The sequence below is a fragment of the Panicum hallii genome, chromosome 4, assembly GCF_002211085.1.
Source record: "Panicum hallii strain FIL2 chromosome 4, PHallii_v3.1, whole genome shotgun sequence".
NCBI classification, from domain to species: Eukaryota; Viridiplantae; Streptophyta; class Magnoliopsida; order Poales; family Poaceae; genus Panicum; species Panicum hallii.
The window spans coordinates 39,092,560-39,164,156 of NC_038045.1; the positions used below are offsets into that span (position 1 = coordinate 39,092,560).

Sequence of the window (71,597 nt, forward strand, 5' to 3'; positions counted from 1 at the left end):
GGATCCCTGTACCGAATGAAAGCGCAGATCGCAATATGGTATAGAGCTCAAAAGATAACTCTATGGTCTGAAACAGTTGGGAAGAATGTGGTACAACCGGCTGAGTGAGTAACTTCTGCAGAAGTGTAACTCTAATAACAATGATTGCCCATGCGTCTTCATCAAAAGATCCTCCATAGGATTTTGCGTTATATCAGTGTATGTAGATGATTTGAATATTATTGGCAACACACAAGATATTGATGAAGCCCGCAATCATCTTAAGACGGAGTTTGAAATGAAGAATTCGGGTAAAACCAGATTTTGCTTAGATTTGCAAATCGAGCACCTTCACTCAGGAATTTTAGTGCACCAATCTGTCTATATCCAGAAATTATTGGAGAAATTCAATATGGACAAAGCATATCCAAATAAGACTCCCCATGGTTGTTCGATCTTTCGATAAAGAAAAAGATATTTTCCGACCACGGGAGAAAAGAGAAGAGATATTAGGACCGGAATATCCCTATCTCGGTCTCATCGGAGCACTTATGTACCTTGAAAACAGTCCACATTGAATTTGCAGTGAATCTGTTCGTAAGACATAGTGCGGCCCCAACTAAGTGTCATTGGACCTGGAATAAAATAAATCCTTAGATACCTGAATGGTACTAAAGATCTTGGCTTGTTCTTTAAGAAATCTGATGACCCTAGCTTGGTTGGATACACTGATGCTGGCTATTTGTCTGATTCCCACAATGACAGATCACAGATAGGTTTTGTGTTCCTTCATGGAGGAACTGCTATATCATGGAAGTCATCTAAACAAACTTTAGTGGCTACCTCCACAAATCATTCTGAGATCATTGCATTATTTGAGGCATCATGAGAATGCGTATGGCTCCGTAGAATGATAAACCATATTAAGCAGTCATGTGGTATTGTTTCCTCAGAATCACCCACTATTATCTATGAAGATAATGCTGCTTGTATTACACAGATGCAAACAGGTTACATCAAGAGCAATATCACCAAACATATTGCTCCTAAATTGTTTTATCCCCATGAGCTACAACAAAGTAGAGAAATAAACATCTTACAGATAAAGTCTTGTGCTAATCTGGCAGATCTCTTCACCAAATCCCTACCAACTTCCTCATTTGAGAAATGTGTTAAGGGAATTGGTATGGATGGCTCAGAGACATGTAAGCTTCGGGGGGAGACTCTCTGAATGATGGACCTTGTTAGACGCTTCACACTGTACTTTTTTCTTCTATAAGTTTTTACCATCAGGTTTTTCTCATACAAAGTTTTTAATGAAACAATGATGGATGCAAGCATGTGCCTTATCTCATGTTTTCCCCACAGAGGTTTTTCTAGAGATAAATCAAGGCATGGATTACTCCTTAAACCTTACAGGTTCATGATTTAGTAATCACCGGACATACTATTCCTATTCTTTTCCCACAAGGTTTTTATAGGAATTAAAGAACATGTTGATCTCAAGAAGGACTCGGTCAAAAGAGGGAGTGTTATAGAACATCTTTATCTAACCTGATCAAGACCATGGTAACAGCCATGGTTAAGGACACGAATTGATCTAGGTTATGGATCAACTTTATTGCTGCCATTAGAATGAGAAATTGATGTACTAGGATGATGTACTAATGCCTAGGATTAACTAGACTTGTAATCTCCCTATACAACGGAACCTTGAGATTAATAACAAATACCAATTCACTATTCTCTTTGTCTCTACAATTCTGTCTCTACAGTACTATTTCACAATAGCGCCGAGCAGAGCACGTCCACCGCAAGTTGGACCGACTGGTGGTGCACGACGACGGAGGGAGGACCTCTGCCGTCCCGCGCACCGCGTGGAGTCGCAGACCGGATATCCACTGATCCACCCACTGGGCTCCGCCGGGTCTCCGCCTGCCGTGGGCGGGCATTTCCTTGACGATTCCGCTGCGCGTCGAGCCTCCGCTCCGCTCGTCTCATCCGGCCATCCGGGCCGGAGAAATCGTGATGTCGCCGTCGCGCTCTCCTCCATCGGAGGCCGAAGCTAGGCGTCGACAGGCACGGGGCGGGGGCACAGGGCCAGTCAGTCCGTGTGCCGGAGCTGCGTCGCGGGCGGGGCGCCATGGCCGCGATGCCCACCGCCCGGGCATTCGCTCGACGGCTCGAGCACCTGGCGGGCGCGATTGGGACGGCGAAGCACCAACCACGGCCCTGGTGCCCCGGTCCGTCATTTCGTTGAGCACCCACCGGGCGGGCACAGGCAGCGCTGGGCGCCTCGTTCGGAGCCCCTCGCCCGAGCCGCCCGGCCAGAATACCACGAAGGCGGAAGGCCGATCCGGCGGGTGGGGAGTAACAAAGGACGTAGTTAGCGTTGCGGCTAGCGAGTCTGCTGTAAACAAAGACTGGGAACCGGAACGGGGAGGACAGGATACGCCTTGGTTGGATCTTCTTTTTTTGTCTGCCAGGATAATCATAGAATAATCATGACTGGACTGCATATTTTAGCTCATTCAGTATAGAAATTAATTTCCAGAATATTTTAGCTCAATCAGTATAGGAATTAATTTCTCTGGCTGAGTCACTCTGGGGCCTGAACCAAACGATACAACACTTTTCATCTCAACTTGTTTCTACAACTTCGGTGCATCCTACAACTACCAGAGCGCTAAAATATTCAGGTATACGATCCTACAACACTTTTTTTTTTGTTTGGCAAAAAAAAAAAAACTACCAGATAGGGGAAAAAACATACCTCCAGGTATACGCTCATAAACAATATCAGGAAAGGCAAAACAGCATAAACATCAGATCCATCAAACATCAACATTTCAGATTCAGTAAACATCCACTACCAGCAAACCGTCAGGCCCTTCAAGCATTTTAAAACCAGCAAAGGGTTGAATTCCCCCTGGCCACTAGTTGATTTTTCACTCACCAGCATCAGTTGAATTCACTCTTGAGCAGGCATTAGCGCAAAAGATGCATATATTGCAGACCACGCAGCCCAATCAAAGAAACTGATCTCATGTGAAACCCACCTCCAACACGACACTGAAATGCCGGTGACAGTTGACACAATTTTCCAGAGAATCGGAATAAAAGAAGGAACAACTTGATAATTTCATCCAGAATGGCAAAAGCCTTGGTACATTAATGACTTCCATGTCCAAACAAACCTAAGCGAACATGTAAACCAAATGCAGCAACTACTTTCAGATAATACTGCAAAACAGATCTTCAAACTTCTTGTTCAGATATCAAGGGTTCTGTTCCCGAGGCACCATTAGTATGTCTCTGAGAGGAACGACCACTTGTCTCCCCTGGCTTTAGAAAGTCAGCAATGCTCTTGGACAGCAAAACTACAATCACAAGGTATATCACAACAGCGAGAACTAGTCCATAGACATAGATCGAAGTCCTGAATTTCCGGCAGCTTCCAGCAGCAAAAGCTGTCACGAGGGCCAACAGGTCTAATATCATGATCAAGTGCAGTACTTCAAGTGGTACATCCATCTTCCAGATAGACGTATTCAACAGATACATGATGACGACAATGGAGGCCATGAAAGAGAGAGAGTTCAACCAGAAGAATGTTTTGTAGCGCCGAGGATGAATATCAAGAAGGACCGGGTTGCCAGCCATATGGCTTTTGTTATACCACCAGTAGTCAGCAGGGGGGTTTAGGACAGGATTGCTTGTTGTGTGGACACCATCATAATTAGACCAGAAGCCACCAGGCGGGCTTAGACCAGCTTGGTACGTGATGGAAGCTGCGACAATTGCAAGCAGCACCAGATACTTATGCCTCTTCCGAGCTTTTTTTGCACGATGACCTGAACTTTCTTGCTTGTTAGAAGTACTTTCTTGCACAGCCTCAGTCGCACCAAAAAGCCACTCAAGTAGACATTTCATGCATCTGCCGAATGGTCCTCCCAGTGTACTATGTGTCGACGAGAGCAGAAACACTTGAATCACAACAGAGATCAGAACTGCAACGGCAATGATGATTAGATATATAGATTGTTTTGCTTTCCTGCAGCTTCCTGCAGCATAAGCGATCAAGAGGCCAACCAAGCCCACCACGGAGCACACTCGCAACGCATAGAACTTGATACCATGCTCGCAGGATTCCCTGTTCACAAGTAGTATTGTGATAGCTACAGATGACACAAACGAGACTGAATTTGAGTAGTAGAAAACATCATAGCGTTTCAAATTGTTGTCCTGAAGGATTGGATAGCCAGGTTTGCCACTGACACCCTTGTCATCAGACCATACACCTCCTGGAGGGCTCATGCCAGCTTGGTATGTGACAGTCGCTGATAGAACAGCAAGCATCAATAGTAGCTTACGTCTCCTCTCCCAGTTCTTCTCATTACCTTCACCTCCCTGGTTGTGTCCAGGCTCAATTCTTGGCCATAAATGCTTGCAGGACAGGTGCTCAAGCTTTTCTGACACAAGCTGTTTCCACCCTTCAGGGATTGCATGTATTGCTATCAGAACATGGATGAGAACATAAGCAAATACAAGGCATAACAACAGCAAGATGTACATGGAATTCTTCGTCTTCCTACAGCTCCCCGAAAGATAAGACCCGGTTAGAGAAAGAAGATCCACTATCATTGCTGTCTGCAGTGCGTATCGTTTTATAACCTTGTCACTCATCCTCCGGTTCAGGAGCATAATAATCATGACAATAGATGCAACAAAGGCGATGGCATTTAAATAGAAGAACACAATATAGCGTCGATGGTTATTATCCTCAAGGATGGGATCACCAGGTAAATGGTATGGCCGATGATGAGTGTCCTTAGCGATGAAACCACCAGTTAAATTATTGTTCTCTTGTTTCGACCAGAAACCACCTGGTGGATTCAAACCTGATTGGTATGTCAGAGATACCGCAAGAATTGCAAGAAGTAGTAGATATGTGCGGGATTTCTTGAGATGTTTATCAGCTAGATTGCCACTAGCATTTTCTTTGCTGTCAGCCTGTCTGGGAGCTCCTTCATAGTTGTCAGTGTAGCCATTCTCATTTGGTCTAATATCATCATTCATTCTGACAATTTCTATCTCATTGGTTTTCAAAGGCACATCAGAGGACTCTTTTTCCACAGTGAGATTATTGGTGGCTCCATTATGATCACTGGACATTGTTATGTGTTTGGAAAACTCTTCCACTGGCATGATTGTAGGCTCTTGAACATCAGTAGATGAAGATTGCCCCATCATATTTGCAATTTTCTGGGTATCTAGAGATTTATGATCAGGGTTGGACATGGCAAAATTTGGAGTCTTGGGATCATCCACGAATGAAAACTGTTTCTTCATATCTGCAAATTGAAGGTTTTCTGTACGATGATAATCAGGATTAGACATACTGTTATTAGTGTTTGTAGCTTGCTGACATTTCATTAACGGATTACCTGTTTTGGACGAAGCCACTTTAGCAACTGACTGGTGATCTGCGGATTGGCCTTCCTGGTTGTACATGACATCTTCTTCATTTTCTGATTGCTGGTCATTCGCCAATGTATGCCCAGTGTCAGACACAACCTCTTCAGTAGTTGAAGTTTGTTCTTGTTCACCAGTAGACTGATGCTCTCTGGCGGGTTCACCCTTTTTCACCTTTGGAACTTGCTGATAGTATGCAGACTGATGTTCTGGTTCAAGAGCACTAACTTGTTCTGCTGAATCTGTTACTCGCACTGTAGTTTGCTGATTACTTGAAACTGAATTCTCCTCCACTTTATTTGTTGATCTATTTCTACCATATTCCAGTGAAAAGACCCGGCCAACTCTATCCATGCAGCTCACTTTGACGTTTCTAAGACAGTCTGCAACAGGTTTGATAACAAAAGACCCAGCCAGAACTGCAATGAAGATCCACACCAATATAGCAATGAAAATAACACAGAAAGATTGTACCAAAGTTCTACAGCTTCCTGCAGCATATGCTCCCATCAGGCCCAATAGGTCAGCTACAACACAGACTTTCACTGCTCTGGACCTTATGCCATGCCTGCTCAACTCTGGGCTCAGAAGCAGTATTATGGTGACCAAAGAAGCAACAAAGGAAGTCGAGTTGCAACTAACAAATAGATTGTAACGAGCAAGGTTTTTGCTGCGAAGCATAGAAGTAGCTGGATGCTGATTTTCCTCATTTTCAGCCCAAAAACCACCCGGCGGACTCAACCCTGCCTGGTACGTGATAGTTGCAGAAAAAGTCACAAGCATCAACATGAACTTGCGACCCTCCTCAACATCTTCAATTTGAGGGATGCTCCTTTGGTCCTCATGGACACCCCACTTGCATAGAATCTGGCATAGTGCAGATCGCACCCTATTTTTCAGCCATTTTGGAACAACTCTTATGAATAAAAGTATATGAATCACAATATATACGAAAACAGCAAGGACCAGAACCCAGATGTAAATGGATGACTTTACTGCTCTGCAGCTTCCAGCAGCATAGGCCCCCATCAAGCTGAATAGGTCTAGTATCATAGTGAATTGCATTGAACGGAGCCACAAATTCTGCCTGGTCACATGCTTACTAAGAAGCAAGATGATTAACACAAGAGATGCAGCAAATGCTGTTGCATTGCAGTAAAAGAATACCTCATGCCGCCGGAAGAACCTAGCGCGAAGGATAGGGTCACCGGCATCATGCCCGTCCTTTTTCTGTGTCCAGAATCCCCCCGGTGGAGTTAACCCAGCATTGTATGTCACACTAACAGCTAAGGTTCCAAGGAGCACCAGATACTTCCGCAGTCTCCACAGCAGCTCAAAATCAACAGCTACATTGGATTCAGGGCTACGGGCTAACAAATTGGTGGTGGACAAACCGTCGATGGATTCTTGCCTGGTGCTGCCCGTAGCCATGCCAAGCTCCCCTGTGCTGTCTTCATGGTTGCTGCTGTCTTCACTGCGATCATTGCCTGGTTCCGGAGTAGCAGCTGTGCTGGACAGAGCAATGACAAGCTCGGGCTGCTTGCCATTTGCCATATGGCTGCTTGCTCTTCAACAGAGGTTGTTAACCTTAGCCTCTCAGGTTAATTGCCTCTAACCTTACATCCGAGGCAGAGGGATTCTTTGGTTGGAGAAGATATCTGGATGATTCAAGGATTATTGAAGGATGTTTCTGGACAAGAAAGGCAGCTGGCAGCTGGCGATAAGGAAGACGAAGACTTGGGTGAGGTCAATGGAGCAAAGGAAGATGACAAGGAGACGATGTATTGAAGGCTCACTTCTGGCTGACCCCACCAACGACAACAAGAAGCCCCATGCAAATTATTTGAGCATGCATATATGACTTGTCAACGTACCCCGAAGGACTTGACCCAAGTGGGACTCAGTCAACTCTGAGAGTTCACACTGTTTATGCCATTGTAAGGTAAAAGTATTAGCAGCTAGAGCCACATTACAGTTTACTTTCAACAAAAAAAAGGCCACGTTACAGTGGCAGGTGGATTTGATTGTTTGTCTTATGGAGATGCCTATAAATAAATAACTCACATAGTAAAATGGAAAGTATCGCAGTCAGAACAAACTGCAACGTAGATGAAGACTGCTCGGACTCGTAAGATTCGAAGACATATCAATTGCTCACTCACTGTCACGGGTGGTGTGAACAGGTAGAAAAAGAAGAATACTGCAAGGAGGAAAGACTAACTTAATACAAGTTCTTTTCCAAAAGGCAGCAACACAACGATGGAGTGGTCATCTCGCTAGACCCCCACCACAATGCCCACGTGACTTGTATTAAACTAAAGCTGTCCACTGATGCTCATGGCATTAAGAAGCCTAATGCAAGCTTGTCATCAAGTACCAAGTCAAATCCAGATTCGATTGACGATCAGTATGCGGATTTTGAATAGCTTACCGCAGGAGCTTGACATGGAGAGCCATAAAGAACGGCGTATCAAGCACCATTCAGTCAGTACTGGAGTCACGAGGCACGTTCAGACTCAACAAAAGACATGCCCGATTGTTAATAGCAAATTGATCTGGGCTGTGTGTGCCAGGGCTCAGATCTCACTGCCGTTGCCCCGATTGTTAATAGCAAATTGATCTGGGCTGTGTGTGCCAGGGCTCAGATCTCACTGCCGTTGCCAAGTTGTTAAGGAATGAATCGATGCACAGATACGCAAAAGACAAGTTGCTCGAATTCTGTAATACCTCGATGGCAATGGCGCGCAGGTGGGTAACCGGAGGCGCCGAGGTGGAATCCGAGTTCACACCACTGGTAATCTGGCAGTGAACCGCGCCCGAATCACCGGAATCATGGTCGAAGTCCGCCTTGCTCCGTTCGTGGCAGCCTAGGGTGTCCCTGTCGCGCGTACACCCGCCGTGGCCGCGGACGGGCCGCGTCCAGGCATCGCGTCGAACACCTAGCGGACATGGCCGGATGAGCGGCGCTGGGACGTGGTTGTCCATCGAGGGCCGGCCAAACGGTAAGGCGGCGTTGCCTACCCCGGCCAAGTGGTTCTGTCGGACGACTCTGGCGAGAGTCCCGTCGGCGTGGAGCCGGACCTTTTTCTCTCAACCATGTTTTTTGCTGCGGTAATTCTTTCTCCCGAGAATGCGCTCTAGAGGCTCGAGCATTCTTTTGCGTGCTGCCGGGCGGATGGCGTGGCCCAAAAAAACTCTTATACCCCTGTATTTTTCCATGGGCCAATGAATATTTAGATGGATTGGCCCTAGTCGTCGACCAGCCCAACTTCGTTTGCGCTTCCGCAGCCCAGTCACTCGCGGCTCAGTAAAGCCCGTCTCATTGCTCCCTCTCAGGCCGTCGAACGCTCCCAGAGCCAGTCGAGCGCTCCTCAGGCAGTCAGGCCGGCTCACGGACTCACGCTCGCGCGGACCAGACCCTAACCCCTGCTGGCGGGCGGCGGCGGCGGCGGGCGGCCGACCGGCGAGGCCGCGAGGGTCGCGACCTGACCGCGCAAGGCAGCGCGCGCGGCTGCCGGCGGCCTGGTGCAGTCGCGAGGGCGCACGGCGCGGGCGTGCGGCAGCGCGTGCGGTGGCCCAGCCGCTCGGGCGTGCGGCCGCTCAGGCGCACGGCGCTAGCGCGCGGCAGCCAGCGCTATCAGCAGTCCAGCACGGCAGCCGGACGGCTGAACGGGGCGACAGGCAGAAGCAGCAAGTCAGCAAGCAAACATGTCAATTTGATTCTTTTCTACCTTCCCCGGTCGGCCAATCTTGCAATGCACATTCATTTTTCTGCTAAAATTAAACAATTGACTTATGAAAGTATTTATGGTTCTTTATCTAGCCTAAATTTCTCAATGAAGAGGACTACGACACTAAGATCTTTCTTCCCATGCTCCTACGCCTGTAATTGCACCTCAGAAACCTTCTGTTGAACCATCGAAACAATCTCCTGAATCTAAATCATGCAATTTAAGCATATTGTTGTACAATTAGACTTCGAATGGGAGATATGATCTAAATTATGCAATTTAAGCATATTTCGGCTATTGCTATTGTAACTATCGGTATGTGGATTAGTTTGAGTGCTTTAAGCACATGCATAAGTGGCCCTAGGCGTGAAAATTTGCCAGCTCTGCCACTCTCCGTATATTAGCATTTGTCATTTGAAATTTGAAGATACGTGCATACACATTTAAGAACTTCTTTTGCGAAACCACATTTTAGAACTTGGACCAATTTAATTTGGATTACAAGTCCATCAGCATACAATATTTGTAGAAAATACATCAATAATAGGTTTTTTTGTAAAATGACTGATTTAGTTAGGACTTAGATGGTGTCTGATATATTGACCATATGTCTTTCTTCTTTTTTGCAAATGAATCAGAGCGCCCGAACAACCCCCCACCCCCACCCCCCCCCCCCCATGTTCACAATATTCATCATATATGTGTCAATATTTATTATCATTTTTCTTAGTTTGACCTCAACGTCTCATCACAAAATTAGACCTGATCATAATTCGCCCGACCTGACCTGGCCAATGTGTTAGGCGGACTCGAGTTGAAATTTGCGACACGCCATAAAAGTCGGACCGGGGACATATTGTTTTTTAATCCAGAACCCAAAAAAACCCATCATAAAAATTTGGATCTGGCTTCGGCTAAATGAAAAAACAATTGAGTTTTTTTTACCAGACCCAACAAATGATCATGTCTTATATGAAATTGAAGGGAGATGTAAAATTGGCTTTAAATGGATGTGGAATGATGAAAAATAGCGGCACTTTGGAATATTGTTTGAATGGTAGAAATGGTAATTTAGAGGTAGATACTTGGATTCCTTGGGTTAGCTTTTTTTTTTATAATTGTAGAAGTCGGTAATTCATAACTAGATATTGAAAGTACTTCAGTTTTTTTTCATAATGGCATAAATGAATACTTTAGAAGTAAATATCAGCAAAGGTAAACATAGGATTAAAAATTTTTTTAAGTATTTGGGGTACTTTTGAGTTAAATTTTTATAATGACAAAGGTGAGTATTTTTGAAACATGTTAAACCCAATGACTACTTTCATAGGTGACTAGTTCCCCGATCAATGTTCTAATATTTTTTTATTTCTAGGTCTGATCTCTATAGCTTTTAGCAAAACTACCTCCAGTTTACTGAAAAGGAAGATATGTTTTACCCTAGAACACTTATAAAAGTGCAACCTTTTAAGCAAACACTTTCAAAAAATGTTCTTTTACTGCAGCAGAGAAACAGTGCCATATTGAAACTTTTCTTTTCCTGAGTAAAGAACTTTTTGAAGGAAATAACTTCTATTGATACGATCTAAAAAAAATTAGCTTTATAAAGTTTATACTCTTGAGTATTATTTTCTACGTTTTCTGCTATGAGCGTCCCAAACTCAAAAAGAAGCCGAACGAAAATGAGTCTCCCGCTGGAGACACCGAGAGGTGAACTACAATGACGGCTGGGAATAATGGGCCCAGATTAGTCAATTCCTTCTTTGGTGATAAAACCAGACTAATACGTTTGCTGCCTATGCGATCTGCATGAAGAATTGCAATGCCACCATTCACCAGTCTAATATATCCAATTTAGTATGATACCGATAGGGGGAAAGCATGACCATCATCAGAAGCTAATACTTTAGCATTTTCATGATAATTTTTAATTTTCTCAGGTTGAGAGCATCAAAGACTGGTTAAAATTTGGAGATTAAATTTTTGTTGCGGTGGCCACCAACTTTTTCTGGTTCGCAAGTTTAATGGAGCTTGATGGTTCCTTAAAAAAATATCTTACATGGCGTCCATTTAATACATATAGTCCACTGGTATAGACGTACTATGAAATATTTCATAGGGATAGAAACTGGAAGGAAATAGGAAAATGAATATCCGAGATATCCGAATCCATTTCCATGCGTATCCGATCGGCTTCCATCCTGGGGGATGGAAACCGGAAGGAAACAGAAAGACGGATGACGGATATCCGAGATATCCGAATCCATTTCCATGCGTATCTGATCCGGTTCCATCCTTACTAGGAAGGCAGGTGCGCTAACACCGCGCCCGTAGAGGGGTCGCGTATGCCAGGGTATGGTTTTTGTTGCACTGATCATGCACTTACATATCTGCACAATCATTTTTAAAGGTTCCAACGACAACATGGGTTGGAGGTATGAAGGAGCAACATCATCACACAACACGATACTTGTTTATCTTAGCAAAGAACACGAATTGTTATCTATATATTACAATGACCTTATGTAGCTGAATGTCCGTAAGAAAGGGCAATTGAAGATTTCACATGTAGTATGCTGTTGATCCTAACATCCCTGTTTGAAAGGCTATCTCTGGCTGCAAATAGCTCAATTCATAACCAAAGCCAATGTACAGAAGTACCTCAAAAACTTCAACCATACCAAACCTGTTACCATATCCAAGAGATCTGTATTACCCCTACTGGTGACCACCCATGTGCTTCCATTTATCTTGTACACTCGCACATAATTAAATTTTAAACAAATGAAAAATATGCTATCAAGATATTAGTTTTGAGAAAGAGGTGCGCATTTGGGAAGGTATGACCTACATACATAAATTTGGCAGGTAAAAGAGCAAATGGGTGCCTAACCTTATGTCTGGTGTGCTTGTGTGGCTAAAAGACCAAATGAGCACCTGACATTATGTCTAATGTGCTTAATGTGGCCACAGAATTCAAAGAGGCAGGATGCCCTGCTCCGAGTTCCTACAATTGCATCACTCCACCATCAAGAATCATGGTTCCCCACAAACAAAAATATTTTAGATCAAAACTTGTGCTTTCAAGTTTTCCAAAATTGAATAGAATTTGATAATTTGAACAGCTTCTTCTTTCAAAAACAAAAATAAATGTCTGTATGTACCTTTTGGTACTGGATCCTTCCACCCCTAACATGGCACCAAAGGCCATACTTATCTTGTGTTGAGCCCCAGCTAACCAGGTTCATGGAGAAGTCTTAGCCAAAACGGAAAAACAAAATACAGCTTGAGATTTTTAGGGAGTAATATAAAATTGCAAAATGATCTTGTACATTTCAAATGCCTGCTAACTGGAGACAATAAGAAACTTTGAAGGTATCACAGAGTCCATAGGAAATTTGAAATTCTGCATAGGCATTCAAACTTAGTTCGCTGCTTGGCAAAGAAATCGAGATCACCAATGCAAGAATATAAATCATGTACCTCTAGCTCAGTTTGCCAACTATGAGCAAATCTGCAAAATAGAACACAGACTTTGTGTGAAATTTGAAGACAACCAAAAATGCTAATTGAATTGCCGCTTTTACTAAAATGGCTTGGTCTATTACTGAACAAAACTGAATGACTAAGCTAATTATTGATATTGATTGAATAATCTAACCAAATAGTGCAAATACGAAGCTACCTCTTTATATCATGGCAATTTTTGCATGGATCTTGTCTATTGAATGGTGGGAACATTATTTCAAAAAAAATCACTCAGGGCCAAAACTTCTCTACTTTTTACAATCTAGCTAGAATCCCAATTCAGCAAAAGAATCTTACCAAGACAACAGATCCCGGTGTAGTTGATTATTCAGTGAAACCAAAGCATGTAGCATGTTAGAAGAGAGAAAAAAAATTAAACTCTTGTATTGGATCCTTCCCTCGCCACATGGCACCAAAGGTCACACTTAATTTGTGTTGAGTCCCATCTAACCAAGTTCATGGCCAGAGGTTTTCGCCTAGACGAAAAACAAAATACAACTTGAGATTTTCAGGGAGTAGAGTTGCAAACTGAATTTCTGCATTTTCAAATGGCCTTGTAACTGGGAATAATAAGAAAACTCAAAGCTATCACAGGGTCCATGGTCAGTTTGAAATTCTGAATAGGTGTTCAGATTTAGTATCGCTGCTTGGCAAAGAAATCCAAAATAGATCATATACCTCTAGATCAGTTTGCCAACCCATGAGCAAATCTGTAAAATAGAATACAAAGATTTTGTGTAAAATTTTAAGACAATCAAGACGACTAATTGAACTGCAGCTTTTACCAAAATGGCTTGCTCTATTGTTGGACAGGACTGGAGGACTAAGCTGCTGATTACTGATATTGAATAATTTAACAGATTGTGTAAATTCCAGGCTACCTTTTTACATCATGGCAATTTTCGCAGTGGATTTTTTATTAAATGATGAGAACAATATCCAAAAATACTTCAAACTGTTGCAAACAGATGTTAAAATTTGAAGAAAGACAATCCTATTTAAGAAGAACATCTGTTGCCATTTTGGTGATCAAAGAAGAAAAATAAATTACATGCTTACTTGAAGTGAAGCAGCTGAAGCAGCACAGCAAAAGCTGCCAATTTTTTCTCGAACACGCAGGAGTTTTGCGCATCAATATATTAAGAAGAATAAAGAGGTGACAAGAACCCCAGAGTATTACAGAATCATGGGGCTGTAATCCACCCAAAAATTCCTAGACAACTCTTACAAATAAAAGTGACTAGACCAAAACAAGACCAGTGCCACCTAGGTGGCAGGAGTTGCTGGGGCGAGGAGATGAGAAACTCCTCAAGCCCCAGCAATAGACCACTGTCTCGCCTCCTCTTTGATGGTTGCAACAACACATGCCAGATTAGGAGAGATTCCATCAAACTTACGATGATTCCATAAAGACCATGCTCCTAGTATGATAATGGAGTTGAGCCCTTTTTGTTTTTGACTAGTCACCCTGTTGCTTGCAGCAGCCCACCAGTCCTCAAAGGACAGATTCACAGCTTGTGGTGCAAGTGTTTGCAGGCCAAGGTCCCATAGGATAGTGAACCAAACTTGCCGACTGAATACACAAGATACTAAGAGGAGATCGATTGTTTCTTCTGCTTGGGCACAAAGGGGGCAGGATGCCGGGTGACCTAGCCCCTTTCTTGCTAGCCTGTCAGCCGTCCAGCACTTCTTGTGAGCCACTGTCCAAAGGAAGAATATGCATTTGCCAGGAGCCCAGGTTTTCCAAATTCTTTCCCAAGAATTGAAGTGGATGGACCCAATGAAGAACGCTTCATATGCAAATTTTGTAGTGAAATTACCCGAGGTGGAAAATTTCCAAATGTAAGTATTCTCAACTTCTGGTTGCAACTCAAATCTCTCAAGAAGTTCCCAAAGTTGCAAATATTCAACAAGGACTTCCACCGTGAGAGCTCCTTTTATATCCAAGATCCAACTTCTGTTTTCAAGAGCAGCAAATACTTTTCTTTTTCTTCCCCTAGCTGCCACTGCATTGAACAGGTGTGGGAAGAGAATTTCTAAGCTCTGATCAGCCAGCCTCCTATCCTTCCAAAATAGTGTGTTCTTGCCATTTCCTATTACAGTCACAACAGCTGCAAAAGCTGCCAATTAATTTGGGAATCTGATGAAGGAAGGGAAAGCACTAAGGCGAAACATTGTGTCAGACCTTCAATGTCAAGGTGGGGAACAGTCCATTTGATAATATGAGGGAAGCAATCTCGTGAAGTTCAGAATCAAAGTTATAATTATTGAGATGAACTGAAAAGCTCCAAATGAGTCGTCATGGTATTCAAAAAAAGAAGAAACTGCGGAGGCGGCAGAGCATACACAGATTTGCAGCATTATTCTCCTCTTAATGATTTTTGTGAGATATCCTGAGAAGGAATTATAACACTTTGTAGTAACTATAACATATTCTAGAAATATATCACAATCTAAAAAATGATAGTCATCTAAATTTGTCCAAGTGATACTTGGGATCATGAATTACCTTTGATGAACCTGCAACAATGCACAGATAAACTTGTAATATACATAACTACTGGAACTGAATCAAATAAGCAAGGATCGAACTATTAGTAGGCTAATGTCAAACCCCCAACATCAAACAATGGAGATGAACCTGTTTCAGCAATACATGACTGGAAAATTTGCCCCTATGTTTTCTGTATTTTGGAAGGATAGGCTGCTTCAATCACATATTAACACAGTGGCAACACCGACTTGTAATTAAAAAACTCAAGATCAAGCAGAAGGAATGTGCATCTACCTTCCTAATGCAATTTTGCAATCTAGCTCTTTTGATCTATAGAAAATTATTTGATATTTAAGTGATGCAGGGTAGGAAATGATTGGATTTATAATGCAGGTTCTTATCTGCCATCGACGATCATATTCAAAGGCCTAAGGAGAAGTGCAAGAGGAAGCCACTGGAAATAAAATTAGTTGCCAATAGGCCATAAGCACTTTGTTTCTTAAAATCATAATGGTAGCATTGCCAAATGCATAAAAATAATGATAATTACTGAATGCGATAAATATGGCACTGACATCGTATATCCAGATCTAGCAGGTAATCTGTGACAAACCTAAATTGTGTTACCGCACAAGCTAAATCTTACAGCAAACAATGAAAAGAAACCAGCTTTCAGTTCTATATATCTCCTTGGCTCCTTGCCTCCTACCTGCACAATGATATAACCAAAGTTAAACTTGCAAGTTTGTATCAGATTCACAATCTTCAATTAGTAAATGCTGATATGCAACATTGGCTTAACATGAAACAATAATCATAACACTTCAATCGTCAATCTATGAGGAATCTCAGCCCTGCCAAACTACAGAAATCCAGCAAGGCCGCATCCTTCAGAATTCCGACCTTTCCAATGACATGAAACTGAACTTTTTAACATGGAAATAGAGTTTAATCGTGTGTTTCATTTGACCATGTCCAGGAACATAGCCGCAGCAAATATTCCACTTCTGCAAGCGCTGGCACGCCCACATGCCCTGGACAACGTGTAAGAAACATAATATAGCTCATGAAGAAACGGAGCTATATGCTGAAAAGCAGGCAAGATGACAACATTTAGGCATATTTTCAGGCTCCACTCAAAAGGCACACATATATTTTCTAACACAAAGGGAAATTTGAACTGTAAATCACAGGAAGCGCAGCTAGGTAATATATGACTAAGAGCCACACACGGCACAACAGGACTGGCCAAACAGCCGAGAGGCTCCCGTCAGCCTCGTTTTGGTTCAGCCAACTACTTAGTCTCTAAAAAAGTACTCCCTGAGTCCTACGAGACCATTGGTTTAGAAAATTTCAGACATCATGTTACCAATAATTAACTATACCAGTTGTGATTGAAAACCACGTTGTTTATTTGGTCCCCTAAAACCTCAATAAATGCAAATGCATTAGAACCTGAAAATAATATATACTTAAGCATTTGATTGGCTCCGTACCTTTCTCTTATAATTATTTCTTAGTATTTGATATTGGTTTAATTAGATGTATTTTACTGCAGTTTAAAAGAACACTTTCTGTCAGATCAAATTTGAAGGCTAAATGAACAGTTTCATGGGACTGAGGGAGTACAATTATCGCTTCCCGAGAGGTCAAATAATTTAAAGTTTCACCAAATTTATATAAAAAATTATTAATATTTATATTTTCAAATAAATTTAGTATGAAAATATATTATATAATTAATCTAATGATACTTTTTTAACATAAATATTAATAGTATTTTGTATAAATTTAATTTAATTTAAAATTATTTGACTCCTTAGTAAAGAAGAACAATCCTCATATTGGAACCGGAAAGTAAGAGTTGGGATTCTTCTTCGGACCGAGGGAGTATTACTGCTGCACGTTCCTTTCGTCTTCCCCTTCTTCTCGCTGCGACTCGGCAACTACACTCCCCCGGACCACCGGAGGTGAGCGCCTGTTCGCTAGTTGCACAGTTAAGGCGACTCTGCCTCGAAGGATTCTTTGGTTAACCGTGGATTCTGCTTCATCTGGTATTACAGCGTGGATCCGTGATGACAGACCTTCCGCTTCCATGCATGTCTTATTCAGGGCGCGGGGTGGTCGCTGGTCCGCCCGGTAGATGTTCGACGAATTGCCGCAATGGTGCTGCACGGCAGATGTTCGACTAAAACGCCTCTGGAAGACGCGTTCAAGCTGTTAGCCTAGTTGTCTCGTGGAGTGCGGTCTGGTGGCTCTTGGCCACGATGGCGCGAACTAGACACGTGGCTGGGGTTTCAGTGCTGGATGCCATGTATGTCTCTCGCCAAGCGTTTCACTGTTTGTCCTCTTCTATACATGTACTGCCCATTGTGGTGTTGCTTGACCATGTACGCGTTGAGTGTCTTAGTTACAAGGGGAGATTAGACTCCGGATTACACTATTGCAACTGGCCTCAAAGGTACTGGAAATGGAAGTCAACTAGAGCAAATAGTTCTGGTACTTATATGAGCAACTGAACGGGAAACATATAGCAAGGAGCACTAATTATGTGGAAAATTTGTCTTGCTGTCTAGCCAATCTGGAGGAACGAGTTGGATAGAGCCACAAGGTACATAGTAATTTTTTCATGAGTTCTTATAGATGCTTATGGAATAATTAATTGATCCTACAAATTACATTGAAAGTAATCAATGACCAAAGTGACGTGTGCATGGAATACATTTTGGAGAACACATGGATAAACAGCTCAACATCTTAATAGAAGTTACAAACACAGTACTCAGTCACTACAGGAAAAACTGTAACTTCCGACGGTTTAACCGTCGGAAGTTACAGCTAAACCGTCGGAAGTTAAGTAACTTCCGACGGTTTAGCTGTTAACCGTCGGAAGTTAGTTGGACGGAAAAATGTCGTCGGAAATTGTGGTGATGTTAAGCATCTCATCCATTCTATCATACTCTCCGTTATCATTACTTAGAACTTGTGGTGATGTTGCCACTTCTAATGGTATTGGGACTTCTGGTGCATTCTGAGGAGGTAAAGCTTCACCGTGATACACCCACACCTCATAGTTAGGCATAAAACCATACTTTATCAGATGTGAAGACAAAACCTTCCTAGTTTGACAATGGCAAATACGACAACGGCTACATGGGCATCTCACATCATTTCCATTCTTTGACATAGCAAAAGCACGCTTAACAAATTCCTCCGTATTAGCTATCCATTTATCTGACAAATTAGGCCAATCTTCGTACATCCATCGTCGATCCTCACCCATACTTTAAGTTAAATAATTGCAAAGTTAGAATATAGTTATCTTAAGCGATTAATTTTAAATTAGATATATCATAATTATAAAGGTTTAGTTACTAAACTAGTATCTAGTCACTATAATATGCATATCAAATACAATATTTTATTTAACTTCCAACGGTGCTACACTAACCTGGACGGCGCGGCCCGGGGGGCGGCGGGGACAGGCGGCAACGCGGCACGGACGGCGGCGGGGACGGCAGCGCAGCACGGACGGCGTCGCGGCGGCGGGAACGGGCGGCGGCGCGGCGGGGCGGTGGCAGGAACGAGCGGCGGCGGGAACGGGTGGCGGCGCGGCGGGGCGGTGGCAGGAACGAGCGGCGGAACGGCACGGACGGCGGCGCGGCGGCGGGAACGGGCGGCGGCGCAGCACGGATGGCGGCGCGTCGGGGCAACGGAGGCAACGGGCGGCAATGCGGCGGCGCGAAAGGGCGGCGGCGCGGACGGGCGGCGGCGGCGCGGCGTGGCGTGGCCCGGCCCGGCGCGGCGTGGCGTGGCGCGAACGGGCGGCGGCGGCGGCGGCGCGGCGCGGCGCGGCGCGGCGGGCGGCCCTGGGGACGGCGCGGGAGGCGGGCGGCCCGGCCGCGGGGCGGCGCGGCGAGGGGGCGGAGGCGGGCGCGGACGGGGGGCGGCGCGGCGGGCGGCCCGGGCGGCGGCGCGGGAGGCCGGGCAGGCGCGCGGCCCGGGGCGGAGGCGGCGGCCCGGGGCGGAGGCGGGCGCGGACGGGGGCGGCGCGGCGGGCGGCCCGGGCGGCGGCGCGGGAGGCCGGGCGGGCGCGCGGCTCGGGGCGGAGGCGGCGGCGCGGGGCGGAGGCGGCGGCGCGGGGCGGACGGGGCCCGGGGCGGAGGCGGCGGCGCGGGGCGGACGGCGCGGGGCGGAGGCGGCGGCGCGGGAGCAGTAGATTGGGGAAAAAAGAGAAGCGCAGCAGGAGATAACGCGAGAGCGGCGGGGTTAACGGCGTGCCACTAACTTCCGACGGCCGCGGAGTAAACCGTCGGAAGTTTGTTAACTTCCGACGGTATACTGTTGGGCCGTCGGAAGTTTTGAAACTTCCGACGGCTGTCTGAGTGGCCGTCGGAAGTTAACAAACTTCCGACGGGGCCGTCGGAAGTTGACTTTGGCCGTCGGAACTTCGCCGTTTTCCTGTAGTGAGTTAAAAAAAAAAGAAAGTAGAAATCATAGAATTTCATCACTTTTGATATTCATCATCGCCAGATAACTGATGCTCATCAGACTTCCTCTTGTGAGTTGTGACATTGCCTTCTTTTGCGGAAGAGTGACACTGTTGCATAGGCTGCAATATAGGCTAGGACAGGGATGACCAAATAGATGACATTCTTGGATGTCTCCCAGTCCCTGGTACTGCCTGCTGCATAAGCCCCCAGGAGGCCGAGCATGTCCAGCAAAATAGCTGTCTGCATTGGCCAGAGTGGCAATTGATGTTTGTGCAGGGTCCATGGAAGCAGCAAGATGACGACGACAATGGAAGCCATGAAGGAACTGGAGTTGCTATAGAAGAAAGCATAGTACCGGCCTTTGTTGACGTCATGCAGGATTGGGTTACCGGAAGAGTGACCATTATTGCTGTCCTGCCACAGGCCACCTGGTGGTTTGAGGCCACTCTGATAGGTAACACTCGCAGCCAGAACTCCTAGCAGCATCAAGTATTCACGCATGTTCTTCTCCTCCTGTGCTTCTGGCGTCTTTCCTGTAGTTTCACTTCGAGGACCCGTTTTCTGTTCTGTGATGCTGCTGGAGGATCCATTTTCCGTCTTAACACCTCTTGATAGAAGTTTCTTTAGGTACGGGTAAACCCAGAAAATGACTACCTCCAAGGCTACAAAGGCAAATACAGCAACAACTAATGTTAACACATAGATGGAGGTGCGCAAATCCCGTGAGCTCCCAGCAGCATAGGCTCCCATGAGTCCAAACATGCCCACAACCATGCATACATATAGTGCATAGCACCGTATGCCTGGCCTGTATAGGTTTGGGTTCACAAGGAGAACAATGACAGCTACAGATGCCATGAAGCTTGCCGCGTTGCAGTAGAAGAATGCGTTGTAACGTGAGCGATAGTTATCGTAGAGGACTGGGTAGCCTGCACGGTGCCCAGCTTTGCCATCCAACCAGAAGCCACCTGGTGGTGTCAACCCAGCTTGGTAAGTGAGTGTCGCAGCCAAGATCGCAAGGAGCAGAAGCACCTCACGCCTGTTCTCCAACTTTTCAGCATCTCGATGGTTGTCCTCATGGTCTAGGGTGAAGAAGATGATATGAATCACCACGTATACAAGGACAATCCCTGCCAAGGCGACAACATAGATGGAGGTGCTTTCATCTCTGCAACTCCCTGCAGCATATGCACCTATTAGACCGAACAAATCCAGTATCATGGCTGCCTCCAGCGTGTGGCGCTTAAGCAGAAATCTGCTCTGGACCATTATGATGACGATCAGGGATGCCACAAAGGCTGCTGAGTTGCTGTAAAAGAACACCTTGTACCGGGTAGGGTGCGTTGTGAGGAGTATTGGGTCACCATTCTTATAATCAGATCCATCGGCAGTCCAGAGGCCACCAGGTGGATCAAATGCTGCTTGGTATGTGATGCTCACAACTAGAGTAGCAAGCAACATAACAAGAGAGCGGGCCTTTTCCACCGCATCCTCGCGTTGTGTGTTCCTAGCAATTGTGCAGGTACAAAGAGTTAAATTGCAAGTTAGAATTGAGGAAGCTGAGGTGGCGGTGAAGTTGTTCATACATACCTGCTGCTGGTCTGATCTCGTTCAGGTTGGCGCTTTGATCCCAAGCAACTCCTTATTGCATTCAGTTTCAGCCATTCAGAAGCAGATTTATGCGTGTGACCCTTTTTTTTTACCGCTTTGGTAAGAGCCGCTTGGAGGAAGATGTACGCAAGGACTCCACCGATGAGACAGACGACATAGGTGGTGTCGTCGACCTCCCTGCAGCTCCCAGCAGCATATGCGCCCATGAGGCCAAAGAGCGCTGTGATGATGAGGCCGTGCAGAGCAACAAACCGTACAGATTTGTTGCTGCTCAGCTTCTTGTCCACGAGCAGGATGATGATTAGCAGGGATGCTATGAATGCGGTGGTGTTGCAGACGAAGAATGCCTGGTAGCGACTGGGGTAGTGTTCTTGCAGAACAGGGTCGCTCATCTTGTGTTCGCCCTTGGAATCACCCCAGAAGCCACCTGGTGGATTCAGCCCGGCCACATATGTGATGGCAACTGCAAAGGTCGCGAGCAACATCAAGACCTCGCGCAGTTCTTCTTCATGCTCAACCGTGCCAGTATCCTTGCCTGCTTGCTTCTCGGTTTCCTCACCATGATTGCCGCCTTGCTTCTCGGTGTCCTCCCCTTGCTTCTTTGGCATCACCATCGCCAGCACAGATTTGTTGGAGAAGACATAGGCAGAGAAAGCTATGACGATGTAGGCAAAGACGGCACAGACCAGCAAGGCAGAGTAGATGGTAGTGAACTTATCCCGGCAGCTGCCAGCAGCATAGGCCCCCATGAGGCCAAGTAAATCGAGCACCATGACCACACGCAGCAAAGCCTCCCAGCCCGTGTTCGTCCCGTCCAGTACGAGGAGGAGGAGGCTGACCACCAGCGATGCGGCGAACGCAGTGGCGTTGCAGTAGTAGAAGGCGAGGTAGCGTCTGTGGTGGGCGTACTGGAGGATCGGATCGCCTGCATGGTGGCCATCCTCCGTGTCCTCCTGCCAGGCTCCTCCTGGCAGGTTTAGCCCGGCGACGTACGTCACCGTCGCCACCAATGTGGCCAGGAGGAGGAGGTACTTCCTCAGCTGGAACTCTGTGGATCGACTGGAAGACTTGTTGCCCACGGGCTGGTTGGAAGCCTTTTGATCACGATTCTCCGTTGGATTGCTGGGAGCTACTTCGTTGCTGGACGCCATTGGCTTAACTGGTGGTGGCACAAGGTGAACAAGGCGCCTTGAGGCAGCGCTAATGCCCAGCCATGGAGGTTGGAGCTTCTTATTAAAGAGCTGAGCCGGCCGAGCATAGCATCACCAAGCCTTGGGCACGGCAGAATTGGGTCCTCCTGGCATCTGCTTGTGTCACAGTCGTTGGATGACTTATCAAGTCGTATTTAAAGTTGATTCCATTCCTTTTTCTCTGGCTTGTGTTGCAATTTAACAGGTATCAATGGTCCTTTCAATTCTGTTTGTGTACATGACTCATATTCATATTTTGCAACATATTTTGTTCGCATATCAGCTTTCAGTTGACCATGGTGAAGCTCGTTCCCATTTCTGCAACTTATTTTTAATCTCATTTACATCAAGCTGCAATACTTGTTTCGTTCCATATTTCTATCTGAAAGAATTCCCTAAACTATGATTCTCCAAGCATCATGGAAGCTTCTTAATGTTACGGAGAGTGAAGTACTCAGACCCAATTCAGAGTGTGCTCCTGTGAACTGATTATTTCTTATTCTGTGTCCACTGATCAGGAAAGACTTTGCCTATTTTATTCACAGGTTTTAATACAACTCTGGGAGATGCTTGTTTTGACTCACCGCATTGCATTAGCTGTACACGAATTACCTACACCCAAATTGCAATTGGGAAAGAATGAAGGCATTTTCACCTTCCAGTTGTTAAGCTTCAATCATTCATACCAAGTGCCCTAAACATGCTATTCTGTAATATGCATGAGATCATCTGCACATGTTATGATGCTGACGCATTGAGTATGTTACTGCAGAAGGCTCAAGATAGGCTGCCGTCTGTGAGCTGGAACACCAGTACGAAATTGATTGGCTATGCGTCCAATGAGATGCCACTGAAGGGGCCTGTATACTTGGTCCATCTTGGGGTGAATGCCCTGTTTCCTGGAGAGGATGCATGGCTGTACAGAGTACAGGTGGTCATGCTGCCAGTGTAAATGGCAAAATTCAAAGCTTCAGAGCAGCTATGGCCTATGGTTGGTGAACATCGGGATTTCTGTAGAGCGCTGGAAGTATGCTCGAGGCCGCCTGGTAAGTCTTCTGTTATACCCCGTTTCCTTGTGATGTGGCTTGAGCATCTTTCTTTTTAATATTTTTGAACTGACAAGTTGGACAAAGTTAAGTGCCCATGGCTCTCATCATTTGTTTATGGGAAGTGGCCTAATTAGATTATCAGGACTTCATTGTCATGCAGTTGCAAAGTTATGCAATAATGCATGGAGGATCATGATAGCCACTGAAGTGATTCATGTGTCTTTTCGTAAGCCGGTTTGTCTTTTGTGCCTCATGCAAAGTTATGCAAAAACGCATCTTGGATTTATCAGGACATGGGAAAAAAGACTTTGTGGAAATAATTGTGTTACTGTTCCAACAAGCAGTTGAAATAAATTTTTTTCTTTGCAAATAATGGGGTTGCTGTCCTAATATAGTTACAGATACAGGGCAGAAGCACAAAACAATATTTTTCTTTTTTGGCAAAGAACACACAAGACCCGGAGCAGCTGTAGCGTGATCGATGCCATCAAGAATTGTTAGTGACCTGATCAATTCAGAATTCATACCAATTGAGACAGAAGGGATGAAGTTCAGATTTCTGTGGTTAGTTGGGAGCACTATGAATTTATGAAACAACCGTGCAAATTAGCTCATCCCCGAGTGTATGAGGTAATTGATCACCCTTATGATGTCGTATGGAAGCATGTCATGACACGACGTCAGGGCATCTTATAACCATCATGGTGGAGCATTCAGATATGGACGAGCACAAAGTGGAATGGGCAAAGCGAGCAGCGAAATGGGCAAAGGGAATACCTTTGGTCAGGTCCTTGGTCTTCTATTCCCTCAAAGTGGACGCAAAGAATGGAACCAGGCCCCACAGGATAAAATAGCAACACACGAGGAAAACGCCATGAAAGCAAACCTAGGTACTTGCCTCTGATCGAACACGATCAATCTCGTGTTCACATTAGGCCAGGCTGATTGAGTTTCAGATGGTCGCCAGGGGTCAGGCATTTGTTCTAGGCACCCTGAACTGTTAGTTATCCGTCAAACAAGAGTAGTGCTGCTCTTGACAATGGCTTGATGCTCAGTGAGTTCCTCTGCGGGATGTTTAGTGAACAGGTTTGACCTTTATTCAGACATAGTCTATTTATCGGCATGTTTTATACTAAACAGCTATGTGTATTTGTACGGATGGAGGCAGATAGCGTACGCGTTGGGGCCCCTAAACCTTACGACAGCGGCGCACATGTTTGTTGGCCTATTGCTGCTGCTGCTGCCTACCTCCTGCAGTTCTGTTGTTGCTGCTGCTGATCCGACGGCCGCTACCAATCGACCAATGAACTTCGCAACGACAATCTGGCACCAGAGGTTGGGCGAAAATGTAATAAATGTTGGAAAACGTACAAATTCCGCCAAAGACAAGCTTTTTTTTTTTAAGGAGAGGTCAAAGACAAGCTCATTCCAGCCATTATTAGAGCGACGAATGACTATGGATAGTTCTAGCTATAAGTTTGTGCATGTCACTTAAAGATTATGCTAAAGTCAATTTCTTTAGTGATCTGTTGTTAGGCTTGTCTCTTAGACCAGCTCTTCAACAAGAACTAGCTATGCCTTCTCTATCTTCATTCTCTCGTTACACTGACATATATATAGCTACCTCACATGCCTCAAATCCTATTTGGGGACTCACTTTTTCTTGTGTACGATGTGTTTGTGGTCTCGTGAAGAGAATTATCCAATTTCACCGCTATACATTGGTAGCATCAGAAATAGAATAATCTCGAATTCTTGGTAACTGGTAACCGGCGAAGCCACTAAATTAGCTATAGTCGTGATAAATCCTGTCAATAAAATGGATCCTAATAAAAGTCCATCAAACCCCAATCTCTAGTGGAAATCCAAAGCATCTAACCATTCAGAATCCTCCTTTTAATTGGATTGAGATCCTCCAATTGGAATATAACAGAATGCATAAGTCATTAGAAGGAATTCTAACAAAAAAAGATATAGTATACCACCTAACAATGTGGGCTACATACTATAGAATTTATGGGCCAAAATCCATGGTAGTCCTACTGTCCTAGGCCTACTTGGACTATCTTTGGTTCCACCACCATGTGAAAAAGTTCCATTTTTTCAAAGACATTCATGTATGTTTTAATTTCCTGTTTTTACAAATTTGCACCACTTTTAATGTTTATGCCAGTTTCATTGATATGCATTACTAGAGTTAGAGGGTGAAGGTTGCCAAAATCCGTTAATTCAACGTGGAAATGAATTTTCAGGAGCTTAATTCTAGCATGGGGGTCGAAGCGTGCACACATATAAAGATTATGACGCACAAATTAATTGGAAACAGACATGGACTGTAACTGGGTCTACAGTTCCATATAGACGGTGCTAAGATCGACACTGATGTAATGAATGAAGACCAAGCATAGCTTCAATGTTTAGCCTACTGTCACTGTGTCAACCAAATATTCAGTTTCGTCAGTCAGTAGCTACTTGCGGCGGCAGAGAGTCGGCAGCCAAGATAACGCTTCGTCGATTTCATTGGGCGCGTCGATCATTCATCTCACGGCTCACGACCACAAAGTTCACGTTTATTTCTTCACTTTCCTTAGTTACCTCTACTGAGCTTAATGCTCACTCATTTATATGTAATTTTGCCACTTGTATTTAGCTGGTCACGGGCTGGTCACTTTTCTTCATTCTTGAAGGAGAAGAACAAAACCCTAGGTTAGGTTTGGTAGCTGTAGTTCTGCCGCCACCCTGACGGCACGTTTATCAGGTCCTTCGCTACTTCAGGTTCTCATCCACCTTAATACAGTTGCTATTCCTGACGGTATCTTGTTGTTCCTATGCTTGAATCCCCTCTTCTTAGCTGTTTTTAGGTCCTGTTATAGATCACCTAGGATTAAAGTTTAGGTGACTAAAGTTTAGATGACTAAAGTTTAGTCTATAGTTGTTTGGATTCATGGATTAAAGTTTAGGTGGAAAATTATTTGAAACACATAAATATCTCTTTTGCCTTCAATTTTGCTGCTGTGCTGCCTACGCTGCCGCTGCTGGTTGCCTGCTGCGCTGCCGCTGCTATGCTGCTGATGCTGCCTGCGCTGCTGCACTGCTCCAACCGGCCTGCGCTGTTGTTGCTGCTGCAAGCACTGCTGATGCTGCTGAGCCCGGGGTGCCGCTGCAAGTGAGAACGCCGTGGAGGAGGTCGGGGCGCACGGATCCGGCGAGGAGATGGTCGGAGTTGATGCGCGAGCTACTCCGACGAGCGGCCGCGCAAGCTCCAATGGAGCAATGAGGTCGGCGAGCTGCTTCCCGCGAGCGACCAAGCGATTGGAGGGGATGGCAGCATGCGGGCGGATTGGGAGGGGCGACGGGCGGGTAGGCAAGTGGAGGATGGTGGCGGCGGCCGGCGGGTGAGCAAGCGGAGGATGGGGTTGGCGCCGAACCGGCCGATCGGAGGGACAGCGCGTGGGCAGATGGGAGGTTGGGGAGGGGGTGTCATCCACCTTAGTCCTTACAATTTTACTCGAGGACGAGCAAAGAGTTAAGCGTGGAGTGTTGTTGACTGTCCTTGTACCAAATCCAACCGTGAAACTCTTGTATAAGACAATGGCATAATAAGCACCAAACTAGAAATAGGAGTTTCATTCTAACCATTTCCACAAGTTTTGATGAAATGTAAATTTCAGAAAGCCATGTGTGAAAACGGAGCAAAATACATAGAAAACACAAAGGAAATGCACAGAAGACTCCATCCTGTGTCACACAAATAAAGAAGGGCCCACGAGTTAGAGCAAACCGACATATCTCAGAGCAAATCACCGAGGATCAGAGCAAGGACCCACCTGCCAGCCTACCACGCAAAGGTGGTGGGGGCCCACCAGGGGCCGGCCGACCCCTGGGTTGGCCGAACCTGGACGGGTTCCCGTCCCCCTCAGCTTTGGCGGGAAGCCTCCCACCACCATCCTAAATGCGGTTCCAAGTGTTTCCATGTAAATCACCTCGGGAACTGACCTATCCAACCTATAAAAGGTGGGGAGGAGACCCTCTCAACACACACCAAGATACAAGTGAAGAAGAAGAAATGTAGAGGGACTCCATCTTGAGCCTACTTGTAGGATTAGGATAGGGAGTGTGGAGAAGAGCCGGACGTGTCAGCCTCTCTTCTACCTTGTACCTCGTCGGATGTGAATCATTTAAGTAAGTATCTAAGTTGATCTATAGTGGTAAAGTTCTTGATAAATTTATTCTCTTGTTGTTATTAGTTTACGGGTTCATCGTCTGTTCCTGTAGCGGATACTCTAGTAGAGGGCCCCTGATAAAGATGGGTAAACCCTGTACGACGCTAGAGTAGTAATCAACAGCATATACGTGATGTCTAGGATCTAGATTACCTCCGTTTGCTGCGAGCCCCACGGTGTTGCGGGGTTGCCGGCAGGTGGTGACAGCCCTGTTCGTCCATCCCGCTTCCGCGTGTCTTATTAAATCCCCACGTTTGGGTTCGGAGTAGAGCTAATGACTGGAGGGTCCTGGCAGACCAGGGTCAGACCGGTGCCTGAAGTAAGTAGCTGTGTCTATCCTTCCTTGATCCTTTAGACAAACCACACTACCTAGGCCATCCTATCTCCTGTTCTTCGGTGTAAACTAGCTAGAAGACCGTTGCACCTCAGTTCCCTAAGAAAATATGATACCTTGAATACTCTCCGGGTGAAATGCTACAACGGTATATCCGTGCACTTGCGGATTCATTCGTGAATGTTAAAAAATACCAACAAGCATTTCTGGTGCCGTTGCCGGGGAACGGTTGTTGTATCTTTCTTCGAACTTAGTTCACCCTCGTATCTTTTTCTAAAAAAAATCCTAGCTTTTGTTTAACCTCTACCTTCACCCTGCTACCAAGTTTACCCTCGTATCTTTTTGCTTTTCTTTATCTCTACCTTGAACCCCACTATCCATGAAAGGTTATCCTCGTACACACCTTTTGACCCTACGGGGTGAGTCTTTACAGCCTTCCTTTCTGGAACCCAATTCCTCATCCGGGTACAAGATTCATCCCTCACTCATAGTGCTAGTTCAGGAAATTTCCTTCTCGAGGTTAAGCTATAAGAACGAACCCAACCATCACCTCAAGAGGAGGAATCGCTAGACACAGCGTGATCTTGTTCCTCTGCTCTTACGCAGATTTGCCCAGTCCTGTCCAAACCCGAGCCCGTGTTGCTTTAACACTTTTGGTTTGGACTTTCTGATCACGCTGGCCTACAGCCTGACGCCCTCTCCGAAGGCTCATTTTTGCTTAAGGATCTGACTGAAAGGAAGGAAATCTTGGATCATATCCAAGAAACTACTCCCCTCATCGATTTGCATAATGATCCACCGTTAGGAGGAGAGCGCATTGAGCAACTGAGGACTATCGTCAGCAGAATTCAAGCTTTCATCTCGATTACATCTAAATTTCTGCTGAAGGTACCTTTTCTGAACATCAGGAATCTTGGGGAAAGAGCACTTTGCGCGAATCGTACCCCCCAGAATCCCTTATGGTGCTATCTTCTAAATTTTCCTTAAGACCATGTCTCGAGGGAGGTTGAGGAAGGAGTGGTAGGAAGAAGAGGATCATTCTTTATGACTTGTCCATTTCAACCATAATTTCTTGGAAGAGGTACCGTAAGAAAGCCCATCATATTCTCGTGTCAAGGTAACATCCAATGTGTTCCGTTTTCACCCAGGAATATACTTTGATATTGACCATCGTATCATAGTCCGTAGGACTCATCTTTTTGGTCAAGGGATCATAGGGGCCAAGCTGATCGAATCAAGTGAACCAAACTCACATTCTTGTCCTCGGTTACCAATTGATGCCAATCAAATCAAGTGATTCAAAACTCAGATCTTATTCCTTGATTTCGATTGATGCCCAATAGAAGTTACAATCACATTTCATATCATTTGGACTTCTATTGGAAGCTTAGGATGGATTGCTTTGCCGGCACATTCATCTTTGATGAAACGCAAGGCTTTCCACCTAAGGAGGGGATGAGTTGAAAGAAACTCATTTCCCTCGTGACCTGAACTTAGAATCTTTCCTATGGCCCATAGAGTTACACAGCCTCTTTTACTATGGGGTCATGAATGTTCTTGAGTTGCTCTATCCGGAGACCAAACCACCCACTCCATGAGCATGAAGTTCCCTTCTGATTTTGTTGTCGGTCAAAACCCACCGGCGTGCAGCGATAGGCAACACGAGGAGCCGGGAGGCTCCCGGGACTGCTGGTGGGCCCCGGTCCCTAGGTCAACGGCCCAGGATTTGGCACCCGACCTTGCGTCTAGGTTTGCTAGGCATGCCACCTGACCTATACCTGATCAGGAAGGTGTAGATATGGTTTCAGTTAGTTTCCTGCGTGCACAAACACATTTAAACATTAGTCCGAGCCGCAATAGGCTTATCGGGTGATCCCCGATATCGGCTGTAAAGAGCCAATTGTCTCCCAGTATCAGATCGGATCTATATATATAAACAAAGTACATATATATGACACTAATATAAACTTGCTCTACAATCAATAAGCTGATTCAATCTACTACGGTTAAATCTTTCACCGCATAACCGGGACATCCTACGCGTAGTTAAGCCTAACAAATACGAAAGATAATAGAACAGTAACCTAAACAGAGGCCTAAAAACCAACAGAAAGCCAATTCCCGGAACAATCCCTCTTTAGATTAATATAAAGCATCAAACGTATTACCGGATCATTTAACTCATTTGAAGGGCCTAATCATGCAGATATTAAGCTAAATCTTTGATGAACAAAGACTAACCATAACAGATCGGATCTGCTAATCGAAATAGAGCAAGACGCTGCCCTCGCATCGAGAGTTGTCTGTGAATGGTTGTTGTTCCATCCTTTTCATTCGTAGTCTAGGGTACATATTTATAGTCCGGAGACTTGCCTCTCCTAACCAATCCTAGCTGACTACGATACAAATCCTGGCTATCTTTATCTAAACTAACTTAAACGCACACACCTATCTAGATACATGGCCAATCTGGCATTAAACCGCCCGCGCAGGAGCCGATTCGCAAGCCCATTACAATTACCCTTTGAGCCCATCTTGCTTGCGGCCCACCTTCTGGGCCAGCTAAATTATGGCGATAACACATGCCCCCCTGGTTTCGGCAATAATTATTCCGAAACCATTTTTTCTCTTTCCATCACCTCACCTCTTCGATTTCCAAAATCCGTACACGCGTGCCGCTTCCACTTCCACGGGATGTGACTACCCTGCATCTAAGTCCTTGGAAACCGTCACAGTGCCGATTCATATTCCGCTCCTGCCTTTATAAGCCTGCCCTTAGTAGATTTCTTTTTCACCCATCTCCTTCCTTCAACCATTAGCAACCGCACCAGTACGCCCCTCTTTCTTCCGTAATGGCTTCCTCATCCTCTGCTTCTTCCGTCATTTCCATTGAATCTGAGTCCACTCGAGAGGTGACTCTGGAGTATGATCCCATCGCTGCCTATGAGGCCTGCGCTCCTCTGCACTAGGATGCAGAGGAGTGGGATTGCCAAGCTTGGGCAGAGGATGATGGATCCCTGACCAACAGCGAAGACCTCCAGCTCCTCCTTGGAGAGGAACTGGATGAAGACGATGATGATGACATGTCCTGGGAGTGGGACTTCTCCACCTCGGAGGAAGAAGTTGATGACGCATCAACCGAGAACGACTCGGCTGCAGGGGGCTTTAGCGGTGATGGCGGCGGAGATGATAGCAGCATCGACGATGACAGCAGCGACGATGACAGCGACATTGGTGCAGCCCCTCCGATCAAGCGCCGTAAGGTCTTAGGCACCTACTGGTGGTAGACCAAAGGATTAGTATTAACTGCCATGTACTAAGCTGATAGATCGGCTTTAGGAGCAATCGGCTCCCCTTTTGTAATGGTTTTCCATATGAATGAAATCTTTCATTTTAGTCAACAACTGTCAAGAAGCCGATTTCCCGGGAGCCGATGGCAACGCATCGGTCCTTTCCCTCAAAGTGCCGATCCTGATCTGAGTCGATCCCTGAACCAATTTCATCTTCTGCTTAAATTTGGAACTTTCCCGAAACAGATCTACACAAGTTTCCCGAATCCAAGTTGCACTCAAAAACCCTTGCTCATAAACTCAATCGCAAAACCCCAGGTTGAAGCCTCAGAGCGCGAACTCAAAACTCGCGAAGAAAACCCTAGATCCAATCTCGAGCCTTCGATCATCATTGGAGCTTCAGATGGCGGAACCCTCGAGTGCCGATGCGGGCGTCCTTGGTCTGAAGGTAAAACTCCGACCTTTCGCTAATTTAATGAAGTGATTTTTCAAACCCTTGAAGCATTAAATGATATTTGTGACAGTTCAATTACTTGTAAGCTAGGCATATTATTTGTTAGTGTGAAGTATGTGCTTGTTAGTGTAAAGCTTGTGTGTGTTTGTGTGAAGCTTTTGAAAATTTAAAGTGCAAGTAAAAAGGGTATTTTTGTAATTATGGAAAAACTAGGGTTGTTTTTGCAAAATGTATTAGGATGTGAGGTAACTTCAAAATAAGTGAAGGGTGGTTTTGCAAACATGTTTTTCTTACTTTATGTCCTGTAAAAATATATATTTATCCAAAAAGTTGCATTAGAAATGCATGTGTTGAATTGTATAAAAATTTGGGTAAAGTTGTGAAAATAGGGGTATTTATGTAATTTTATAAAAGTATAAGTCCTTTTATGCAAGTAGTTGATTTACAAAAGTAATTCTCAAAGTTACTCAGGACTAAAGTGTAAAAGGTGCAAGTCATCATGACATGTTTATCCAATCATTATGACGTGTTTATCCCGTCATCATGACCTATCATAAATACTTGCATTTAGGTCCTAAATGTTATGAAGTTGCACTCTTTAGGACAAAAGTAATTCAAATCCAACCTTTGTTCAAAATTTCATGTGTAAAGATATAAATTTTGAGTTTTTGAACTTGAGCCCTAAAGCAATGTTGTAGAGTTTGAAAAACTCTCCAACTTTCGTTTTGGGCATTTCTTCATTAGGGTTTTAGATTAATGAGAAATTATGCTTTACAGAAAGGTCCCTGCAATTTTCTAAAATTGCGCATAAGTCCTTGGGAGAATTCTATTTCTCCTTCTCCTCTGTTCTTCTTTTCTCTGCCGTTCCTTTTTTCCCCCATCGGCGGCGGCTCTATCTGGGCACCTCCTCCCTGCCTCCCTCCCTCTCTTCCTCCCGGCCTGAGCGAGCGGCGGCGCATAGGCGCGCGTGTGCGCGAGGGGGCCGGATGCGCGGCGCAGGCGTGCGTGGAGGCGTGGCCGCCCGAGGCTGGCGGCTGCGGCACGCGTGGGCACGGGCGGCGCGAGCGGGCACGCGGGCGGCTCCAGGCGGCGGCGCGGCTGGTGGCGTTGGCGTGCGGTGCAGCGCTGGTGGCGTGTGCGGCACGCGAGACCAGGCGGCGTTGGAACGGGTTTGGGACCGGCGGAGCGTGCAGGACTGGAGCGTGCGGGTGGAGCTCCGGCGCGGCAGTTTGGCGTGGACTAGCACGAGGACAGCAAGGCCCCGCGCGTGGAGTACCTGGTGGTGGTCTGGCGCGGGCGGCCGCAGTAGGCGTGGCGCGGGCCAAGGGCACACGCGACTCGGGCATGTGCAGGTGCGGCGCGACAAGGTCGGGGTGAGTGCGGGTCCAGCAGAGGAGGAGGAGTAGCGAGGAAGTGGACGTGCGTGCAGCAGAGGCACGCGCAAGAGAGTAGAGGAGCAGTAGAGGCGGGTTTGGTAGCAGTTTGTCTGCAAACAGCATGGCATCCAGGGCCTCCTCCCATGGTTCGACCACATCGAGTGCTCGGCGTGGGGCGGCTGAGGCCACGGATGGTGATGCGGCTACGCTTGTGGCGCGGCAAGCTCGGAAGGAGAAGCTATGCAGCAGCACGAGGCGGTCGAGGCGGAAACAGCGCGGCGCGGGTCCGACGCGCAGCGCAAGACCGGCGGCGGTGGTAGGCCGGCCCTGATGGAGTCACAGCAGGTGGAGAGGGCGGCGGAGTTGCAAGACCCGGAGGTCCAGGCAGATTTGGACTGTCACATCCGCGGGTGCGAGCGGGAGTGTTCTACCGGTGGCCGGCTCGGCTCGATTCCGCAGGCGAGTGCGCGTGCAAGGCAACAGGCCACGCGCGAGCAAGTTGAGGGCCAGTGGTGTGAGAGCAGAACGGGAACAGCACGCAGGAGATGCGACCAGGCGTGGCGATCCTGCAGGAGGCTACGCGGGTGTGCCGACTGTGTTTCTGCAGCACACGCGCGTGAGCAGAGGAGGCTTAGCCCGTGAGCAGGAAAACCCTGAGGTTGGCGGAGAAGTTGGCATAGCGAACCAATCAGGCTCCATCGTCTCCTCCCATAAGTCTACGACGTTCAGCAGCTCCTATTCCTCGCCGATCGTTCGAGCAAGACCACGACACCTCAAGAAAGCTCCTGGACCCTCTTATCGAGCCTCTTCGGATCCCTTCGCTGAAACATCGTCGCCGTGGCAAAGCCGACTATCGTCGCCACGGATCACCGTGAGGAATACCTCTCCGGTTATCCTCCACCCACTACAATTCCCTGGCAAGCTTCTTCGTCCTTCCCACACTGGAACCTCGCCACTGTCGAGCACTTCTCATCGCCGATCCTGTTCACCGCGGGAATTTACTTTCCGCCTGTTCTCCTCCACAACTAAGGTTACCCCAAGGTTTGCCCTGATCCATTGAATCTTTCTAATATCGGCGACCCCTTTGCCGGAACATCGTCGTTATCTTCCTATTCTCTGTTTTCCCCTACCAGGGACTTAATTGCTTCGATTTAGAAAGTTCTAGGATGTTCTCTGTAAATTGTCCAGAACCTTCTTTATTTCAAATCAGTGAACTTCTACTTTCCATGGAAATTCATAAGAAACTTATAAAAATACAAAATCAGTTTTGTTTGAATCCTTAGGTCAAAATCTACAAGTTTTATGTTGTGCTTTTGAATTGAAAGTCTTTGATTTGTAGTCTAGGTTAAATATTAGGGAATGAATGCTTTATTTGTACCTTATGTGATATGCATGTGTTGTAGCTGAAAGGTAAATCATAGGATGTATGTCTTAAGTAGAGATGTGTGATATTTAGTTAGTCCTTTCACACGAGTACTCATACCCCTGCCATCAAGACTTTGTCCTTGTTTTGATTACCGTTTCCTTAAGGTCCTTTTCGTATAGGGATCCTTGTTAGTCCGTGTGTATCTGCTGCTTATTCAATACATCTCTGCAGCTATGCTTCAGTGTCGGCTATCAGCTCAGCCGCTAAGCATCCGTTCCTTTGAGTCTATGATGTTTCTGTGTAACAGCTGTCAGCCGATGCATTTCTTTTGATATACTTCTACCATCGGCTGGTTAGCTGATACGGTTGTTATCTTTCTAATATCGGCTACTGCCGATACAATTCTTTTGTTCTGTCCTACATCGGCTGCACATAGTCAATGTATCGGAGATGCACACATGATCTTAAGATTCTTGCTATCGGCCGATCCAAGCCAATTCTAGTTATTTTCCATATCGATCAAATATGGTCGATCAATCCTTAGTTTTCCCATCTTTATCTACACATTTCTATCAGCCGATTTATCAGCTAGGAAATCGGCTATATATCTATCGGTCATATACCCTTAACCCCACTCCAATCGGCTGCACATCTGTAGAACATGTCCCATCGGCACAAACCCAATAGCCACATCCTCTTCAGTCTAGTTCCGCACTTGTGGTTCCATCAGCCTAGACCAAGTTTAGTGTTTTGTTCCACCTAGTTCTTGTAATAGGTCTAACTTAGATAACCCCATCGACTGTACGTCACTCCATTGTTGTGCTGACGTAATCAAGCCGATACAACCACACCTAGTTACCTAGGATAACATTTAAGCACATCTCCGTTAAGACACAGCTGCTTTTGGAATCACCCCTCTGCTAAAGTAATTGATGCTTTCATCGATCAATTAGGAACCCGATGCACCTATCAATCAGTTACACAGGCCAAAGTACACAACCCTAGATCAGTAAGCTAACATAGTAGACACGCCTCTGTTAGACACGACCAAAGCACATCAATCGGCTAAACCTGATGCATCCTCATCGGTTAAGGCCAAGACCAATGCACCAACCAATTAGATAGACCAGAAACATGCTGATAATTCAATCGGCAAGATCCTCCCTTGATCTCTCCTTGAAACACTGTACCTTTAACATTCCTATCTCTATTAGCCGTTTTAACCTTTGGTGAAACCAAACCGGTTAATCTCTTCTGCTCATATACAAAAACTACTCATGCCGATTTCTCTTCTAAACAGAAATCAGCAGATTTCCTAAAACTATATAGAGAACTCCCTCCTTTACCGATTCTATCGACTGAACCCCTGTTGTTTCCAATAGACTTTGTTGTAATCTTCAACAAATAGCCGATCTTAATTAGTTATCCACCTGAAGCTCTATCTAAGTTTAGTTTCAGATCTTTTTGGTTGTTATGTGAGTAATATATCAAATGAGTGTTGGATTGCAACTTTATTGTGAAGTAAGATAGTTTTATGTGCACACTTTGAATGTAATGTTGCATTGCATGTAGATACAACTACTTCCACAAACGGTACCTACAAAATCTCCCAGGAGTCTGCGGAGGATATTTCTGAAGACCAAATGAACGTCACCAAGGGATTATCGGAAGCCCCGAACCAAAGTTCGGAAGATAATAATACTAACATCCCTAACTCCAGCCCCACCAGTAAAGGCAAGCCCCGGTGGATAACCCAATATTTTTATTGTACTACATTATGCAATCTTATACTTATATATCCTATCTTGCATTAAGTCTACGAGTTGAAATGAAACCCTAGATGCATAAATCCTAGGAACCAATGTACTGTACCTGAGTCCTTATCGTATAGATGCTCTGCTAATAGGACCGGTAGAAGTCGGGTGATTTCCTGTCACTCGCGCGATATAGGAGTTGTAATGTTTACATTCCTATAATCACTATAAGGATGACGAACAGGATTTATGTGAGGTATCATGAATGAGGTGATGCCCCGTCTGTGTTGTTGAACTTGATAAGGTCGCAGTGTGTGGTAGTGCGGGTTAAGCGTTTGAAAGTACTAACCACATGCCGTCGGCCCGAGGAGTGGACATACCTCCCACCACTCATATTTTGGTTCTTCCTGTTACTCGATTCGACGTGTAGGAATACGTGTTGCTGGGCAACCAGGAGTATGGTCATGTCGTCGCGCTACAGGCGTACGTCCTGCACTTTGGAAGTGCGTATGGTCCTACAGTCGCTTGTGGTGGCTCTGATCCACGAGTCGGAATGAAAGGCAAACGGTTGCTTCGGAACGACCCTTTGGTGTTCCAAGCGTGTGAGTTAGGTTTATCCTTGCAAGGTTGGAAATTCGATTCAGAATCGTCCGTTTCTCGCGGAGATTGAGACTGCTTGATCCCTTTACCACATAGAGTAACAAGAGCAATGTTATGGTTATCAAAGATGATGTTTGGCTAAAATTTCTACCATGCCTGAATAGCTATACGTGCCTACCTAGAATGAATAATCACATAGAACTTGAAAGCTAAAAGTTGACATTAAGGATCTACTCTTTGATGCTTTTCAGCTGAAAACTCTACCCAAAGCTAAAAGCCTTCATAAGTCTAGTTACATGGCTATGTATACCATGAACGGGTAAGCCTTGCTGAGTATTAGTATACTCAGTCTTGCTAGTTATATGTTTTTCAGGTAAAGTCTTTGAAGACCCTACTCTTCCCTGTCTCGGCCCTGTGCTCTTCCAGATGGTTGGTCCGTGGAATGGGATCCGTCCCCGGCCAACACTGATGATACCGAGGGATGTCGTGCCTGGGCCTAGCATGACATCCGCCTTGACGACGTGTTGTTAATCATCGCATATGTTTTCTGCTGCCAAAAACCATAACTTTAACAGTTTGTAATAATTTTTCTAAATTTGAAACTTCATACTATTTTTGGAAACTCTTGTAATGTAATTCCCTGTGATGTAAAATATGATGGTGACTGTGGACTCACCTTCGTGTGAAGTAACCTTATTTGATCCTGCATTCGGTGGTTTATCAGGACGTTACCCGACAGGCCAAGGGATTATACCATTTGAAGCACGTTGGAGCCCTCAGCAATGGACTCGCGTACTTGAGCCGGTATAATTCAGGTTAGTTCTGCCACAATATTTTCCTGTTATTTGGCTCTTATCGATTCTTCAGGTTTCAGATATTCTTTTGCCACATTCTTCTTCCCCCAATTCCTTTTGTCTTGGGCCTCGTTCTTATGAGAGTCCAGTAGATCTGATTTCCTGTGAGGCTAACAGGATCCCATTTGTAAGCCAAGACATAGATTTAGATTTTTGGGCTGACAGCCTGCATGCCTGGCCGAATCCTCCCGAGGGCTGGGTGTCCTGGTACAACAGAGTAGCAAAAACCTACCAATCCACATGGGAAACCATAGGAATAGCCGATGCCATGTCTCTGTCACTGTCCCCCCTTGAGAAGAATGAAAACCTTCTGAAGACCATCGGCTATTTTTGTCTGATGACTTGAAATGCTTTTTATTTGGCCATGGGCCGATGACTCCCACCCTCATGGATGTCATGATGCTTACTGGCTTGGATATTGCATCGCCCAGCCCCTCTGCCTTCAGACTGCCTGAGGTCCCCTTTAAATTGTCCTCCAAAACAGAGTGCACAAACTGGGGTGCCTACCTAAACCAGCACATCAAAACCAAAGACCCTGTAACTGAGAAAGAACATACGGCCTTTCTGAATCTCTGGTTGGAACACTTCATATTCTGCGGTCCTTCCTTTGCCCCAACCAAAAACTACCTCTCCCTAGCATATGAACTGGCCAAAGGTAATACTGTTGGCCTTGGTAAATTGTTCGTTGGGGAAGTCTATAGATATCTTCAACTGATGTCTTTGAGCCTGCTTACCCAAAAGAAACTCAGAACCGGTGGTCCCTGGTGGTTCATCCAGTTATGGGCTCGCCTATATTTTCAGAACCACTTACCAAACTTCCCTGTTCCGGCCAATAACTCCTTTCTAGATCAGAGTGGGGGACGAATCAGGTGTACCGGCTTCGGCCAGGCTCTGTACAGTCTTCCTGGTAGCAAGTTAAACCCCAGAGATGCCTCAAGCTGGTTTAGGATATTCTATAGAGGTCTGGATAGCCCAATCTTCATTCATTACATAGACTCTGAAATCTTTGAGAACCCAATCGCCTTCAGATTGGCTGACTTTGCCGATGATGATAGCACTCGGCATTTGTACTCTATCATGAGTCGCCCTTGCTTCCTTCCAGTCGGCATGAGTAGCTCTAACAGAATCATCAAGCCCGGTTATGAATTCTACCAGCCGGTCGTAGCAGCCTGGCAATTTGGTCTTGGGCAAGTTCCTCCCCACTTCTTCCTTCACCATCTGATAATAAGTAGAGCTGATCTGCCCGACATCCTCACCAGCCAGAGATGCTATAGCCTGTTCCCTAATCTTCACCTCCCAATCCCCGTCGACTTATCATTTACTTCTTTGGCCATCGGCTTCAAAAATTGGTGGTCAATGTGGAAGACTCATGTCTTTCGGAAAGCCTTGGGGCCAATGCTGCAGCAGATTGACGCTGAGTATGAAGCCCCTGAGGAAGAGGTATTACTATCAGTTTAGTACTTCTTCATGATTCTTCTTGACCCCTTCTTTAATTCTGTTTATTTTCTTTGCAGCAGGAGGATGGCCCGGAGCCCAAGAACGATGATGGCTCCACTTTCAAGTTCTTACCGGTGGCTCCTGTGGTCCTCTTTGGCAGGGATGCACCTCCCCTGTCAAAGGTCATAATGCGGATCCAGCCTGATTCTGCAAAATCAGCCTCCAAGCGAAAACGAGCCTCCAACATTGCTACCCCCGAGCCCAAACTAAGGCGAGGAAGATGATTGTCAGGAAGATTCGGAAGGAAGCTGGACCATCTTCTACTGATCAAGAAGCTCCCAGTGTCAACTAGGTTCTGATTGTCCCTTTAGAATTTGTCCTCTGAACATGTATACTTTGACTCGATTGCTCTTTCCTTGCTTGCAGGCTGATATCGTGGATGTTTCCAGCAGGGAAGAGCAAGCGCGCCAAGAAGACCCAACTCTAGAGGCTCCAAAGAATCCTGTGATAGCAATCAACCTCTTGGAAAACCTCCAGGATCCGATCCTAGAAACTCTAGAGAATCTTGCAACAACAGTCGACAATCTGGTCAACCTTCAGGAGCTGCAGGAGCCGATTATAACCTCATCGGCTATCAATGCTTCTCCAGGAAAGGTGTGTTATATCTCTAAACCATTTGCATCTTCCTTTCCCGGCATCGTTCTAATTTTCTATCTTCTTTCAGGGTCTAAACCTCTCGGAGTTGCTCTCATTTGACCCTGCATCTGTCGGCTCGGCCATACTCGAAGTGGATGATCATCAGCCACAGCCGACTAGTGTCGCCAGCCAACTTCTCTGCATAAAGGGCCTGCTGTTGGCTCCAATTGATGCTTTGGTCCGGGACTCTGACACAGTGAAGCAAATTCTCGAGGAGATCAAGTCCCGTCTCCCAAAAATCCTTCAGATCAAGCTCTGGCCAACCGGACACCTTCTTTTCTTTTGGGCAAAGGTAGAATAGGCTTGGCAAAGGATTGAAGCTCGTTTCTCACAAGCCCCCTTGAATGCCAATATTGCCAAGAAGTACCGACTGCTCAACGAGAAGGAGGCGGCTCTGGACGCCAAAATTGACACTTCTGCACATTCTCAAAGGCTTCAACTTCTGGAGAAGGAGTTAGAAGACCTCAAGGCTAAGGTCCGGGCAACCGAGCAGCATATTCAGGAAGAGAAGGACCTCATAGCCCGCTCCAAACAAGAAGCAGAGAACCTGACTGCCCAACTGAAGATAGAACTCATAGAGCTAGGCATTTTAAGTTGGCAGATAGTGTCAGGTGAGGACAAGGACGATGACGCAATGATTGCTGAAGCTGATCGCGTCCGTCTTGAGGCTATCGTAGCTATCGATGAGTTCCTTCAGTAGACTACCTTGTAATCACCTCTTGTAGCCTATTGTCATTCAAAAACCTGCATGTACTCAAATTACAATTCTAAAGTCGATGGTGATACATCGGCTATTTGGCTAACTCAATGTGTTGGGCACGAATTCCCCTTTTTTTTTACAAGCCGACTGAACATATGAGCCCCTTTTCTTGTGTGTAGCCTGATGCGTAACATCGGCTTTCACTTGTATTGCTAACTGAACGTATTGGCTCACAGCCTGATGCATAGCTTCGGCTTTCACTTGTACGGACCAATTGAACATATCGGCTCACAGCTTGATGTGTAGCATCGGCTTTCACTTGTATGGACCAATCTGTACGTATCGGCTCACAGCCTGATGCGTAGCATCGGCTTTATTGCCCATCATCCCACATACTTGGAAGTATTTCTTGAGATGTTGACCATTGACAGCCACCGGAAACTTGACGCCATCTAACTCCTTAGGGCTATATGCGTTCCCAGGTAGGACTTGGTCAACTTTATAAGGCCCATGCCAATTTGGAGACCAATTGCCATACGCTGCATCCTTAGTCCCCAATGGTAACACCGCTTCCCAAACCAGATCTCCAACCTGGAATTTTTTGGCTTGACTTTCTTGTTGTACGCGCGGGCTACCTTGGCCTTGTTTTCTTTGATCTTCTCAAGTGACCAAAGTCTGAGCTCCGTATGGTCTTCAATGTTGTCATTCATTAGAGCGGCATATTCTTCTGCTGTTAGGTCATTTTGGAATTCTACACGTCTCGAGCCGGCCGTAATCTCCCACAGTAATACGGCCTCCTATCCATACACTAGGTGATAAGGTGATGTTTTTGTTGCTCCGTGGTATGAAACACGGTAAGCCCACAATGCCTCGGATAAGACTTCATGCCAACGCCTAGGATGCTCATCGATCTTTCTCTTGATCAACTTGATAAGGCTCTGATTGGACGCCTCAGCTTGTCCATTTGCTTGAGCATAGTATGGAGACGACCTGATCAGCTTGATGCCCATGTCAGTAGCAAATTTTCTGAACTCCTCTGATATGAAGGCTGACCCTCCATCTGTTGTGATGGTCTGAGGAATCCTGAACCTCTGAATTTTATATTCTAGGTATCCAATAGAAATTTATGTACCTAAATTGGGACATCAGCTCCTGACATTGTAACCATAATGGGAAGAGTAACTCGCTCTCGCACCTATACTTCTCTGTGAGCTGAGAAATCACCAGCTTTGAGTCCCCAAAAATTTCCACTGCTTCAGCTCCGGCCTCAAGAAGCAACTCCATACCCTTATGCAGTGCTTCATATTCTGCTAGATTGGTGCAAGCGGTAGGTAATCTGATTGGAAAAAAAATATGTTGTCTCTCGAGTTGACACAAGCAGGATACCTATGCCACATCCGTCTCCACAAGACGATCCATTGAAGTACATGGCCCATGCGCGTACGGAGAGTGTTGCTATGTCAGTATTGATCCTTTTTGCAATAAGATCCGCCAACGCTTACCCCTTGACTGCCTTCGTGGGTTGGTACCGGATATCGAACTCTGATAGTGCGAACATCCACTTTCGGAGTCAGCCTTTCAACACAGAAGCCGATAGCATGTGCTTGATAACATCCGATTTGCAGATGACGATCGTTTCGGCAGATACCAAGATATGATGAAGCTTTGTACAGGTAAAGAACCCTCTCCTTGCCATCATGCACTAGCATAACTTTTCAACCTCAGGCTACCTGGTCTCCGCATCTACCATCCTTCTGCTGAGGTAGAAAACAACCCTCTCCTTGCCGTCATGCACTTGTATCACCACCGAAGCAATGGAGGTGTCGCCTACTGATAAATAAATGTAGAATGGTTTGTCCTGATGGGGCGGAACCAACACAGGTGGTTTTGACAAATATTCTTTGATATCTTCGAACGCCCGTTGTTGCTCTGCCCCCCAGCGAAATTCATCATTGACTTTAATCTTCACCAACTCCATAAACTGCTCGATCCTCCCGGAGAGATTGGAAATAAACCTTGTGACAAAGTTGATCTTGCCAATGAGTTGCTGGAGCTCCTTCTTTGTAGTAGGTGGCACCCTTGTTCTTACAGCTTCCTAATTCTTTAGGCCGATCTCAATTGCTCTTTCATGAACCAAGAAACCTTGGAACTGACCGGCCGACACGCCGAAAGCGCACTTCTCCGGATTCATCTTAAGCCCAAACCTTCTGGTTTGTTCTAGAACTTGCCGTACATCTTCTAAGTGTCCCTCAACTGATGCAGATTTAACCACGACATCATCAATGTATATTTCCACCAACTTGCCGATCAGATCGTGAAAGATGTAGTTCATGGCACGTTGAGACGTGGCGCCGGCAGTCTTCAACCCAAAGGTCATGACCACATACTTGAACAATCCTACCGCCCAAGGTACTCTGAATGTGGTCATGTGTATATCCTCCGGAGCTATGACAATCTGGTTATAGCCGGCATTGCCGTCCATGAAACTCAAAATCTTGTGACCAGCAGCCGCGTTGATCAATGTCTTCGCGACAGGCATCGGGTATTTATCCTTCGGTGTAGCTCTGTTGAGGTCTCTAAAGTCCACGCAGACTCACCATCGGCCATCCTTCTTTTTCACAGGTACAACACTTGAAATCCACTTGGCATACCTGCACGGCCTGATGAATCCTACTTCTACCATTTTCTCCACCTCTTTCTTGACTTCTTCTAGAACTTCAGCCTTCATTTGTCACGCTCGCTGCTAAAATGGCCAAAATCCTTTCTTGAGAGGGAGCCGATGCTCGACAATGCTCCTGTCCAACCCAGGCATCTCCTTGTAATCCCAGGCGAAACAATATGCGTATTCTTTCAGTAAAGCTATCATTGGCTCTCGTAGACACGGGCTTAAATTTTTTGCTGATGAATGTTGGTCGTGGCTTATCCGCAGGATCAATGTCATCCTCTTCGAGCTCATCAGCCGATGTAAACCCGTATCCTAGCTATCCGTCATCTGTCGAGTCAATGTTGCAAATGGACAAAGAATGTGACGAAAAGAGTTTCGGCTGATCGTTAAGATCGGCCGCCTTATAATTTTCATTAATACTTGAAATTTTACAATTGATGTATGGTCGGCTGCTAGAGCGGGGCTCCTTGTAATTGCCACAATTACGCAATGCACTTGTCATCAGGAGTTTACATTTTATTTTTTGTGGACGATCGTAGGGATCGGCCTTGTCAAGCGCGTCAGAATAGCTCGCCCTTGATGTTTTGTCTACTCTGTAAGAAGACCAGCCTCACCCCATTTTTTGCAGCTTCCACGCGATCACAGCCTTCCAAGCTAATTCTTGAAATCGGCTCTTGATCTTCTGCGTCCCAGATGCTCATGGCGTCATGTGAAATCTCAATCGAATCATCTGCATGAACCACCTCTACTTCGTCTCCATCCCACTGAATCAGACATTGGTGCATCGTGGAAGGAATGCAGCAGTTGGCATGAATCCAATCCCTCCCTAGTAGGACGGTGTAAGTACTCTTGCTGTTGACGACGAAGAAAGAGGTAGGGACAATCTTGCTTCCCACGGTCAGATCCACATTAAGGACTCCTTGTGCCTTTGATGTTTGGCCATTGAAGTCACTCAACGTGACATTGGTCTTGATCAAATCTCCAGTAGAACGCCCCAACCGACGCAACACTGAGTATGGCATTATATTGACCGCTGCACCGGTGTCGACCAACATTTTGTTGACAGGCTGGCCGTTGATGTAACCCTTGAGGTATAGAGCCTTCAAGTGCTTATAATTCTTTCCTCGGGGCTTCTCAAATATGACTGGCCACGGTCCCAAGTCAAGCTGGGCTACTGGTAACTCTTCACGGCCTTGGGCGTGGAACTCCGCAGGGAGCACAAACACCATATGCATGTCAGTCGATGTCTTCGCATTGGCTCTTGCTGGCTTAGGACTCCACTCTTTTTTAGGAGGGCGCGATTCCCTTTTCTGGGTATGGTGAACCTTATCTGCCAAATTGGGGCGCGCCTTTCTTAACATCTCGAGATATTTGGGCTTGGCTTCCTCTAAACTACGCAGCCGCTGCACCCCGCATTTCTGGGAACGGTTAAGCCCATCAGGGCACCAGCGCGGCCGGTGATACTTGTCTTCCTCCTCTTCAAGGTCCTCCTTTCTGTGCGATGGCTTAGTTTGCTCATGCTGGCGCAGCATATGTCCCAAACACTGAAACACCGAGATCCTTTCTGCATCACGCTTCCGAGATCTGCACTCCGGGCAATCCTTGACAGTAGGCAATCAGCTCATACTTGAGTCCCAGCAATACATGAAGAACGGGCAATGCTAATGATCATGTGTGCTAGAATGTGTCTTCAAGTTCTTCCCAGTACGGCACTCATATTCTTCATCCTCTGATTCACGCTGGAGATGTTGGAGGTATTGGTATTCATACTTCTTGAGGAGATGGAAGGAAGCCGACCGCTGATACCTGACATGCCTTACTTGCTCTTCCGTGATGTATTCCTTTTCCCCTTTTTGGGGCCGATCGTAGGGATCGGCCTCCTCCTTCCTTGCATAGCGACATGGCGCAGGCCCCACCATATTGATGCCAAATGCGAAATCCAATTGTCGTCGAGCAGATCGGTCACAACCCTTTACCATGTTCACGCTTGGGAAAAGCTGAGTATCGACCTTCATGGCATACTGACCTAAGATCAATCGGCCCTGCTCAATAGCTAATTGGATCTTTCAATGGAGTTCCTTGCAGTCGCTGGTGTTGTGGGTGAAAGAATGATGCCATTTACAGTATGACCTCCCTTGTAGCTCTTGTGCTGTAGGAAACTTACAGCCTTCAGGTAACTTCAACTGCTTTTCCTTCAGTAACAGATCAAATATCTTCTCAACCTTGCTCATGTCGAAGTCAAACCCCTTTGCAGGTCCTTGCTGCTTTACCCACTTACAGGACACGGGATTTTCCCCCCGAGTCCACTCTGCAACTGCTACTTCTTGATCATCCCCAGAATCTTCAGTGTCTTCTGCATCAATCAACATTACCTGATGCTTGAACCTGTCCTGGTACAGTTCTGGGTGGCGCTGCTCATATGATGTCAACTTCTGCACCAAATGCGCCAAAGAATTGAACTCCAATTGAAAAACCAGATCCTTGATCGGCTTTACCAGTCCCAAGGATGCCAGCCCGATCGCCTCCTTTTCTGAAATACGGGTCGAGTAGCATCGGTTCTTGAGCTCTCTAAAGCACTGGATATACTCTGCCACGGTTTCCCCTCGCTTCTGCCGGACTTGTGCCAAATCGGCAATCCTGGCCTCCGCAGCTTCCAAGTGGTATTGGATGTGGAACTGCTCCTCTAGCTGCTTCCAAATGCGGATCGAGTCAGGGCCCAATGAAGTGTACCATCCAAAGGCTGGCCCTGTAAGAGACTGCGAGAAGAACCTTACTCGCAAGGGATCCGATACTGAGATCATCCCTAATTGCGCCAAGTATCGGCTCACATGCTCGATGGAGCTAGATCCATCCGCTCCACTGAACTTAGTGAACTCAGGGAGCCAATACTTAGGTGGTAGAGGGATCAAGTCATATTCACTTGGATACGGCTTAGTGTAGCCGATCGCCCGCCTCTTTGGTAAAATACCAAATTGATCCCTTAAGATGGCGCTGATTTGGTCTACCGTCTGCGCTCCTGGGGCCGAGTGCGTGCTGTCATGACTCAGCCCGGTGGCGTAAGTAGCTAGCCATGCTTGTTTATTAGCATCTACTCCAAAAACTCATCCAGCTGCCCTCTGCACCGAATGTACCGGATTATTGCTGTCCGGTATATATGCACACATGTACCCATGTGGGATCTCCTTGGGCGGGTCGCTGAAGAACTGGTGATCCACAGGGTGACCTCCCACCTTGTAGACGACGTAAGCTGGTGAACCGTGTGATTCTGGAGCCACGAACGGATAAGGCACCGGTGGCTTGGCCTGGAACGACAATTCCCCTTTGTAACTCCCCAGAGTAGGTCCCGTTGGAGAGTACTGACGCTTCATGATTTCCTGGACCACGCGCAGCGCGACACGCTCAAATGCGTTCACCAGGCTCTCGGAGTACTGATGCAGTGAATGAGCCACCATATAGTTCATCTCCTAGCATAGAGCTCTGGTATGACCCTCTGAAGGGGTGGATAGGTCCACATCATCAAGAGCGCCATCAGGTGAGAACCCCTTCCACCTGACGCCGTGGTGGTGGGTTCTCTCAAAAGAACCGATGAGATCAGCTTTGAAGAGAGCCTTGATCTCGTCGTACTTCTGCTTGTGCTCGGCAGATAGCTCCTCGTACGTGACTGGATCCTCCCTCGGCATCCTGATGGCGGAAGTTGATGTAGTCGATCAAGATGGCCCCACCAGGCGTGCCAGAATGTGTTATCGGTCAAAACCCACTGGCGAGCAGCGACAGGCAACACGAGGAGCCGGGAGGCTCCTGGGACTGCTGGTGGGCCTCGGTCCCTCGGTCAACGGCCCAGGATCTGGCACACGACCTTGCGTCTAGGTTTGCTAGGCGTGCCACCTGACCTATACCTGATTAGGAAGGTGTAGATGTGGTTTCAGTTAGTTTCCTGCATGCACAGACACGTTTAAACATTAGTCCGAGCCGCAATCGGCTCATTGGGTGATCTCCAATATCGGCTGTAAAGAGCCGATTGTCTCCTAGTATCAGATCGGATATATATATATATAAACAAAGTACATATATCTGACGCTAATATAAACTTGCTCTACAATCAATAAGCTGATTCAATCTACTATGGTTAAAGCTTTCACCGCATAACCGGAACATCCTACGCGTAGATAAGCCTAACAAATATGAAAGATAACAGAACAGTAACCTAAATAGAGGCCTAGAAACCAACAGAAAGCCGATTCCCCGGAACAATCCCTCTTTAGATTAATATAAAGCATGAAACGTATTGCCGGATCCTTTAACTCGTTTGAAGGACCTAATCATGCAGATATTAAGCTAAGTCTTTGATGAACAAAGACGAACCATAACAGATCGGATCTGCTAATCGAAACAGAGCAAGATGCTGCCCTCGCACCCAGGATCGGACACGAGGACAGCTAAATGTTTACAGGTGATGAACAATGCACGAATACAGTATGAAAAGCCGATGCATCCCTATAAACGTTAGGATAACTAGTGTTACTCACCATCAACAATGCTTCAGTACGAGAAACACAAAGATAAATAGGTAGGGGTGGTGCTGCCCTGATCACACGAAGCGTGATCGGGGCTGCGTAGCACTTACCTAAGAGGAACCCTAGAACAGGGGTGGCGATGCGCCAAGAGTTGTTTGTGAATGGTTGTTGTTCCGTCCTTTTCATTCGTAGTCTAGGGTACATATTTATAGTCTAGAGACTTGCCTCTCCTAACCGATCCTAACTGACTACGATACAAATCCTGGCTATCTCTATCTAAACTAACTTAAACGCACACACCTATCTAGATACATGGCCAATCTGGCCTTAAACCGCCCGCGCAGGAGCCGATTCGCAAGCCCATTAAAATTACGCTTTGAGCCCATCTTGCTCGCGACCCACCTTCTAGCCCAGCTAAATTATGGTGATAACAGATTCATCACAAGGGTCATGCTCATCCTTGATATCTCCAAGAACTATCATCCGTTGTGCCAAGTTGTTGCAAGTTATGCAATCACCTCAGGGCTTCCCATCATAGACACCCTTTAGGATGATTGTACCTGGTTCTGCTTATCATAATATTTATGCAGGGTTCGTAGTTGTATTTGAGCACTAACCTTGCAGCTTGAACTACGATAAATCGATAATTGGTGGTGAAGCTGGGGATTACATCACCAATCATGGCTGCAATAGGGAAAATGGTCGAGCTTATGACCATAAACAAAGCACTGCCGGGAGATAGCCCGGATTATCATAAAAAAACTGTTGTGTTATAAACAATAAATATTGTAATAACATGTTGTCTAGATAGTATGCACCTTCGGGTATTTTTGGTCGCTGACCATTTTTAGGTTGAGATTAAAAAGAACGAGGGGCATGCGATGCCCGAGAATGCGAGAGCTGGACGAACTACACACTTGGTACCCCTGGTGATGGAGCACACTCTAAAGGAGACATTGACATTGTACACTTGGCTTTTGGTGTCGTGAGACACAAAAGTCCAAGTGTGGGGGAGATCGGTGTGCATCTCGCAACAGGATCCATCCGTACCAAGGATGGTGTTGGTTCTGCCTTGCCAAAAAAAGAAAGAAAAGAGAGAGAAAAAAAGAGAGAGAAGAAAAGAGAAAAGGAGAGATGAAAAAAATGAGAGGAAAAAAGGGGACAAGAACAGAGTGAGAGTGAGCTAGCATGCTCCACCTGGATCAAAGGCTGCATTAAACGTGCCTCCAAGCCATGGCATTGCACATTAATGGAATCATTTCGCCACCTGGCTCCACTCAACCTTGCTCTCGTTTACGCTTGCAAAGCCTGGGCATAATCCTCATCCGCTCCTGGCTTTGCATAGCTTTGCTCTAGCAGCTCTTGCATACATACAAGCAAGAGGAGTGCTCCGCTTCCTTTTTAGGCCTTTGCTGCTCCACTCCGTTTGGCACTTGCTCATATGCATGAGGGGAGACGTGTTCTATGTCTCCAATCCTACAACATTGTGCCAACGGATCATGCCTCCAAGGAACATGGTTCCCACACAGAAGGCATGAGAACCACTCGCCTGAGTTGGCGTGGTCAAAGTGTCTTCCTCTGCCGCTGTCCACATCGAAATGGAGGAGCAATCAACTACCACATGTAATCATGCCACCACTGCAGCAGTTTCGAGACATGCATCCTATATGCTGGTGGTGAGTACACTCAGGTTGGTTTGAGGTAACCCAATGTTCACCAATCCTTTCCTTATTTTTGTCTTCATGATTTTGTCTCTATGCGAACATAGCTTGATCATACAAGTTCATGCTTCTTTTGTTTATCTTGCATGCTCTGGTTTGGATGTATCTACTTAGTGCATCCATAGGCTCTTTAAATTAAGCATGGTGCTTAGGTTAGATAGCCTTCTTTAATTAGATTAGATATGGTGTTGAGTTTGATTAATGAATCGTCGGAGCTTACGCCTCTTTCTCGGATTTCTTCTTCCGGTTGAATGTTTTGACCTGTGAGCATTGTTCGACCTTCAGTCTTAAGGCGAATCTCTCCTTCTGCCCATTAATGTTGAGCTGGATTTCTCCAGCTCCCACATCAATGTGTGCATTCGCCGTGCTAAAGAACTGCCTTCCCAGGATGAGAGGGGTCTTGGTGTCGACTTCCATGTCGAGGACGATGAAATCAACATGGATGAAAAAGTTCCAGATTTTTACCGAAATATTTTCAGCGATCCGCGCAGGATAATGAACTGATTGGTCCGCTAGCTGCAAACACATGGCAGTAGGAGCAAGCGCATGATGGTTAAGTTTATCATAAACTAACATTGGCATGACGCGCTTGCTCCCAGATCACAAAGAGTGTGCTTAAAGTGTTGGGCTCCGATTGAACATGAGATAATGGGGATCCTGGGTCATTCTTCTTCTCCCGGAGAGGATCGAGTATAGCTGCACTACACTCCTTCGTAAGTTGCACAACCTCAGTGGTTGGCAGGGTCTTCTTGTTTCCAAGGATATCCTTGATATACTTGGCATATGTGGGAACATGCATACCTCAAGAAGCGGTATGATGACATAGAGCTTCTTAATTACCTCGATGAACTTGCCGAATTGCTCGTCAGCCACTAGCCTCCTTCTCCATTCCGGAAAAGGTAAGGTGGTTGTATCGTGGTATTCTCAGGAAGCCCTTGGGACTTCCTCGGTTTCTCCCTGGGTAGCAGTGGTGTTGGATTCATCGGCCTCCTCCCGCACTTCGTCTTCAACATCGGCATACCTGGCGGTTATGGTCTTTCACCGTGTACCTGCATCCTGCGGATGGGGTGGATCCTGCATGGACTTTCCAGTCCGCGTAGTCACCACGTTCACACTTTCCTTGGGGTTCACTTCCGGTTGCCCGGGTAGCTTTCTCGAGTTATGCTTAGGGCAAGATGAGGCCAGCTGAGCAACTTTGATTTCTATCATTTTATTGAAGCTCAGCTGATTTTTAATAATAGAGTTAAACCCCTCTAGTTGTGCGGCCAAAGACTCCAAAATTTTATCATTAGCTTGAAATTTCTTGCTAATGTTATCATTAATCTATTTTTGGCCGTACACTAGGTCTTTTAACGAAGGCTGAAAATTGTTATTGAAGTTGTTACCTTGCTGTTGGCCGAAGGGGAGGTTGGGCTTGGAGTTCCAACCTTGCTGAGGACAGTAGCCTGAGTTATTGGGATTGTTGTTCCCAATGAAGTTCACGTCCTCTTGAGTCGTCGAGCAACTGTTGCCCAAGTGCCCAGTATCGCCACATGTCTTACATGTTATCCGAGACTCCATGATCTGGTTGACCTCTTAGTGCGGAGATTCCAACTTTTTCATGAGAAGATCCATTTTGGCTGCCAACATATCTACACCATCAATTTGGTGTACTCCTTTAGCACGGGCTGGTTGGAGGCAATCTTGTCAATGAGTGCTTAGCTCTTGCAACATCGAGGGAGAAAAATGCTCCTCCTCCTGCTGCATCTACGTGTCTTGCGCTCGCTGACTTAGGCCATGGAAAAATTCAGGATGATCAGCCACTCTTCCATGCCATGGTGTGGGCATGTTGTGATGTATTCCTGGAGACGTTCCCAGGCTTCCGAGATGGTTTCATCCTGGAGTTGTTGAAAACTTGAAATCCTATTCCAAAGGGCGTTGGTTTTGCCCACTAGAAAGTACTTGGCCAGGAATGCATTAGAGCAGGCATCCCATGTGGTGAATGCATCCTTGTTGGTGTAGAACCACGTCTTTGCTTTCCCAAGAAGAGAGAATAAGAATAGCCAAAGACGAATGTTTTCCATTGTAGTGCCTCTAGGTTTGATTGTGCTGCTCACTTCTAGGATGTTCTAGAGATGAGCATTGGCATCCTCGGATACCTTACCACAGAAGGGACTTGCTTGGACCATGTTGACAAGCCCAGTCTTCAGCTCAAAGCCTTCATTGCCTTGGTCGGTATTCAGTCTAGTAGGGATGTGGCTGCTGGACAGAGCTAATAATTGATGGAGTGTCTTTTGAGCCATGGGTGATGAAGCTGGTGTTGTCGAACCTTGGCCTAAAGAAAGTCTTTTCTAAGGTGGGTCGACTCTGCTTCGGATAATTTGCCCAATTCTTTCTTGATTTGGGTTGAAGTTGTATGGTAGATCGAAACGGGTCATACATTACTCTGCATATATCTCAAAGAAAAGCGATCAATGGTAAGTCCGCTAAATTAAGCGGCGATAAATCAGTAAATTTTATCAAACTATTCAATGATATCTTTAGCACCAAATTGCTTCCCCGGCGACAGCACCATAAATGCTTGTTGGCATTTCTTATGCCCAATAGAATATGTATTCCGCAAGCGCACATAATCCACCGCCGTAGCACTTCACCTTGAAGTATTCCAGGGTATCATAAATTTCCATGGGGAAGCACTATGGTTTAAAGAGTATCGAATGATCGAGTGATAAACTTTACTAGAGATATCCACCGACTTGTAACACCCTAGGTGTTTACAATCCTAAGTAAGAAAACCTAAACATAGCATCATGTATAATAACTCAGAATTATTGAAACAATGCATTTAAGTATGTGTGTGCATATGCATGTGTATGAATGTGTATGTGCATGTGTATGTATGTGTGTATGTGAGACTTTTTCCTTTTATGTTTATAACCTTTTCATGCTCCACTTTTCATCTAAAATATAGTATAAAAACACACTAATATTTTAGTGCCTTACAAGTTTACTTAAACGGCCTTTTGCAAATTCAAGTTTTAAACTCATAAAAAGAATAGGATTTCAAATCTTAGTAGTCTTAAATTTAAAATAACTTCTAAACTAAAGCTCAAATGAACTTTGATACAAAACTAAAGTTGTAGATTTTCAAATTCCCTACAACTTTCATGTTTAAAGTTTTTGAAGTTTCTATTTGAAATTTTATGAAAAATTTAATTTGAATTGCGGCCCTTCTCTCTCTCACTCCCCTGTTCTATCCCGTCGAGGGGCAGCAGCCGCTGGCCACCTGGCCGGCGATGCCTGCCGACCGCAAGCCACCAAAAGACAGCGCCGCGACAGACCCCAACCAGCCCGTGGCCAAATCGCCCTCCCCTACACCGAATCCATCCATGCCCAACGCACGCGCGCCACGAGGCTGTCGATTCCCGAGGGCCGAGCTATGTCGCGACGGCGACGCCGCGGCCTTGTCCTGGCCGCGCCTCACCCGATCCGCTCACGCCCAGCCTCCCTTCCCCCTGTGCGCCTATAAAAGGGCTGCACCGAGCCCCTGCTCACATGCGTCTGAGTACCACCACCACCGTGCCATTAGCGCCGCCACTCGACCTCGCCGTCGAGCCCCACTTTCCGCTCCTATTCCACCCAAACCAAGGCTCTAAACGGGTCGCCCTCGACCTGCTGTACTTCCCAACTTCCCCACGCCGCCCTCCCTCACCGGACCACCACCGCCCACCGCCCACACCTCGCCAGAATAGCCAAGTTCTTTTTAGGGTCCTTTCTGCTAGATCTAGGGACCTATCTGCGAGAACTCGAGTACTTTTATTTTCAAGAGGCTGTCACTTGTAAAATCAATATAAAATCATAGAAAAATCAGAAAAATACAAACTAAAATTTTTTGTGATCCTCTTGATGAATCCTACAACTTTTTATATAGAAGTATGACCAGCTACATACTATAACTTGATCTAAAATTAATCTTATTTTAAATAACCTATAAATGTATCTCTTGATCTAGGGTAGTACTATGGATGATTTTAAGATTGTAAGCTAGTCTCTGCTTGTTAAGACTTGTGTTAAATTCTCAAGGCCAGAATATATCTCTACAAGTAGTTTTCGTTGGACCTTATTTGATGTGCTATTTTACTAGAGTTATTTGTTCATGCTGTTCTACTAGTATTTTAGGGTTCAAACTTTTACAATAGACTAACCTTGATGCACAAATGCTATGGACAAAGTTTGGAACTTTTTACTTCTGTCTAACTTGCTCATATATTTTTAGTTAAAAAATTACATTAAATCAAAGTAACTAGTTCTGGTGCTTAGAAGAATAAAAATTTTTAACCAGAGACTACCTTTGAGAAGGTTATCATGTTGGAAAAATTTGAGACATAAAAACTTTGTTGAACTACCTGTTGAAATAAATCTTGATTAATGTAGATGTATCTTGACTTATTTTCTATGCTCTGTATCTTGGACACTAAAACCTGAAAAATTTACAGTAGACTAACCATAAGTTTTGGAGTACTCAGTAAAATGTTGAGCACCAGTTCTTGCATGGTTTGTTATGTATAATGGATCTTGATCCTAGCAGTAGTTGTTTAATGTATTTTTCATGATTACTCTGCTGAATGAAAATAGCTGGAAATTATAAATGTTTGTACTTAAGTAGTGTGCTCTGCATAAAAATCTCAACACCAAAAAACTATCTGTACGAGTGACTTTATTTTAATCCATGCTTACTCTTGGGAAATGGCCATTTATGAAAGGACAAAACCCCTCACTTAATGAAGTTAGTTAATCTAGATGCTACTCGATAAATGACTACCCAAAGAAAAGAAAATAAACTGCTTTACAACTTAACTTGAGTTTTATTGAATTACAACTTTATAGTGAAATAGTTATTTATCTTGTACCATTAAAACAACTCATACATATGCATTCATATAGAATCGATGACTCTCGCCGACGGAACCTACGAGCTGGTGCCGGAGTCCGAGAGTGAGCAGTGCAAAGCTCAAGTTAATGTAACTGAAGTTGCTGAAGACCCGAACCAAAGTTCGAAAGAGCCCAAGGCTAGCTTTGCTCACGAAGGCAAGCCCCGGAGCATAAACCCTATTTTTTTTAAACTTATGCAACTTTTATTTATATATGGTATTGTGCATTAGGTTTGTAGGAGTTGATTGAAACCTAGTTGCATGATCCTAGTACCTATGCTATGAACACTAGCCTATGCCGGTCGCTAGGTTGCCATGCTAATAGAACTCCGGTAAAAGTCGAGTGATTTCCTGTCACTCGCAAGATATAGGATTTGCTTGTTTCACTTATGTTAGAATCATAAGGTCGACGAACAGGGCTATGTTACGATATTCCTGTTGATTATTGAGGTCCCGTGTGTTTAGCGAAAACGCTAAGATCACGGTGTGTTGTAGTGGTGGTTATGTTTTTGAATGTACTAACCACATGCCGAGAATATGGTAGTCGGTAAGCTTTAGTACCTGCTTGATCCGGCGAGTGGACTTTATCCTCAACCTCTTGACTTCGTTCCCATGGGCATATGGTGAGTGCTAGAGCTGCCACGGCCCGGCTTTGTTCCGAGGTTCGTGGACCTCTGTACTCAAGGGGGGTGACCCTGATCCACAACCCGGAAAGAAAGGGGAAAATTGCATGTGTGACTCTATAAGTAACCACATGATGTGTATTTAGGTTTTCCCTTGCAAGGTTAAGAAATTTAATTCGAATCATCTGTTTCTCGCGGCCGTTGAGACTGCTTAACACTTTTACCACATAGAGTAAGAAGAGGAACAATGATGATGATTAATCTGGATGGATGCTCAATTATTTTTTTCCACCATGCGTGATTTTGATAATTGCTTACCTAGAATGGTTAATCAACTAGAACTTGATGGTAAAACTTGAAAAAAAGGACTCACTCTTAGATGCTTTTTGGCAAAAACAACGCTCAGCCAAAAGTTTTGTGTGTCTAGGAGTCGGCTAAATATATACCACTAGTCAGGAAAGCCTTGCTGAGTATTAGTATACTCAGCCTTGCTTGTGGCTTTATTTTCAGGTGAGATCTTTGAGGACATGATTGCTAGTTTGACTTGGCTGTGTACTCTTCCTTCTGGTTGGATGGTGGAATGGGATGCGTCCCCGGCCAACGATAATAACGCTGAATGATGTCATGTACGGGCTTCATCATGATATCTTGTATTGTCGTTAGAACTATCTTTTATTTTTCGCGGCACTATTAAACTCTGAAAGTACTTGTCTATGAATATTTTTGAACTTGATTTGTAATAATAATTCCTGTTGAACTCTGTGACGTAAAATTTGTGGATTGTTGTAATCTCTAGTCTCACTTTTGTGTGAGTTGTATGTATGCATTATTTCGATCAAAATTCCAGTGGTTGCATCGGGATGTTACCCGACAGACTATCATTTTACTCCATTTTTAGTACGTGTCAGCACGGATTGACTCTATGGTGACGATTAGCGCATTTAGGTCAGATTAATTCGAGCGGTTCTGCCACAACTAGTATCAGAGCCAAAATGCATACACCAGAGAGTATAACGAGCCTTAAAAACTCATTTTCTTAAAACTTGACAACAAAAATTGCGTTTGCAAAAATGCATTGGTTCGTTAAGGATGACGTCTAGTTCGTAAAGCCCTCGGGGATTATGGGAATATGACTAGGTGGCTATCTAACTTATGATTGTATATAACTGACTTCTAGCAAATTACTTTCTATCAAAACTTACTTTTGTGTACAACCGACTTTTAATTTCTGTAGTGATGCACTCATCGCTAAGGTAAGAAGGTAAGGATCCTCAGTCAACTGAGAGAGCTTGACCCTCATGTCGGTGACGCGAACCGAACACTGCCTTCAAGCAGTGGCTTACTTGAGGTGCTGCCAATATACCAACCACTAATTGATTATGTTGGGAGTAAAGGTTTGGGGCAGAGTATGGCGATTCCGGTTTATACCCCCATCTCATTAAGTGATGGTACCCTCGTGAATACGCTTTCTCGATAGCGTATGCTAACCTTGTCCGTACAACGGAAATTGTACGGATACTGTTTCTATAGTGAACGGTAATGAATGTGGACACTTTCGTGAGTTCTGGTATGAAAGGTTCAATTTATATTCTGTCAATCTTCTGCAAGTACGCTAACCGCGATTATGTAAGCTAAAATTTATATTCTGTCAATCTTCTGCAAGTACGCTAACCGCGATTATGTAAGCTAAGAACGGTTAGAAAAATTCAGCTAGTTAATATAAGGAGAGATGTATTATGTATGCCATCGAAATTAACCATGTAAGACCAAAGCTATTTGGTAATTGTTTTGCTTTGTGAGGATGAGTAGAATGTGCATGCATCATGATCATACATAAAAATTGAATGAAACATTATCCTGGGTTTATAAGGGAGTAAGTTGCACTAGAGCATATTTGAGCACTCACTTATGGGCTATCTAGAAATTTATCTTTTTCTATCATATCTAGATAGAGGAATTAATTAGGCTTAGGAAATAACCTTATCTGAAGCGAAGCTCAACAGGGAAGACGCTTCAAATTTTACCCCCTTTCTACTGCTAAATTTTGATAATTTTTAGACTAGGACTCAGTGGGCAACACTAAAAACTTCAACACCTCAGTTTTCTGCCTATTTCGAGCACTCCTATACAAAAAAATTCTTAGGCCTTCTTAGTGAAGTTTTCTGCGGATGTGTTCAACATAAAACTTCTTGCAAACTTATTCAAACAGCTACTGTTCAAATTTGGAAAGTTTTGGTTGATTTGATTTTCCCTGGTGATCAAAAAATACTAGCTCTCTGTCCACTGAAAAACCGCCAAAATAGAGAACCAGTTGGAGATGTAGTCGAAGTGGTCGAAGATGAAGTCGTAGTAGTCGGAGGTACAGTTGAAATAGTTGGAAATGTAGTCGAGGTGTTGGAGATGTGTTGTCGGTCGAAACCCACCGGCGAGCAGCGACAGGTAACACGAGGAGCTGGGAGGCTTCCGGGACTGCTGGTGGGCCCCGGTGCCTCAGTCAACGACCCATGATCCGGCACACGACCTTGCGTTTGGGTTTGCTAGGCGTGCCACCTGACCTATACCTGATCAGGAAGGTGTAGATGTAGTTTCAGTTAGTTTTCTGCGTACGCAGACACGTTCAAATGTTAGTCCGAGCCGCAATCGGCTCATCGGGTGTTACCCGATATCTGCTGTAAAGAGCGGATTGTCTCCCAGTATCAGATCGGATCTGTATATCTGAACAAAGTGCATATATCTAATACTAAAATAAACTTGCTCTGTGATCAATAAGCTAATTCAATCTACTATGGTTAAATCTTTCACCACATAACCAGAACATCCTACGCGTAATTAAGCCTAACAAATACGAAAGATAACAGAATAGCAACCTAAACAGAGGCCTAAAAACCAACAGAGAGCCGATTTTTGGAACAATCCCTCTTTAGATTAATACAAAGCATCAGACGTACTGCCGGATCTTTTAAGCCGTTTGAAGGGCCTAACCATGCGGATATTAAGCCAAATCTTCGATAAATAAAGACTAACCATGATAGATTGGATCTACTAATCGAAACAGAGCAAGACGCTGCCCTCGCACCTGAGATCGAGCACGAGGATAGCTAAACGTTTACAGATGATGAACAATGCACGGATACAGTATGAAAAGCCGATGCATCCCTATAAACGTTAAGATAACTAGTGTTGCTCGCCATCAACAACACTTCAGCATGAGAAACACAAAGATAAATGGGCAGGAACAATGCTGCCCCGATCCCGCGAAGCGCGATCGGGGCTACATGGCACTTACCCGAGAGAAACTCTAGAACAGGGGTGGCGATGCGCCGAGAGTTATTTGGATGGTTGTTGTTCTTTTCTATTCGTGGTCTAGGGTACATATTTATAGTCTGGAGACTTGCCTCTCCTAACCAATCTGAACTGACTACGACATGAATCCTGGCTATCTCTATCTAAACTAATTTAACTAGATACATGGCCAATCTGACCTTAAACCGCCCTCGCAGGAGCCGATTCGTAAGCCCATTACAATTATCCTTTGAGCCCATCTTGCTCGTGGCCCATCTTCTAGCCCAGCCAAATTATGGTGATAACAAGATGCAATCGAAGTAGTCGGAGACGCAGTCTAAGTAGTCAGAGATATAGTTGAAGCAGTCGGAGATGCAGTCGAAGTAGTCAAAGATGCAGTGTAGTTGAAGGTGCAGTCGTGGTAGTTGGAGGTATAGTTGAAGCAATCAAAGATATAGTCGTAGTATTCAGAAATGTATGTTAAGCAGTTAGAGATGCAGTCAAGGTAGTCAAAGATGCAGTATAGTTGAAACTGTAGTCGTAGTAGATGGAGGTATAGTTGAAGCAGTCGGTGATGTTGTGAAGCAGTCGGAGATGTAGTCAAAGAAGCCATAGTAGCAGTCGATGTAGTCGGAGATGTAGTCAAAGAAGCCATAGTAGTAGTCGATGTAGTCGGAGACGTAGTCGAAGTAATCAATGATGTAGCCGTAGCAGTCGGAGAAGTAATCATGGTAGCAGGAAATGTAGTCAAAGTAGTTGATGATGTAGTCGTAGTAGTCGTAGAAGTAGTCGTGGTAGTCGGAAATATAGTCAAAGTAGTTGGAGATGTAGTAGTCAGAGGTCCAAGGGCAGCAAGCATTTCATCAATTCCTGCAGCAGCAACACCATCAACGGGGTGGCCGCAATGTCCACCAACCTTAGGTTCCGGGCTATCAAGAGCTCAATGAGGAAATAAAGGAGACTAGGGATGTTTACTCGGACTCCCTAATGCCACTAGCACGACTTTCGATGGAACTTAAGGATCCCCAAGTAAAGTATCAGACTCTCATGCATGACACTTGCGACGTAGACTTAAGTGGATGGGAGATTACATGCATGGAATTCATTTCACGTGGTAGAAGGCAAATCAGTAGTACTACTAACGCCAACACAGTCATAAGAGCAAGAACTCGCTTGCCTGTCTGGGAAAAGATGGACCATGCCAGATGCACCACACCTAAGAAAAGCTCAATAGGTATGCCAATAATGACATCCTTAGGTAACAAACAGCCTGGTCGTCCAAGCAACACAAATTGTTGCTTTAATTGTGGGAGTTCTAGCCACTTTGCATAAGAATGCCCCCAGCCTAGGCGGCCAAATCAGAGGCAAGTTTCTAATCAGATACACTTGCTGATCTTTCAAAAGATGCACCAGTGATGTCGGGTACATTCTCTATCCACAACAAGCCTGCAATTGTATTATTTGATTCTGGTGCATCCCATTGTTTTATTAGTGCAAAAGTGGGCTTTGATTTTTGTCACACAAAAGGGTCATACATGATATAAACACTGGGTGGTAAAATTGCTTCCAACCAAATCATAAGGCACGTACCGATCAAGTTGGATAGTAAAACTATCAAAACCGACCTTATCCTTTTGGCACTTGAAGGCATGAACATTATTTTAGGGATCAATTGGATGGCTCTACATGGGGTTACATTAGATATTTCTTCCCTAGCTGTGGAAATAAACTCACCCAGTCATGGAGCCACTACTCTTTACCTACCTTCTGCTTTCACGATGGAAGGAGTCAAACCAGAAGATATTCCAGTGGTATGCGAGTTCTCCAATGTTTTTCCGGATGACTTGCCAGGAATGACATCGGATAGGGACATTGAGTTCATTATCGAACTGCAGCTAGGCACTACACCTATCTCAAAAAGACCCTATAGAATTCCACCTAAGGAGTTGGCCGAATTGAATCTACAACTGCAGGAACTTTTAGATAAAGGTTTCATTCGTCCTAGTGTATCTCCCTGGGGTTGCCCAGCCCTATTTATGAAGAAAAAGGATGATAGTTTGAGGCTGTGTGTGGACTACCAACCTCTTCATGTGTGACAATCAGAAATAAATATCCACTTCCCCGCATTGATGTTCTCTTCGATCAATTAGTGGGAGCTAGAGTCTTCTCAAAAATTGATCTTCGCTCTAGCTATCATCAGATCAAGATTCGTCCATGTGATATCCCTAAGATTGTCTTTTCCACACGATATGGGCTATATGAGTATCTGGTCATGTCTTTCGGTTTCAGAAATTTTCTTGCCTACTTCATGTATCTCATGAATTCGATATTCATGCCCGAACTTGACAAGTTCATTGTGGTTTTTATTGATGACATTCTTATTTATTCCAAGAATGAGCAAGATCATGCTAAGCACCTGCATATTTTTCTCCAGCGTCTTAGAGACCATCAGCTCTGTGCTAAGTTTTCCAAGTGTAAATTTCGGCTGGATAGTGTAAAATTTTTGGGCCACACTATTTCCAGCGAAGGCATAGCCGTTGATCCTAGCAAAGTACAAGAGGTGATGGAATGGAAACCTCCCATCTCCATCCATCAGATTCGTAGTTTTCTTGGTTTGGCTAGTTATTATCCCCGCTTTATTCCGGACTTCTCCAGAATTGTTAAACCTATGACTGTACTATTGAAGAAAGGAGTGAAGTTTGTGTGGAGCGAGAAATGTGAAAAAGCTTTCCACACTCTTCGTGAACACTTAACTATAGCCCCAGTCTTGGCTCAACCCGATAACACCAAGCCATTAGATGTTTATTGTGACGCATCCGGCGCTGGTCTTGGTTGTGTGCTTATGCAAGACAATTGAGTCATTGCCTATGCTTCATGAGCTCTTCGACCTCATGAACAGAATTACCCAACACATGATCTCAAGCTAGCAGCTGTCATTCATGCTCTAAAGATTTGGAGACATTATCTTATGGGCACTCATTGCAATATCTACACAGATCACAAAAGTCTCAACTATATTTTCACCCAAGCTGATCTGAATATGAGACAAAGAAGATGGTTGGAATTAATCTAAGATTATGATCTTGAGGTGCACTATCACCGCAGGGCTCATTGCAGTTTCTTGTCCGCAGAATTCTATAATGGAATGTTATGTCATGAGATGAGGAAACTCAGTTTGAAAATGATTCCCCAAGGCACTCTAAACCACATTTCCATTGAACCAACCCTCCACGATCGACTCATCATGGCACAATTACATGATGAAGATGTTAAAATCATCAAGCAAAAACTCTCTCAAGGATAGGAGAAATATAAATGTTTTCGCCAAGACAAGAATGGAGTTCTATGGTTTGAATCTCGCATAGTGGTCCCAAAGAATCATGAGCTCCAAAAATAAATTCTTGACGAGGCACATCTTTCCAAGTTCTCTATTCACACGGGTAGTAGCAAAATGTATCAAGATCTTAGGCAAAACTTTTGGTGGACTATAATGAAAAGAGAAATTGCCAAGTATGTCTCTATCGGTGTTTTACCGCCTGCCCACCGAGGGGTATACCCGAGGTGGTAAGTTTTAGGTAGGGTGACGCTGAGATCAGGAACTTGAAGGTGCAAGCAACACAAGGTTTAGACAGGTTCGGGCCGTGATGTTCGTAATACCCTACGTCCTGTATGGTGGTTTGTATTGCCTTGGGTGTTGATGTTGTGTTTTGAGAAGGTCCCTGCCCACCCTTATATATCCAGGAGGACAGAGTTACATAAATCCTAGTCCGACACTAGCCTAAGTACCGTACGCGAGTACAACTCGAGTAGCTTCCTTCTGTATCGGCTAGTCCTACTTCGCATGCGAGTAGAGTTCAACATAGATAAGGTATAGGATATGTCCTATCCCCTATTCCTGTATGAACTACATTATGTACGCAGTCCCGTAGTCCCGGGTCTGACAAGCCCCCGAGCTCTTTGTAGCTGAGTACTGCAGGCTCCTCGAGTACTTCTGAAATAGTCTTTGGCTTCTTTTGAAGCTCTGTCTTGAAGTTCTTCTTTGAGTACTTCCTTGGCTGAATCGAAGCTATGAGGTGCTCATGCCCCGAATTACTTCTTTGGTATGGTGTGCGATGAAAAATCGCACTCCATATGGAGTAGCCCCCGAGCCTTAGGTTGAATCGGAGAATCAGGCTGAGGGTCACATTAGTCTTGAATCTTCCTTACTTACTTTTTTGAATATATTCAAAAAATAAGTAGTCGATGCCACGTATCCCGCAGGCCCCAAGCCTTGAATCCAAATCTCTCAGGTTTGGAAAAAAGGATCCAATGGTCGTGGCATGCAGTGAAAAAATGTTCTCTTGGGAAATAATTGGTGTACTGGTACAAATGATGGACGTTAGATTTGGAATTCGAAAAATCCCTTTTTTTGGGACAATTAACCCTGAAAAAATGGTTAATCAAATAATTTATCTATGAAATCCATCAAATGACCCCTCATCTTCCGAATATTCCCTGTGATGACTCTTCAACTTCAACCACTGGTTATTTAACCCCGCGGTAACCTAAAGTAAAGACCCATGCTTTCAATCTTCAATCCACCAAGAAATTTCTAAATCCCCAATCAGATCCGTGCTCCGCCTTCACCCCCTTTGACAAGCCCCAAACTAGCCGAATCTCTCTGCCCCTTTTCTGCAGCCTCCGAGCATCTCGTGGCAGACAGATCTAGAAATGGCGCCCAAGATATCCAACGAGAAGGATGAGAAGGGGAAGGAGTCGCAGCCACCTTCTGGGGAGTGGACTCACAGTAAGTGCTCCAATAACGAACTCCTGAATCTTGTTTCTGAGGGTTTGCTTCAGGAGAAAAATCTTGTCAACTGGCGCCCTTCTTTTCGCCAACTTCTTCCCATGGAAAATGTAGACGAAATCGTCTCATTCTACCATTTCTCTGAACGGGGTTTGGCTCTCCCCACTTGTTCTTTCTTCCGTGGCCTTCTTTATTTCTACGGGCTTGAGCTCCATCACCTCAACCCAAACTCAATCTGCCACATTGCTATTTTCATCCACTTTTGCAAAGCTTTCCTGGGAATTGAACCCCATTGGGATCTTTTCCGCTATCTTTTCCGGGTAAAGCCGCAACCTACCTCTAAAAATCCATCCGTTGTAGGGGGCGCCGGCATCCAACTTAGACAACAGGCCGGCGATAGATACCTTTCCTACAAATTCCCCTCCAACATTCCTGGATGAAAGAGCCAGTGGTCGGAAACCATGTCCCCCAACTCCCTGAAAGATCGGGTAAGCCCCCTGTCCTGCGGCCGGAGTGGAACACCGAACTTTCCAAAGGGGACATGGATCAAGTTGATGAGTTGCTAGCCATCATAGCAGTCCATAAAGAAATAGGAGTGACCGGCGTGTCCGTAATGTTTTCATTCTTCAAACGCCGCATCCAGCCAATCCAACAGCGCCATACGCTAGGCTTCGAGTACATAGGTGCTGAAGACCCGTCTTGGATGTGCGCAGAGGAGTTGACTGATGATGCCACGCTCATCCGGGTCAAGCGTGTGCTGCTGGACGTGAACGCAATTCCCTACGTCCCAGAGTTGTTTTCTGCGCAAAATCCTCCAAAGCTGGTAAGTGTTCGACTACTTTGGAATAATTTCTGTTGTTCTGTAACCGCTGACTGAGAATCCTCTACAGGGACACACAGTGTTGTAGTAGAGTTATCCACCACAACCCGACATCCTCCAACCGGACCACCTTCTTCCTAGTGCCGCGGCTGAAGCGAAAAAAGCTCAAGCATCTAATGCTCTGCCCAGCGGCAAGACGACCGAGAGCGGGAGCCCCCTGGCGGAGAGGGCAGCTGAAGGGAAGGCGAACAAGAACAACTCATCCGGATCATCTGTGGAGTTGGTGGAAGCCTTGCCATCGGTCCCTCGGGGTCGTCGGGTGGTGAGCAAACGTAAAGCGTACGTAGTCGAACCCACTAGGTATGAAGCTGCCATCTTGTAGAATTGTCAAGTCTTGTAGTTGTTGAATGCTTACGTTGTCTGTTTTGTAGTCCTTCTGCTTCTCCTCCTGACCCCAAGCGCCAAAAGGTGATCGAGGCCGAATTTGCTAGGGATGATGTTCCAGCAGGTGATTCCGCAGAAACTGCTGGGACGGACCCGTCGACTACTTCTGCAGGAGTTGTAACCATTGCCGTGGCTGGCACCTCGCCGGGACATCTCGCGCCCTCGGCTGGTGTGACCCCGCCACCGGCAACAAGTACCGTGGTTATAAAACCACAGGCACTGAGACTGAAGAAATCCGGCATGAAGAAGTCTTCTCTATAAGTGCAGCTCCTCGTTTATAATGTGTCTTCTGTTATTTTTCGACTTGTTTGATGATATAGCTGATTCTGCTTCATTAGGACTACGTCTGCTTTGGGTTGAATGAGCCAGAGCCTGTCTCGGCTACTCCAGCCCCCGAGCCGCCAGCCCCCGAGGAGGACGCGACGCTGCCCGACCCACCACCTCCCGAGCCCTAGCAACTCGAAGCCAGCGCTGGTGGTGATGAACAAGTCGAGGCCACTAATGCCACTCCTGCGGATGGCACAAGTAAGTGTCTGACCCCCTATGGCTAACTGCTTAGATCACAGACTTTGTGTACTGAACGCGTTTCGACTTGCAGGTGCCCCACAGCCATCAACTGAAGAAGCTATGGGTACCTCAAGCAACCCTGGAGATCTGCTGGTGTTCGGGAGAGGATACAAGAACATCATCACCAAAGATCTATTGGATGATCCTCTCCTGATGATCGACAACATGCGATATTTCCAAAAGATCTCCAAAGAGATGTACAAATTTACCCTTGTAATGCATGACTGCTCTTCTGCCATTATGCTTTGTCGAGTTGCTTGTCTTCTCAGTCTCCCCCTTATACAGGATGTGGCCAAATGCTCCCAAGAAAAATCTGAGAAACTGAAAGCAGTTGAGAGTGGCCTCCGGGAACTCGAAGCGAAGGATCAACGCATATCAGAAGAACAGCGAAAGAACATATATCTTCAGAGAGAGCTCGAGAAGCTAAAGCAGGAGCGGACACAAGAAACATGACTTCTCAAGAACGATCTCCGCAATCTTGAGAAGTCCAACTCCGAGCTCCAAGAACAGCTTAAGGAGCAGAAAAAGGCGCACCAAGACAAGTCCTTTCCTCGCTCGAGTACTTTCTCTTACCAGTTTGTCTTGAGTTCTGAAAACTGTCTTCACCGCAGAGCTTAGGAAACTCTTAACATATAAAGAAGAGTTGCTTACTGACGTAAAGAATATGCTGTATCGCTGTACAAATGACGTCGAGAGGCTGCAGAAGGTGATTGCCGATACTAAACAATAGTTCGTCGACTGCCTTCAGCAGATCAAGACGCTGGGCGAAGAAAAGGAGCAGCGCCAGAAGGAGCTGGAGGACCTAAGGGTGGCCGCCCAACAACTTGTTGAAATGGTGGATCCGTAGGAAAGCGGCGAAGCAGACGGGCGATCCCTGTTGGAGCGACTCCTCGGAGCACCGCAGAAAGTCCTCAGCTTCATCGCCGAAGCCCCCACCACATGTGTCAGCCACGCCTTAGGTCTTGTAAAGTCCTTTTGGCCTAAGGCTCGACTAGAGGTACTCGCACAAGGTGCGACTGCGGACTGCTCGGAAGAGTAGTTCAGTGAGTACCTTCTAGAGGCCAGGCCTGTAGCTGAAAAAATAGTAGAGAGTGTAATACAGGATTGAGATATTGTAAAAACAAGTACTCTTCTCCTTGTAATATATCTGTCAGTGACGTCTATACTCATCATTGCCATATGATTCCTGGATTGCCATCCATGTTCATAGGCTAAGTAGTAGACACTACCCCGAGTGCAGCGACCCTGGGACTAGTCAAAATAGCTCCTCATGTGAGCCTGTCCAACAAGTTAGATAGAATCCGATCGAACGGATCTAACCTGTTAGGAAAAAACGCGATCATCATCGCAATGACTGTCATGCTCATGGCAAGAAGTCGAAACTACCCCGAGTGCAGCAACTCTGGGAGTAGTCGATATAGCTCCTCATGTGAGCCTGTCCAACAAGTTAGATAGAATCCGATCGAGCGGATCTAACCTATTAGGAAAAAAGCGATCATCATCGCAACGACTGTTATGCTCATGGCAAGAAGTCGATTCATATAAAACATGAACGTGGCTACAGCCTCCATTTTTTAATAGAAAATTTACATTCCGGATTCTGTGGTATATAGCCTCCAAATTGAATTGGAAGAAAAATACCTTGGCGCTCGAAGAACAGCTATCACTGCGTGTCTTCTTATGGGTAAAACTTTCGCAGGTTCTGAACGTTCCAAGAATTTGGGATGTCTTGGCCCTCGGGTATAGTAGTTGATAAGACCCCGGTCTTGTAATCTGCTTGACGACGAACGGTCCTTCCCACCTTGAATTGAGCTTGTGTAAGCCGAACTTGTCTTGAATGCGGCGTAGGACCAAATCGCCTATACTGAACGACCGTTCTCTGATGTTGCGGTTATGATATCGTCGGGTCCCCTGTAGGTATCGTGCTGACTGAACAAGAGCTGTGCAGCGAGCCTCTTCGATAGAGTCAAGCTCTAGCTACCTTGCTTCATCCGCCTCGGCTTCATTGTACAGTTTAACCCTTGGGGATTTCCACATGATGTCAGCCGGTAAGATTGCTTCGGAGCCGTAGACAAGAAAGAACGGTGTTTGTCCCGTGGCTTTGGATGGCTGAGTCCTGAGCCCCCAGACGACAGTGGGAACTCGTGTATCCATTTTCCTCCTTTCTTGCTGTTTTCATCATAGAGTCCTTTCTTGAGGCCCTCGATTATCATGCCATTCGCCCTCTCGACTTGACCATTGGCCCTTGGTTGTGCAACGGAGACATATTTGAGTTCGATGCATGCATTTTCACAGAACTCCCAGAACTGGTTGGCCATGAAATTTGATCCCAGGTCCGTGATGATGGTGTTCGGGAAGCCGAAGTGATGCAGGATGTCAGAGATGAAATCAACGACTCTGTCTGGCATGAGCTTGGTTATCGGCTTGTACTCGATCCACTTGGTAAGCTTGTCGATTGCTACCAATACGTGGGTGAAACCACCTGGCGCCGTTGTAAATGGCCCAATCGTATCAAGGCTCCAACAGGCAAACGGCCAGGATGGCGGTATGGTGATAAGATTGTGGGCTGGGACATGAGATTGTTTGCTAAAGAATTGGCAGTTTTGGCATCTCCGCACGAGATCCTCAGCATCGGACACTGCGGTGGGCCACCAGAAACCAGCTCTGTATGCTTTCCCCACTAGCGTTCTTGAAGCTGCGTGGTTGCCGCATACGCCCTCATGTATCTCCCGCAGTATGTCGTAGCCATCTTCTCCCGTGACGCATTTCATGAGTACACCTGATCGGGCGCCACGCCGGTAGAGTTTATTGTCGACTAGAACAAAACCTTTGCTTCTGCGCATGACATGAGCTGCCGCTGCGCTTCTTGCGTCTATCCCCGCTGGTAGTCTTTGGTCCCGGATGAAGTCGATATAAGTTTCTCTCCAGTCCTCTCTGAGCATCATAACCTCCTGATCGGGCTTTTGAAGGCCGGTATCAGTGGTTATCTGAGATGAGGACCTGATGGATGGCTGCTTCAGCTCCTGGATGAAAACTTCCGCTGGAACTTGTGCACGGGTGGATCATAGCTTGGATAGTATATCTGCGCCAACATTGTATTCTCGTATCACATGATGAACTTCCAGTCCAGAAAATTTATTTTTCAGCTTGTGCACTTCTTGTACATAGGCGTCCATTGTCTCCTTATTGCAATCCCACTCTTTGTTGACTTACTGAACGACCAGAAGTGAATCGCCCTATACAAGTAGTCTCTTGATGCCTAGTGATATCGCCAAACGTAGCCCGTGAAGCAAGGCTTCATACTCAGCTTCATTATTGGATACCTCCCTAAGGATCTAGAGGACATACTTCAGTTGTTCGCCTCTTGGAGAGATAAACAGGACTCCAGCACCTCCGCCATCGAGCTTAAGAGATCCATCAAAATACATGGTCCAGTGCTCTGGCTTGTCGGCTGGTGTTGGAATTTGGTTCTCTCTCCACTCGGCCATAAAATCGACTAGAGCTTGAGACTTGATTGTAGTGCGTGGCTTGAAGTCGATTGACAAAGCCCCCAGTTCCACTGTGAACGGAAAATCCGTAATCACAGTGATCTTGTACTCATCGAAGTAATGGCGCAGCTTTCTTGAAGTGATCAGTATTGCATATAAAAGTTTCTGAACTGCCGGGTATCGTACCTTAGATTCGGAGAGTACCTCACTGACGAAGTACACAGGCCTCTACACTCCAAACGTATGGCCCTCCTTGCTGCACTCGACTACAATGGCACTGCTGACGACCTGAGTTGTCGCCGCAGTATTGGGTAGTAGATCTTCTCCCGGCAGTGGTGCTGTAAGGACCGGAGGTGATTGTAGGTGTTGTTTCAGATCCTGCAGGGCCCGCTCGGCCTCCTCCATCCACCGGAACTTGTCTTGGCATTTCAGGAGTTTGAAGAAGGGTAGTCCTCTCTCCCCGAGTCGGGAGATGAACCTGTTCAGGGCTGCCATACATCCTGTTAGCTTCTGCACATCCTTGATTGTGGCCGGAGCCTCCATGCCAGTGATGGCCGTGATCTTCACAGGATTGGCTTCAATTCCCTAGTTGCTGATGATGAACTCGAGGAATTTCCCTGATGGCACTCCGAAAATGCACTTTGTTGGGTTGAGCTTCCACCGAAGCTTGCATAAGCTGCTGAACGTCTCTTTCAAGTCTGCAATCAGGTTGTCAGGATTCCTAGTCTTGATGACCACGTCATCCACGTAGGCCTCAACATTCCGATGCAGCTGATCAGTGAAGCACTTCTGAATTGCGCGTTGATAGGTTGCTCCTGTGTTTTTCAACCCGAAAGACATAGTTTTGTAGGCGTATGTCCCGAACGGGGTGATAAATGAGGTTTTTATTTGATCTTCCTCCTTGAGCGTGATCTGGTGGTACCCCGAATAGCAGTCAAGGAAGCAGAGGAGTACGCAACCTGCTGTCGAGTCGACAACTTGATCAATGCGCGGTAACCCGAAGTGATCCTTTGGGCAATGCTTATTGAGATCGGTGTAGTCAACACACATTCTCCATTCATTGTTCTTTTTCTTTATAAGGATGGGATTAGCTACCCACTCTGGATGGATTACTTCTTTAATGAAGCCAGCCGTGAGGAGCTATTTCCCTTTTGATTGCCTCACGTTTGTCTTGAACAAACCTTCGAAGGCGTTGCTTTTTGGGCACAGCTTGTGCGTGTGCATTTAGACTATGCTCGATCAGTTCCCTACGCACCCCTGGCATATCCGCTGGTTTCCATACGAATATGTCTCGGTTAGCCCGAAGGTAACTGACGAGCGTGAGTTCCTATTTCTCATCTAAGCCTGCACCGATGAAGGCAGTCTTAGATGAGTCTCCCTCCTGGAGCTGGATTGTCTTGAGGGCCACGTCACCGGTCGATTGGATGCTCGACTTGCTAGCCTTCCTCGTAGGGATTTCCAGCCCGGCTTGGGAGAGTTGTTGCGCGGCTGCGAGTACTTCTCTTGAAGCATCTGGCACACGCGTAGTCGAAGCGTACTGGATGTCCTCCTGGTTGCAGTCATACGACTTATTCAAGTTGCCTCGGAGAGTGAGCACCCCACTTCGTCCTGGCATCTTGAGAAGTAAATAAATATAATGCGGCACTGTCATGAATTTGGCCAGTGCCGGTCTGCCCAGTATGGCATGATATGAAGATTCGAAGTTGGCAACTTCGAATTTGATGAACTCGGTGCGGTAGTTCTCCCTCGTGCTGAAGGTGACTGGAAGAACCACCGTGCCAAGTGGATGCGCTACATTACCTAGGACAATGCCGTAGAAGGGAGACTTTCTTGGGATGAGCATGTCCATTAAGTCCAAGCCCATCTTTCTCAAAGTGCTGGCGAAGATGAGGTTGAGACGACTTCCGCCGTCGATGAGTACTCTGGTGAGCTTGACTTCTGCCACCACCGGGTCTAGGACCAGGGGGAATTTGTCTGGCTCCGAGAAACTTGTCCACTGATCGTCACGTGAGAACGAGATGGGGACCTCCGACCATCAGAGTGGTCGTGGTATCACCGGCTCGATGGACATGATTTCTCGAAGAAGCAGTTTCTGTTCCCTGTTGAAACTGATCTCTTTATCACCTCCGAAGATGACGTTGATGGTTTTGGAGGCATCTTGGAATTTCGCATTGTGCGATTTATCCCCTTGGTCGTCCTCTTCGGGTTCTTTATCCGTTGACTTGTTCTTCTTGTTGTTGCTGGGATTGCTGAATGTCCTCTGGAGGTGGTAACAATCAATTGCCGCATGATTGGCACCTGGATTCCATGGGCATTTATTCTGCAGGAGCTTTTTGAACTCCTCTTGCGTTGTTGTCTTCCTGCCTCGCGAAGGACGATCCACAGCCACGACAAGGTTGTCTGGCTTACGCTTTCAGGATGGACCCAAGTAGTCCCGCTGGCTCTTATCAGTACGATTGTCATTTGTGCGCCTCAGGCTGTTATCATTGCGCCTCGGGAACCGCTCCCGCATCTTTTCCTCTTGCTCGGACCAGTCGTGCATCATGTCACGAAGTCCTGCAACAATTTTTGGTCTGTTCTGCCCAAAGTCTCTGTAGATGCCTGGCTCGGTAATGCCATTGTAGAAGCAGTCGATAATGTCCTCCTCCAAGATGTTCACAATGGTGGGTCGCACGTCAGAGAAACGGCGTGTGTATGACCGTAGGAGCTCGTTACGTTCCTGCTTACATTGAGCAAGGTCATGACGAGTACCTGCACGGGTGATCGCCCCCTGGAAGTTGTCGATGAAGACTTTCTTGAGCCGCTCCCAGGAGTCGATCGAGTTGTTGTTGAGGCTCTCCAGCCATGTGAGCGGCGTAGGATCCAAAGCCATCGGGAAGTAGACGACCTTGGTGATGTTGGAGCCTCCTGCGACTTCTATAGCGGTGGAGTAGCATTGTAGCCATTGCTGAGGAGCTTGTTTGCCGTCGTACTTGGTGATCCCGATCGGCTTGAAGCCCTCAGGGTACTTGTATCTGCTGAACCGTGCTGTGAACGCAGCGAAGCGATCACTGTAGTCGGTACCTTCCGTATCGGCTACTTCACGCTCTCTGCGTCTGGAATCAATAATGGATCACGCATCGCGTCCTTCATTGATTCTCTGG

General features: G+C 45.8%; 3 protein-coding genes, 1 long non-coding RNA gene and 1 other non-coding gene across 8 annotated transcripts; 3 read left to right on the top strand and 2 right to left on the bottom strand.

The window, feature by feature from the left end:
- Positions 1–2,766: 2,766 nt before the first annotated feature.
- LOC112888730 lies at positions 2,767–8,591 on the bottom strand. Of its 4 annotated transcripts, none has more exons than XM_025955036.1 (3): positions 8,182–8,591; positions 5,427–6,321; positions 2,767–5,351 (listed from the first exon to the last, which is right to left on the bottom strand). In XM_025955036.1, the coding sequence occupies exons 1-3, from the start codon at positions 8,437–8,439 to the stop codon at positions 3,238–3,240; spliced, it is 3,267 nt and encodes a 1,088-aa protein (XP_025810821.1). In that variant the 5' UTR covers positions 8,440–8,591; the 3' UTR covers positions 2,767–3,237. The 4 variants fall into 4 exon arrangements, with proteins under 4 accessions (XP_025810821.1, XP_025810819.1, XP_025810820.1 ...); XM_025955034.1 differs by having other exon boundaries at positions 5,427–7,377; positions 8,182–8,316; XM_025955035.1 differs by having other exon boundaries at positions 2,767–5,333; positions 5,427–8,105; positions 8,182–8,314.
- Positions 8,592–17,058: 8,467 nt separating this feature from the next.
- Positions 17,059–17,909, top strand: LOC112888733. The gene is made up of 2 exons (XR_003227909.1): positions 17,059–17,177; positions 17,271–17,909. It is a non-coding gene; the product is annotated as an uncharacterized LOC112888733 (long non-coding RNA).
- Positions 17,910–17,930: 21 nt separating this feature from the next.
- On the bottom strand, positions 17,931–22,591 carry LOC112888732. Its single transcript, XM_025955037.1, has 3 exons — positions 21,291–22,591; positions 19,683–21,207; positions 17,931–17,996 (listed from the first exon to the last, which is right to left on the bottom strand). Exons 1-2 carry the CDS (start codon positions 22,460–22,462, stop codon positions 19,755–19,757), a joined length of 2,625 nt encoding a protein of 874 aa, XP_025810822.1. The 5' UTR covers positions 22,463–22,591; the 3' UTR covers positions 17,931–17,996; positions 19,683–19,754.
- Positions 22,592–30,959: 8,368 nt separating this feature from the next.
- Positions 30,960–31,394, top strand: LOC112890469 (secreted acidic protein 1A-like). The gene is made up of 2 exons (XM_025957353.1): positions 30,960–31,019; positions 31,077–31,394. Exons 1-2 carry the CDS (start codon positions 30,960–30,962, stop codon positions 31,392–31,394), a joined length of 378 nt encoding a protein of 125 aa, XP_025813138.1.
- Positions 31,395–51,343: 19,949 nt separating this feature from the next.
- On the top strand, positions 51,344–51,450 carry LOC112891279. The gene has a single exon (XR_003228500.1). It is a non-coding gene; the product is annotated as a small nucleolar RNA R71 (small nucleolar RNA).
- Positions 51,451–71,597: the final 20,147 nt, after the last annotated feature.

Coding starts and splice junctions, on each gene's coding strand:
- LOC112888730 (XM_025955034.1), bottom strand. CDS start 7,008: ATGGCAAATGGCAAGCAGCCCGAGCTTGTCATTGCTCTGTCCAGCACA. Junction 5,352..5,426: donor AGTGGCTTCGTCCAAAACAG/GTAATCCGTTAA, acceptor ATCATCGTACAG/AAAACCTTCAATTTGCAGAT.
- LOC112888732 (XM_025955037.1), bottom strand. CDS start 22,462: ATGGCGTCCAGCAACGAAGTAGCTCCCAGCAATCCAACGGAGAATCGT. Junction 21,208..21,290: donor CGAGATCAGACCAGCAGCAG/GTATGTATGAAC, acceptor CACAATTGCTAG/GAACACACAACGCGAGGATG.
- LOC112890469 (XM_025957353.1), top strand. CDS start 30,960: ATGGCTTCCTCATCCTCTGCTTCTTCCGTCATTTCCATTGAATCTGAG. Junction 31,020..31,076: donor AATCTGAGTCCACTCGAGAG/GTGACTCTGGAG, acceptor CCTCTGCACTAG/GATGCAGAGGAGTGGGATTG.